This window comes from Microcebus murinus, chromosome 9 (assembly GCF_040939455.1).
Source record: "Microcebus murinus isolate Inina chromosome 9, M.murinus_Inina_mat1.0, whole genome shotgun sequence".
NCBI lineage: Eukaryota > Metazoa > Chordata > Mammalia > Primates > Cheirogaleidae > Microcebus > Microcebus murinus.
This window is the reverse complement of record NC_134112.1, coordinates 26,902,265-26,974,353: the sequence shown is the minus strand read 5'-3', so window position 1 is coordinate 26,974,353 and position 72,089 is coordinate 26,902,265. Positions and strand designations below refer to the sequence as shown.

The 72,089-nt window shown below is 41.7% G+C and overlaps 1 protein-coding gene across 1 annotated transcript; it reads right to left on the bottom strand.

Moving 5' to 3' along the window:
• Positions 1 to 61,163: 61,163 nt before the first annotated feature.
• Positions 61,164 to 63,711, bottom strand: CYCS (cytochrome c, somatic). The gene is made up of 3 exons (XM_012773332.3): positions 63,565 to 63,711; positions 62,315 to 62,491; positions 61,164 to 62,206 (listed from the first exon to the last, which is right to left on the bottom strand). The coding sequence occupies exons 2-3, from the start codon at positions 62,481 to 62,483 to the stop codon at positions 62,058 to 62,060; spliced, it is 318 nt and encodes a 105-aa protein (XP_012628786.1). The 5' UTR covers positions 62,484 to 62,491; positions 63,565 to 63,711; the 3' UTR covers positions 61,164 to 62,057.
• Between the last annotated feature and the right edge of the window lie 8,378 nt (positions 63,712 to 72,089).

Here is a 72,089-nt window from a genome sequence, read left to right as displayed (position 1 = left end):
CTTCTTGGCAAAAGGAAAGAGGAAATGTACTGGCCACACCCTCATCCCCAGCTGCCAGCCCCCATGTTTGTACCATGTTTGTACCAAATGAACTTACCTTTCTTTGGCTGAAGCTCTCTGGACCACACTTAGCACCTGGCCCAAAAGCAATCAGTCTCTAAACTGGTCAGATATTTAGGGAGTGAACTGGTACAAGAAACATTGTCCAAACAAGAATGATGATAGCTAAGCAGACTCTTGCTTTGTTTTTGAGAATTTGACTATTAGATATGTGGAGAGAATTTAGTTCCTCATAGCGCAGATGGTGGTACTGTTGTCAAACTGGAGAATCCTGATACCAAAAGAGTTAGCAGCTTTTTTGGTGGCTGAGTTCGGCAGTGTGGCTCTGTGACTGGTTCTTGAAAGCTTAATCTTGAGCCCTTCTTTTCCTCTCTCTGTGACTCTGTTAGCCATTTATTATGTAATAAAGCCTTTCCTGCTTAAACTGGCTAGAATGGATTCCATTCTTTGATACTGACTCCCGACTGATACAAATGTAATTCCTGCAATAAAAGCATTACAGCCTTTTGGGGAGACAGGGGTGTAAACAAATCCATCAGGGTGACGCTATAATTCAGGCACGCACTAAGTGTGTTGGGTGCACAAAGGAGCGAGTGCCTAAGCTTAAGAAAACCAAGCAATGATTCACCCTGAAACCTGAATACCATCTAGGAGATCAGCAGGAAGACAAGAAGAGGATATTCAAGGCCAAGGAAATGACAAAGATACAGAGGATGAGAGAGTAGGGTGGAAGCGTCGGGTTGAAGGACAAGAGCAATGAGAAGAGACACTAGCCAGGTCGCGTGCGGGTGCTAAAGCAAAGCCCCACGGATGTTAGAGCCGTAGGAGCTTCAGGTGTAATCTGCAGTTGCCCATTTTAGTTATCACATGTGCATATACTAAAACCAGAGAGATGAAATGACCAGCTCCAGACTCACTAACAACGAGTCTACAGCCATAACACCCTGAACATGCCCCATCACGTCTGATCTCGGAAGCTAAGCAGGGTGGGGCCCGGTTAGTACTTGGATGGGATTCCACCCGGGCACCAAAGACTATGAAAAAAGAAAGAGATGGACAGAGGAGTGACTGTGGATGGGTAAAAGTCCAAGGGAGGAATTGTTTTTATTTATGCATTTATTTACTATCTTTATCTGTTCAGGCAGAGCAAAATACTTTTTTGCTGCTTCCAGCCAAATGCCTTTTGTTCTAGGAGATTGGAGTCCACTTCAGATGGGTGCTGGGAAGTAAGGGAGAGAGCCCTGGGCACGTTGACAGTACGAGGGAAGGAGCTGGAAGAGAGGAAGAGTTGAAGACAGGGAGCGAGGGGCATCACTGGGGGTGCAGGAGGTGGGAGATAGCAGCAATCCTCGGTAGGGTCTTCAGTCCCCATAGTTACCTGCGGACAGAATTGGCAGGAAAATCTTGCTGGAGAAATGAATTGTGCCAATTATTCAATTAGCTGCAATTATAAAAAGTGCCATGATAGATAGTTGGTTCTCAGGGGAGGCTGTGTCTCAGAAAGGATGAATTAGTTGAGCTCTTTGATGAGAATCTGATTGACCTCTCCCATCATTAAGCTGAGCTCTGATCATCCCATAAGTCTCCTTTTAGGAGAATTGATTTAAATTGCAATTGATGGGCTCTCAACAGCAAATGCACAATCTGCAATTGCAGAGGTAGGAGGTGGAGAGTCATCTTCCCTCTGCAAAGGGAAGTCTCCCTCCCTGCTCTTGTTTGCTGACTCCCAGGACAACTTGGAGAAATGTTCTCTTCCCTGAAAAGTGGGAAGAGCTCAAAAACCCACCACGTCTGTTTGTGTTAGAGAACAGCTCTGCCAACTGCAGTATATCACATTGTGGAAGAGTGCAGGTTCTTTACACGTAATTATGCAACTTATGTTAATATATTTGACTCTGAATTCCTTTTAAAAAGGGAAAGACAGTAGCTTCTCTAGTCCCACAGCCCTTGGCTCACCTACCTCTTATGGAGCTTATCATATTATACCGATATCTTTTTTCATGTTTATCATCCCCACAATTCTGTAGATTTTTCAAGAGCAGAGACCAAATGTTATCCATGTCCATGTCCTCTGTGCCTAGCATGGGCCACTTGTATGTAGTAGGTGCTACCACTATTTAGCCAAATTATTCAATGAATGTATGAAATTACTGAAGGGAGGAAAAAAGAACACCAGTATATAAACACTGGTTATAACCAAGTATTGAGAAATACGTATAGTTTAGCAAAATATCAGAAGTGTATTTGGAGTTCATTTACAAAAAATGAAATATGCTGTGAGTTTTTTCCCAATAAAGCTGTATTTATTTAGAGGGTTTTTTATTTTAACTTTTTGCTTTAAAACAGTTTTAGGCATCCAGAGAAGTTGCAAAAACAGAGAGTTCATATATAGGATCAGCTCATTTCCCCAACTGTTGACATCTTACATAATTATAGTACCATTATAAAAAAATCAGGAAATTAACATAAACATAATACTATTAACTAAATTATAAGCAGTATTTGAATTCTACCTGTTTACCCCCTAATGTCCATTTTCTACCCCAAGATACAGGACAGTTTCCCATATTGCATTTAGTTGTCATGTCTGATTGGTCTTTTTTCAATCTGTGACAGTTCCTTGTCTTTCATGACCTTGACATTTTCAAAGAGTAGTGGTCAGTGATTTTGTAGATTGTCTTTCTTCTGGGTTTGTCTGATGTTTACCGTGATTAGGTTGGGGTTATATATTTTGGGGAAGAATGCCACAGAAGAGATGTTGTACCCTTCTCAGCGCACAGTATCTGGAAGATATGATGTCAGTGACATGACAGGTGAGGTTAACCTTGATCACCTGCTTCAAGTGGTATCTACTGGATTTCTCCACCATTAATCCAATATCTTGGGTGAGATACTTTGAGACTATATTTATAAGCTGTCTTTCCTTTTCACCCACCGATTTTTAGAGTCCATCTTTCCTACAACAATTAATACTGTAATACTTGCCTAATGGTAAATTTCTATTTCTCTCATTTCTTCTACACTTTTTTTTTTTTTTTTTTTTGAGACAGAGTCTCACTTTGTTGCCCAGGCTAGAGTGAGTGCCGTGGCGTCAGCCTGGCTCACAGCAACCTCAATCTCCGGGGCTCAGCGATCCTACTGCCTCAGCCTCCCGAGTAGCTGGGACTACAGGCATGCGCCACCATGCCCGGCTAATTTTTTGTATATATATTTTTAGTTGGTCAATTAATTTATTTCTATTTTTGGTAGAGACGGGGTCTCGCTCAGGCTGGTTTCGAACTCCTGACCTTGAGCAATCTGCCCGCCTCGGCCTCCCAAAGTGCTAGGATTACAGGCGTGAGCCACCGCGCCCGGCCTCTTCTACACTTTTAAAGAAGAATTTTTCTGTATGAAAGAATTGTCCTTCTTTTAAAAGTTAGGTAATTAATTAGTTAGTTATTTAATTAATTAATAATGGCAAGTACACATGGATAATCATTTTATTTTATTGAGTATGATCGATTCCTTTTTTTTTTTTTGAGACAGGGTCTCTGTCGTCCATTCTAGAGAGTTCAGTGGCATCATCATAACTCACTACAACCTCAAACTCCTGGGCTCAAGAAATCTTCCCACCTCAGGCTCCTGAGTAGCTGGAACTACAGATGTGCACCACCATTCTCAGCTAATTTTTCTATTTTTTGTAGAGACGGGGTCTCATTATATTGCTCAAGCCGGTCTTGAACTCCTGATCTCAAGCTATCCTCCCATCTCAGCCTCCTAAAGTCCTAGGATTACGGGAGTGAGCCACCATCCCTAAGTATAATCAATTCTATCATTATTTACTCTGTTCTTCAAATTGCTCCATCTTTTCCCTTTGGGAGCCCCCTCTGGTTGTCTTTTGTGTTTTTGACAAGCTCCCATTTTTTTTTTTCAAGCACTTCCTGTTTTGCTATGATCCAAGCCCCCATTCTTTCTTTTTTTTTTTTTTGAGACATAGTCTCACTTTGTTGTCCAGGCTAGAGTGAGTGCCGTGGCATCAGCCGAGCTCACAGCAACCTCAAACTCCTGGGCTCAAGCGATCCTTCTGCCTCAGCCTCCCAAGTAGCTGGGACTACAGGCATGCACCACCATGCCCGGCTAATTTTTTTTTCTATATATTTTTTTAGTTGGCCAATTAATTTCTTTCTATTTACAGTAGAGACAGGGTCTCACTCTTGCTCAGGCTAGTTTCGAATTCCTGACCTTGAGCAATCCAACCGCCTCAGCCTCCCAGAGTGCTAGGATTACAGGCGTGAGCCACCGTGCCCGGCTCCCCCATTCTTTCTGTAACCTCAAGGTGGTATATAAGATTCCGCACCCCATCACTCTGTGGTTCTCCCTTGTGTGCACATTCATAAAATTGTGTGTTTTTCTCCAATGAATCTGCCTTTTGTCAGTTTATTTTTCAGTAATCCTTCAGAGGTCAAAGGGAAAGCTTTCCCTTGGCCCCTACACACGTAAGCTCCTTTTAGTCTATGACACCATTCTCCATACTTTTCACTCACCCTTTTACTAAATGCTTCAGTCGTACTAAACCATCAGAAGTCCCTAGGTATCCGCTGCTTGTTTGTACAGCTGCCTTGTGTGTATACAAGTCTGCTGCTTAGAATGCCCTTCCCCACTTGATAGAGTCTCGTCATTCACTTGACCAACATGACCACCACCTCCTCTGTGAGCCTCTTCCACACCTCAATTAGAATTTACTACTTGCTTCCTCCTTCTGCTCTATAGTCATTCTTATATTGCTGCATCCAAAGATAGTCCATTGTTGTTATACGTTTATTGGCATGTCGAGAAGAACAAAATGCTTGCTTTAAATTGGTTTCGGAATACCACTAGGGAGAGAATTGTTTTTATGTCCTCTTTTATGAGCCATTTTTATTTAGATATAAAAAGCAGAGTGACTCCGTAACATTGGAGGCTTTGGAGATAGACACATTTTTATTTCCCAGTGGACTATGAGTTCCCCGAGAGCAGGGATTATGTCTTTTCTATTCTCAGTCCCTAGTAGGCACGTGCTGGGCTTTCAATAACATTTGAATGGAATTTGGACTCAGTGTGTTAACACTGTTATATTGCCTTCATCCCACTGGTTGGTGGTGGTAGATATTGTGAACTAAAATAAAATCTTCAGGCTCCCTCCACCAGTGGACTGAATAGGCCCTCTCTTGGCCAAGGGGAAAACCTAAAACTCAATTGCCTGCCACAAGGAGGGAGGTCAGTCATGCCTCATCATGCCCCCCTTCCCTTCTTGGAGGTATATCTTTGTAACCCATTAACAGGCCTAAGGCTATGCAAGACAAACCTGTCCATCCTCAATTCACACAACAGATATATGTCTGGTGATTTGTCTCTGATTAACAGAGCTCCTTATCTGAAAACATTCCAAGCTTTTAGACCATGAAGAGCTTCATGTCTTTAACCAATTACAAGTCAAAGAATCTTTAAACCCACCTATAACATGTAAGCCCCCCCTCCACCCTTCCAGATGGCCCATCTTTTTGGGCCAAACCAATATACAACTCCCACTAATTGATTTATAACTTTACCTGTAACCCTTGTCTCCCTGAAATGTGTAAAACCAAACTGTAACCCAACCACAGCGAGTCTACTTGCTCAAAGCTTCTTGGGCGTGGCTCCAGGTCATGGTCCCCAAATTTGGCTCAGAATAACTCTCTTTAAAATTATTTTACAGAGTTTGGCTTCTTTTCTGTTGACAATACTAGTCAGTGGAACAAAAGGAAGAAAACATTACCATTAAGAGCTGTTTGAAATCTAAATTCTTTTTTTAACACATTGACTGCCAAACTAGAAAAAAAAAATTGTTTCCTTGGGACCATGGTGTCTTATTACAAATATAGAATGAAAACTTTGAAATCAAAATGATCCTTTCTAATTTAATGAAAAATGTGTTATTTTTAATTGTTTTCTATATGTAAATTATATGCAACTTGAAAAATAGCTCTTGTGGCTCCCAAGGTGAAAAGACATGTGAGTTACATATGCTTCGCAAGGCCCTGGGCTCAAAACTAGCATGAGTTAAATACAACTCACATGGCAGTTAATGTGTTAAAAAACTAAGAACTATGTGGAACAATAACCAAGTTTACCTAGTGGTGAGCTCTATCGACCCTGCAGTAGAAAAATGGGTCTAGATGCCAAAAACAGGTCTGGAAGTGAAGAGGCTGGTTAGGAGAAGTTTTGTCCATCTGTGCTTGCTCTACCTGGACAGAGGCAGAGTTAATCTGAAACGAAAGGCTTTGGAGGTGGAGAGAAATCATCACTGCACTGACCTCAAGTGGAGTTCTTAGGACCAGAAACCTATTCTTTGGAGGAAGGAAAAGGTTAGCAGCTGGCCATTCTCTCTCGTTCCCTGGAATGCCACTGGACAGAAAGGGAGAGAGAGGAGCAGAGAGTTAGGAGGCCTGGTCAAATCTCCTTTTGGACGTACTAACACAGACCTCCTGGAATGGAAACCAATGGTGTTGGGAAAAGAAAATAACTCTTATCGGAGGAATATGAGTCCTTTTAAATTATCAGGCCCAGAAGGACATTAAAATGAGACAGCATTCACATCCTCCCTTGAGTTATGTATTCATCCTTTGAAACTGCTTGCTATTGCCACAGTAGCTATAAATTAACCTAACACCACCACACTAGACACTATAACCGGCACCCTACAGCTTAACAGCATATAGCCAATCGCTAATCAATGTTACTTCTATAAATCAGTGAGAATCCCTGACAAGCGACTTTGTATCTGCCTTCTCCCTGTACCCATTCTTTGCTTTTAAAAGCCTGCTGGTAACAAAGGCCTAAGAAAGCTCAGATCCAAGGTACTTGGGTCTGAGTCTTCCTGGCAGCTGTGCTCACTTTGGCTCAAGTAAACTCTTTAAGTTATAGTTTGTGCCTCAACTTCTTCTTAATCTGATTCTTAATCTTAATTCTTTTTAATCTGATAGTATTTACTAGGGTATTAACTCTCTCTCTAAAAAAAAAACTTCTAGAAGAATGTACCAGGTCAGTCTAGGATGGCTTATGATAAATACATCTGGAATCTATGGATTTATTGAGCATAGCTCCCTGTAAAATGTCATATAAACTATGTACCTATACGAGTATAAAATAGAGATGTTTTATGACTCAGGTCTTCTTTTTGTTTTGCTTTAGTGATGACCATATGCATCCACTTGGAAGCCCCATGTGCTATATATGGGCCAGAGCACATCCTACTGTAGCAAGAAAGGACCAGGGAGTAGCTTTGATGGACCAGGGTGTCCGGCACCCACCTGTACCTCACAATTACCTGTATCCTTGAAGTTACTAGTAATGCTTGTTACTGGGTAAGATCTCTGATTCCCATGGGTCTGATATAATGCACAGGTGTTAACTTGAATATTGGACTCTTACAGGCACTTTATTTTTTTATTTCCCTTAGTTTTTAGAAGTATTGTTTTAAGTGAGATAATATTTGTGCAGTCCTTAGTGTCTAATAGTAAGCACTCAATAGCTAATAGCTTATCCTTTTTCTTGTTGCTCAGAAGTGTAAACTTGTCTCAGTTATGCTGAAGATAAAACAGGAAAATGGAATGCACTCTATGTGATGGCATTCGGAATAGAATTCCACAAACTATACAAGCTCAAGATGAAAGAGCTGTGGAATACTTATATAGCCTTTCCTTCCTTTCTGGAGACTTTTCCATCAGGAGCTCTTCTCTGCTTGTTCCTAGAGAATTTCTCCAGAAAAGCCCACAGGACACTCATGGTAAGGCTGTAAAGGTCATGAGCTCACCCAGGTAAGGGACAAGGTACCATTCCTCAGTGCCACTCAGTGCGGAACACTGCTCTAAAGTCTGCAAGCTCAGATACCTGATTTGTTAGTGCCTCCAAAGGGATTCCGTCTTTTAGAGGCAGACTCACAGTAACCAAAATCACAGACACTGAAGTATGCAAACTCAAGCATTGATGTATGTATTTATACAAAAACTTGTTAGGGAGGCAGGACAGCCCTGTCCTCTGGCTAAATCAAAAGGGCACTTGGTAAGTAGGCATTCATTACAAAATCTAGTTTAGTGTTTACTATGTGCCAGGCAACATTTGAAGACAGAGATTATGTCAGTCAACAGTATTCACAAATCCCCAAGGAAGAGCCAAGAAATAAGTAAACAACAATTAAAACTACCTTCAGGTAAAAGTCCTATAAAGAAAATAAAGCAAGATATGGAGATAGGTTATATCGGGTGACAAGAGGAAGGCACATTAGTTAGGAAAAGCTCTCAGAATGACAAGAAAAAGCTGGCCACATGAAATAACAGGGGCAAAGGTCCTGAGGCAGACAGAGTTTGCCAAGTCTGGGGAAAGAGCAAAGGCCAGAGTTGCTATGGGAAAGTGAAGGAGGGGCAGAGTGGAGACAGAGTGGTGACAAAGCAGAGAGGAGAAAGTTAGGTCAGATCTCACAGGACCTCAAGGGTTATCATTGGGAGTTAGGGCACTGTTCTGTGTGTAATTCAAAGCAATTGGATGATTGCAGGCAAGGAAGTCACTGTAGAAATGATATATATGAAAATATAAGTAGGGCCAGGCGCGGTGGCTCACGCCTGTAATCCTAGCACTCTGGGAGGCCGAGGCGGGCGGATTGCTCGAGGTCAGGAGTTCGAAACCAGCCTGAGCAAGAGCCAGACCCCGTCTCTACTATAAATAGAAAGAAATTAATTGGCCAACTAATATATATATAGAAAAAATTAGCCGGGCATGGTGGCCCATGCCTGTAGTCCCAGCTACTTGGGAGGCTGAGGCAGCAGAATTGCTTGAGCCCAGGAGATTGAGGTTGCTGTGAGCCAGGCTGACACCACGGCACTCACTCTAGCCTGGGCAACAAAGCGAGACTCTGTCTCAAAAAAAAAAAAAAAATATATATATATATATGTATATTATATAAATGACTATCTAAAAGATATGTACACAACTGTATTAACTCCCTCAAGAAGAGAAAAAAAAAAAGATAAAAGATATGTAAACATCTATAAATGGGATATACTATATGTATAAATGATATATGCATGAGTGTATAAAGAATGAGAAGGCAGATTGGAAGCAGGGAGACCAATTGGGAGGCCATTGCAGTGGTCCAGATAGGAGATTAAGAGCCATGATGCATAAAAACAGAAAGATTCAGCAAGTATGTTGAGATCACTGCTGACAGGGCTCCTTGGTTGAATGTAGAGGAAAGGGAAGAATCAAGTGTGCTTCCTGGGTTTGCATATTCAGAAAAAGGATATTAATGCTGCATGATTTGAATTGTTTAGGTATCTGTGCATTCACCTGCTGAATCCTTCTCTGTTTGGGCCTCCAAGTCTAGAGAGATGAGCCAGGTTGCTTCTTCTCCAGGTGCAGTGGTGGTTGGTGGGCACTGCCAATACGGCCTTCGTGGCCTTCTTTTTCTGTGCATCCATTCATTTCATTCAGCCAGCATTTATTAAGCACCTCCTGCATGGCTGAGACCGTTTTAGGTCCTGGGAATATAGCAGTGGGGAAACATCACCATCGAATATGGACAGTTCTTTTTGAGAGTTTGTGCTCTGTGGAAGACAGCTGTTTCCCATCCCTCCCTTCTCTTGGGCTCCCCTTGCTCCAACATACCCTCCCCCAATCAGTTATAAAGCTTCCTCTGGGTCACCTCTTTCCAAGTCTACCACCCTCCCCTGGGCTCCACACTGGCAGCCCTCCCAGTCTTACGCCCTCAGTTTCTCCAGGCACCCCTATGGTTCCTCCCTGCCCCAGTCCTGGACATGTGACTCTCATGACTTGATCCCAATCCGGTCTGGCAAACCAAAGGTCAGCCATTTTGCATGAGGTGGGGCTGGGAAGATGTAGGGGGTGAGCTACGAGACTGTGGAAAACAGCAGAAATCTAGATGCGCTCAGCGCAAGCCAGGAAATCCTTCTAAAATATTATTGCCTCTGTGGCCAGAGAGCAAGCCTTGCTCTCGTTATCTCCTGCACCTGAACCATGGAGGGGATTGCAGTGTTATGGAAGGGACTGTTTTCTTCCCAGCGATTGGTACTGACCAGATCTGAACTCTTGTTTGCAGAGTGGTGCCCCTCCCAGTTACCTGCTCTTTCCCTCTCCCCCATCTCAGTAAGAACAAACCATTTTATATTTGCACAACATTTTGCAAGTTAAAACATGCTTTCACCTATCTGACAAGATCTCCTGTCAACTTCAAACAACCCTGGAGAAGCAGACAGTGCAGAGACCTTTATGTCATCTGAACATGCAGTGGCTTGTCTGAGGTCACAGAGTCAACATGTCCAGCATCTTTTCACTGTGCTCTGTTACCCTGTTGCCCAAAGCTTTTTAAAGAGCGTGTTCTCAGTAACTCTCATATCTCTATGAATATGCACGTATCTGCTCTATCTGAATATGGAAAATGCCCATAATCCGAATACATGCAGCCCACACTGGCTCCTCTCTGAGATGTGTTCCTGGAAACTATCTGATAAGATGGATTCAGGATTCTCACAGAAAAATGCAATTTCTGAGAACTAAGTTGCTAACTGAGGAGTCGGTATCAGTTGGATCATAGATTAGAATCAGAGTGTGTTGGAAAAGTAGTGCTGCATCAACTAGAAACGTCTCAAGTCATTTGATTTACCACTTAAAATGGGAGATAATGGAATTTTGGAGCTAGAAGGAAACTTTGAGGTCATTGAATGCAGCTCGTTTATTTTGCAGTTGAGGACCCTGAGACCTAGAGAGGAGAAGTGAATCCTGCAACATCATACATATCTCTAAGCCAGTGAAGGAACTGAGACCTGAAGGAAGCCTCTTGTTCCCTGCCTGGTGTTCTTCCCACCACTCCACTTCCCTGCCTTATAAAAGTCCTAGTTCAACACACACAGATTATTCAAAGGACCCCAAGTTGCTTTTGTTTTTTTCTGTTTTAACTCCTGGTTGCTTTTTCAAAACGTGAGATGTAAATCACGTACAGAGATTTTTTAAGCAAACAGTTTGATGAGTTTTCACAAATGCATGTACCTGTGTAACCACCACCTTAATCAAGATATAGAACATTTCCAGCACCCCAGAAAGTTCCCCCATGACTCCTTTGCAGTCATTTCCCATTTCTCCACCTGACCACAGGCAACAACTGACCTGCTTCCTATCGATACAGATCAAGTTCCACCCATGCAAAACCTCATATTAATGAAATCACACAGGATATGGCCTACTGAGTCTGAATTTCTTTCACTCAGCATGATTTCGAGATTCATTCCTGTTGTCACATTCATCACTAGTTCATTCCTTTTTATTGCTAAATAGTATTCCATTGTATGAAATATATCACATTTACTTGTTGATAAACACTTGGATTGTTTCCAGGATTGATTATTATGAGTAAAGCTGGTAGGAAAATTTTTGTATAAATCTTTTTACGGACAACTACTTCATTTTTCATGGACAAGTATTTATGCATGGAATTTCTGGGTATTAGGTTTGTTTCATTTTATAAGAAACTACCAATTTTTCAAAGCAGTTATGCTCAGCATCCTACCAGCATTTCATGAGTGTTCCTGTTTCTCCACATCCTCACCAACAGTCTTTTTAATTTTAACCCTTCTAGTGGGTGTAGAGTACTATTTCATTGTGGTTTTAATTTATGTCTCCCTGATTATGAATGAAATTGTGCATCTTTTCATGACTGATGTTTTATTAAATGCACACAGGATAATTTATAACTCCAGGCAAGTGAAAAAAACAAGCTGAAGTGTGACGGCACTGTCAGTCTCCTTAAATTAAAGTGCTTCTGCAGGGAAATTTGGATATTCTGGTTTTCTTTTCATAACTCTCCAGGCAAAGTTCAACCGATACTTCCTTTTCTCTCAACAAATTACTTGTGGCAAGCAGAGTTATTTAGAAGTATGCCATTAGTGCTTCTTTCTAAAGTAGTTGTTGTGCAATTAAGTATTGGACGATTTCAGTAAGGACATTAGTCATAAAAATTTAAAAGAGGTAGCAGTGGAGTGTAGGGGAAAGGACGGACTTTGAAGTCACAGAGAATCAGACTTGAATCCTGGTTTACAAAATACAATTTTACTTTTCTTGCCTGTAAACTGGATGCCTATTATGTTAGTTCCTTATTGATGCTCTAACAAATTACCAAAAGCATGGTGGCTTAAAAGAAACAAATTTATTATTACAGTTCTGCAAGTTAGAACTCCAAAAGGGGTCCCAGTGGGCTAAATTCAAGTTGGTGGCAGGGCTGGGTTCCTCCTGTGTTTCCTGACTTCCCCCGCTTCCAGAGGCTGCCCATACTCCTTGGCTCATGGCAGGTTGAGTCCTTCTTGCAACACGTCACTCTGCCTCTGCTTCCGTGCTCACAGCTCACAGCCTTCTCTGACTCTGCTCCTCCCACTCTCACTTGTAAGGGTGCTTGTGATCACATCGGGCCACCTGGACAATCCAGGAACTCCCCACATCTCCAGGTCCTTAACTTAATCATACCTGTGAGTCCTTTTGCCATGCAAAGTGACATTCACAGGTTCACAGGTTCTGGAGATCAAGAGGTAGGCATCTTGGTCAGGGGGAGGGTACATTCTTATTTTTCAAACCATGCCTGCTTTATAAGGTTGTTGCGAAGATTAAAAGCACAAATATATAAAAGATCTGGCTGATGAACACGGTTCAGGAGATGAAAGCTGATGTTATAAGGTGAGTCAAGGTCAGCACACAAGAACTAAAGCCTCATGGAGCTCAACAATTGCCGTTTCCTTCCCTTCCTCCCTTGGAAGGATCTGGAGAATGGTGGTCTCTCGAATCATGTTCTCTGGCCAGTATTTTCTGTGTTTACATTAATAAGAAAGGCTTGCCCCAAGGACAGAGGCCTAAAGGGGAAGTGTAGCAGTGTTCTGGAGGGGGGAGAAGAGCAGACAGACTAATTTATCTTGGTGATGAGAAGGAGCATTTAAGGTCACCTCAGACTTGTGTGGCTTAATAGGCTGAGGTCCAGAGAGTACCCTTGACTACAGCAATAGCAACCAAACAACATTTCTCTGGCTTAAGCCTCAACCTGCAGAATTGCAGGACCCCTAACCCTCACCCCCACCCCACAAGAGCCCCCGGTTCCAGTGGGGTGCCAGAGCAATGTGCAAGCTGTCCCTGCAGCAGTCTCTACATTTCTAACAGCTGCTCCCCATGAGAGGACCTTACCTGTGCTCTCCATCACACAGCACCTTCCTTCCTCCTTTGCTAATGCACTGACAGCTTCAGAGAAGCCCGGACATTGGGGCCACGTCCTGAGCCAGGCCACTGTCAGATCCAAGCACACCTAACCCCTCCAGGGAACTACCTCTGTTCCCCGCTCTGGACCCCGGGTTATACATTTACTGCCACCGCCCACACACCAGTTCTGCAAGATCGTGTGTCCTGGCCTGGCTTGGTCGCCACTGAAGCCACCAAAGCCATGCCTTATGGTTGTCCCCTCCTCTGCCTGCTCCCTTGCACAATTCCCAAGGGCACTGTTGGCATCCTACTTGTTGTGATATACATGTTTATTGCAACAGTGTTCGCACAGGTGCAGTCTAGAGCCCCAAGCAAGGGGCAACTTTTCTAAGTCACAGAAAGCTGCCTTGGGCCAGCAGCAGTGTCCCAGCCAAGGAGGGGGGCTTGGCAGCTCATTGTCCATCTCCCGGCGCACGTGGGGCACATTCAGTCCTGCAGAGCCTTGCTCTGTACTCTGACATCATCCAAACTGATGATCCAGGGGAACGGTGCTGACGCTGATGGGTGTGAAGATGCCCAGAGTGTGCTCCCACCGAGGCTGAGTGGGAAATACCCTGCCGTGTCTGCCCCCCAAGTCACTGTCTGTCTTTTTTGTCCCTTGCACATTCCAAAAAAAGTCCCTCTCTCACTAGGATGCATGAGGGGTGAGGCCTCCCAGGGTCCCTTCCCACCCTTCCTCAGCACCGAAGGTGCCAGCACACACATGCATTGGGGTCAGGGGTTGGCGTCATTGTCCCAGGTGGCAGAAGGGTCTCCCTTTCTGGCTCCATGAATCACCTCAAGCAAGAGGTGCCTATACAGCCTTGAGGAGTGACAGGCAAGGGTCCACTGGATGGCCTTGAATTTGCTCACAGTGAACTAAGAGGTGTGAGAAAGCTCAGTCTGCCTGTTCTTCCAGAATGAGTCCCACCGAGCAGAGACTGTGAAATACTAAAGAGCGCCACGCAGCCCAGAGCGCTGGCAGTCCACCTGTCGGTCCCTGCCCCAGCGAGGCTGTGCTGTGTGGTGTGGCAGGAGTGGCAGGAAGCCACAGACCTCAGGCCTCGGCCTCCAGGTGAGTGACGCTGGTGTTGTTATCGAAAGTTCTGCACTTGTCCCCTGAGGCTGCACTTGCCTGGTCACATCAGAAGAACAAGGACAAATGGTTTGAAGAGAAGGAAAGAGAAGTTTGTTAATTTGCCAGCAAATATGAGGAGGATGGCAGACTCTTAAAAAATAAAAAAAAACACATCATCCTATCTATAAGCAAAAATACGGAGCTTGTAAAGGGAGTTTTCATCTTGGGGCTATTGCTGTTTAACTATAGTTGATGTCCTGGTGGACCCTGTCTCTCATGAAGACAATCTCGTGACCTCAGCTGAGACAATTCTGTCACGCCGTCTCCCACGGTACAAAAAACCAAGAACGCTCCCCTGTCCTGGTGACTGGCCATGGGCAGGGATACAGGTTTTAGTTCCCCATAACAGTGAGGGGGTTTTAGAGAGACAGCTCATAACACATTTTACCCTTTTTCAGACCATTGCCTCTGTTACGGTGTCACCTCAGAGAGAACAAGTTGTCAGTCGCCCATTTGGTCAGTTAGCGGCTGCGTGGGTCAGTGGAAAAGATGACAGCAGAGAGAGACATGATTTCTGCGAAGAATACAGTCTGTGGGGAAGGAGCTGGTTAGTGACTGTCAAAGAAATTAATGAGAAGTTTCCAACTGGCCCTGAGTAGCAACTCAGCAAACAGCAAAGGGATTCCTATAATGGCAAAAACCTTCCGGACTTTCTTCCCCTTTCTCTTAAGTCTATGAGTTGATGAAGGTGCACATATGCACAAACACATCCTCAGTGAAAGTGGGGGTTCTGTGAGTTTCTTTAGTCCCATGTTGCCAGAGAGCAGTTTTAGAAAGATGCCTGTGTTCTCCATGTCTTAGCTCTTATTGCTGAAATGGAGCAAGTCTCAGTTATGATTTGCCTTCCAATCACAGCTTTCTGGAAAGATTAATAGCTATAACAGTGATATAGAAAAAAAAATAGAAGTATACTAGTGATGTAATGATACAACAATATCATCTCACTTTGTGTACTTTAAAATCTTTCCCACACATTATCCCATCCGTAGCTATCAATATGAGGGTACTGCGAAGAAAACAAATAAAAAGCGATGGCAAAGCACTTTTTAATAATTAAACACCAATCATTCTTCCTGGTAGTGTTCTAAAGAAAAATATGCTTAGATGATTTTAAGAGCTCACACTATAAATAAGCCACTATAAAACCCGTTAACATTAATCCCCCCACTCTTAAATTGTTTGTTCTGTCTCTAAAAAATGTTTTTGTGCTTAACTGAAAGGAGGAGAGCAACGGTTTCAAAGCAAGTGGACAGAAAAGGCTCAGAACAGGTTCCTAAGACAGGAACAAAGAGCGCAATATTAACATTTAATTTGCACCAGCTCCTTCACAAAGCCATTTTGTGTTGTTGTGTTTTTCTTGACCTTTTAGCGAATATGCAGACTCATGCTTCTCCTGAGGAGACTCCTTCCCCCTACACCTCATATAGTCTCACCTCCTGGTAGGAAACTGTACCCAAGAGATTGTTTCCCCCTATCCTTTTAACAACTCTGATAATTAGCACATAATCTAAAAGGTTGGAAACCACCTACATTTTGATTTACTTGTTTTCCTAAAGAGCAAATCAGGTTCAGTAGTTAATTTCATTGCCTGCCTTCTGGCTGTGAGTTAATTCTACCTTACCTTACAGTTACAGATTTGCAGGTTAGTGGTTGACTCCCACTTTTTTAAATAAGTAGAGGCAGTTTGCACTTTTTGTCACTTTGGTTTTTGGCATATTTGATATTGCCTGAAAACAAGCAATGGTTATATAACAAAGGGGCGAGTCCTCCTTTCCCCCAAGAATGTCACATCCTGAGATGGGCAATGGGGTCTGTCTTGAAGCTGAGAAGAGAGAAAGGGATCCCCTACTGTTGAACCCAAGGTGCATAGGTCAGGAGGAGGGGTAGTTCCTCGGGACACCCTGAGGCTACAGCCAGAAACCTTTTGTGTCCCTACTCTCTAGGCCCTGAGAGGGGGTTAGCCCTTGGAGGCCCTTAGGGGAAGAAATGACTCTCTTTACAAGGGTTTACACCTGAAGAATTATGTCATTAAAGGGCTATAGTATTGGCCTGGAGCACGCATACCTGAGTGAAGGGACAGAGAGTGACCCAATACCCAGAGGAATGATGGTGCACCAGCAACTTTGATCTCAACAGTGGTTCTAGGTCATCAAAGCCTTCTATTTTGGTGGGCAGAGAGCGTATCAGACTACAGGGTGAGTAGTTATCAGGCATGATATCTGGCCGCTGCGCAGCAGGTGATCTGACAGTGGGTGGAAAGAGGATGCCTGATGGCTCCTATTTCAATATGGCCTCATGAGGGTCCCAGGAAGATGATGAAAAGTCTCTTGTAGGAATCTATTTGCCCCTGGAAGGAAACTTAAAAAATGGTTGGGGGAGGGGAGAGGGGGGCGGGCATATACATACATAATGAGCAAGATGTGCACCATCTGGAAATATAAACAAACAAACAAACAAAAAATGGTTGGGGTAATAGTTTAGAGAAATTACTAGTGAGCTTGGAAATCCTAAGAACAATGTTGTAAATTTCTAAGAAAGTAATTTTGAACCATTTTCAATTGACTGTTAACAAGAACTAAATGTTTAAATGTAATAAATTTAATTGATTATTTTGCGAATGCTTTTGTAAAATAACGTTGTAACTGTTGATGTCGGTTTGTTATTGGAAGTGTCAGTCTGTGGGAAGATTGAAATGCTGGAAGCATTTGCATGTTGGTGCCAAGAGAGTACATGGGAAATACATGAAAGTGATTGGCTCACTTTAGAGGCCAGGGAACAATATTTCTGGTCACCATCATGTAATACTTTGTTTAACACCCTAGAACACTGAAAGCAGGTCACAGAATATCCTAAGAAAGCCTTAAATTCCAGTTCCAGGGGTCTGTCTGTAGTCACGGCCAGCTGTCTCCAAAAGAGACACAATGCCCTTCCATTCCTTCATGCGGTAAATATTTCCTGACCTTGATATCTCAGCTATCTGTCTAGGTGCTGGGGATATAGCACTCATCAAAGTCCTGTCCCCATCAAACTTGTATTTATAGCAGAAGCAGAAGAAAACAAACAATAAATAAGTATGTTAACATATAACCTAATGCCAGGCAGAGATGGGTGCTGTAAAAAGAAATGAAGCAGGGAAGGACAGGGTGTCACCTTAGAGAGTATGGTCAGGTGGTCAGGGGAGGCCTCCTCATGTGGCCACATGTGAGCTAGGCCTTGAGGGAGGAGAGGACTCTGAGCAGAGGGAGTGGCCAGCAACAGGCCCCAGGGCGGTTTACAGAGGAATTAGGAAGCCACTGTGGCTGGAGTGGAATGGGTCAGAAAGTCACAGAAGATAAAGTAAGAAAGATAACAAGGACCCAGGCCCACACAGGGCCTAGACAGGTGTGTTTGAGCAGGAGAGCAACATTAGAGGTTACATTAGAAGTCCACTCTGTTGGCCATGTGAAGAATGGATTGCAAATGGTGAGCGGGCTCAGAGCTGGGGCAATGCTAGTGGAGAGACTGTGGTGGCTTGGACCATGGAGATGTGATGTGGAGATGGTGAGAACGTACCTGTTCAAGATACATTTTGAAGGTGAAGCCAGTAGGAGTTGCTCTTGGGTTGGATTTGGTGATGGAGTCTGAGAAAAAGGTCTCAGCAGCTGGGTGAATAGAAACACTATTTACAGAATTGGGTAAGACTGGAAGAGGAACAGGTCTTGAGGGGGAAAGTAATATTACTGAAAGTTCCGTACTTGTCTCACCTGTGGCCCATGGAAGAACAAGATAAGTGATTTGAGGAAAAGGAAAGAGAAGTTTATTAATTTGCTGGCAAATGAGGAGGATGATAGACTCTGGTCTTAAAGTACCATTGTCCTCCCTATAAGCAGAAATATGGAGATTTTAAAGGGAGTTTTCAGCTTCAGGCTGTTGTTTAACTATAGCATCTCCAGTGAAGACCATCTCGTGATCTCTGCCAGGAAATTCCGTTTAGCCATCTCCTGTGGTAGAAAGAACAAAGGACACTCCCTGTCCCTCTGATTACTGACCTTGGGCAGGAATGCAGGTTTGAATTTCCAGAAAGGGTGAGGGGGCTTTAAAAGAGACAGCTTGTAAAAACATATTTGGTCTTCTCACGCCTGTAATCCTAGCATTCTGGGAGGCCGAGGCAGGTAGATTGCTCGAGGTCAGGAGTTCGAAACCAGCCTGAGCAAGAGCGAGACCCCGTCTCTACTATAAATAGAAAGAAATTAATTGGCTAACTAATATATATAGAAAAAATTAGCCAGGCATGGTGGCGCATGCCTGTAGTCCTAGCTACTTGGGAGGCTGAGGCAGAAGGATCGCTTGAGCCCAGGAGTTTGAGATTGCTGTGAGCTAGGCTGATGCCATGGCACTCACTCTAGCCTGGGTAACAAAGTGAGACTCTGTTTCAAAACAAAACAAAACAAACAAAAAAACCCATTTTTTTTTGTCTTTTCCAGGCCTTTGCCTTTGTTACAGAAAAAGTTAGGTTGCTGAGATGCTAAGTTTGAGATACCTGCTCAATGACCAAATGGAGATGTCAAACAGACAGCTGGATTTGGAAGCTGTAGTGGAAGGCACGTCAGGGATGAGATGGTAATTTGGGAGTCACAGTGTATAAATGGTAGAGAAAGTCACAGGGCTGGAGGTCACTTAGGGCATGCACATGCCTAGAGACAGCGTCCAATGCGTAAGCGGGGAGCACTCCACTGCGAGAGAACTTGAAGGTGAGAAGAATTCAGCCAACACTACAAAGGGAAGGCCCAGGAGGTCACAGGTAATGAGGAGATTGCAACCAGGAGACAAAAGGGTTTCTGCAGGAAGGCAGGAAGGTGTGATCAGCTGTGGCAATTGCAATCAACTTGGATGAGGACTGTGATAAATTGAACATTGGATTTGGCAACATGTGTTTTTCAAAGGATGTCAAAGGCTGATTGGGAAGAAAATAGGAGGAGAGGAAGTGGAGGCAGTAAGGAGTCAGTTCTTGAACTCTGTGAATCGAAGTGTTAGACAGACAGCTAGGGACCTCTGGCCCCTCTTGGGGACAAGGTGGGTGACTACCACACCTGGAATACCTTATGAGTCTGCCAATCAGCCCACCAGCTGCAAAAGAAGGCAGTGCACTCTCTAGCCCCTGGGTCAAGCTGTGTAGGTATAATAGAGTCTGGAAGGTGACTTAGGACAACCTAAGGCTAATTATTGTGTCATTAGCTTAAATCTACATTGTGGTTCACTCCCCAAAATGGGCTTTCAAAGAGGCTCGTGGGAGATCCACATGCCCAATAAGACTCAGGTCATATAACTCCCAACTGTCCATCATAGTGGTTCCATGATGACATCTGAACCACGGGAAGGTCCCTATCTAGACACTCTAAAACGAGAGCCAGACCATAACCAAGGTCTCTTTTGTTATGGCAAGGGGTTCTGTCGTGATCTGTAGCATAAGTATCTTGCTCTGTAAATCTATATCTTACCCTTGCTCTATAATCCTATCTTGCTCCCCCTTAATAAATTTCACCTTGTGCTTGCCTTACATTGGTGTGTTTGGTCATTCTTTGGCCAAAAATACATCAAGAACTGAGAACAGGCTGGGCACGGTGGCTCACGCCTGTAATCCTAGCACTCGGGGAGGCCGAGGCCGAGGCGAGCAGATCGCTCAAGATCAAGAATTCAAAACCAGCCTGAGCAAGAGCAAGACCCTGTCTCTACTAAAAATAGAAAGAAATCAATTGGACAACTAAAAATATAAATAGAAAATTAGCCGGGCATAGTGGCACATGCTTGTAGTCCCAGCTACTCAGGAGGCTGAGGCAGGAGGATTGCTTGAGGCCAGGAGTTTGAGGTTGCTGTGAGCTAGGCTGACACCATGGCACTCTAGTCCAGTCAACAGAGTGAGACTCTGTCTCAAAAAAAAAAAAGAACTGAGAACACAGAATCAGACTGCCAAACCCGACAGAAGCAGAGAAATCAGGCAGAAACTGGAAGTGATGGGGGATCAAGGGAGGAATTTTTTGCAAATGGGAGATGTTGCAGCATGTTTGTTTGCTGATAGGAATAATTCAGTAGAACAGAAAGTGATGATGTAAGAGAGTCTAAGCAAATCCCAGAGCAAATAATACCATGTGTCAAAGCTCTTGGACCCCAGGGTGTGAGCTCCCCACTCTTCCCCATCTGCTTCACCCCTGGAGTGCAAAGAATTATTGTCAAGGGTCTAAGATCTAGAGCAGGTAGGTGGCTACAATAGACAATGCATGTACTCAAATGTCCCAATTTCTCTTGTAAATTATTACTTTATCATATCATAACATTTAGCAACAGGATTTTAGATTTCATTCTTGTTTATATTCTTCAATCTGTCCCTTTAAAAGCTCTAACTTGGGCAGTGCAAAGGCAATAGATGTAACCTAAAAGTTTGTACCACAGTAATATTCTGGAAAAAAAAAAATCTACAATGGCAGGAAAAGGACTGCATTGGACCAGGGTTGGGGAACAACTCAGGTTTCAATAGCGACACCTAGTGGCAGTGAATCGCACTAGCTGAAAATAATTGAATTCCTGAGTGAGCCACTTTTCCATTTTTTTCTCCCCTCAGCCGACAGTATCTGGGACTGACCGCCTTGTACTGAATAAACATCCCTAAAGGTTCTTGAAGTCATCTGAGGAGGGAGGTCACTGGAGAGAGGAGAAAACCATTTTCCTGGTGGGCTAGATGTGGACCCAGAGTCAAAATTTGAGTAATAAGGATGAACTGTTTAATCATCTTCAAATTTGCTTTTCTGATAATTTAGAGGGTTGGGTTCTCCCTGACCTGAATTTTCCAAGGAGTAACTTGTGTTGTTATATATAATTCTTTAGCTATGTAAACTCAGACAAGGATCAGAACAGACTGGCCAGTAGAGAATCTCACCTTATGGCTTTGAACAATAGAGAAAGAGCAGTAGTTGTTCGGTTCCAATGGTTTGAGTTGGTTTTTAATTTATAGCTTCTCCCAAGGCCCATAAGGAAGCACCACGGTCAATTTTAAAGGCACCTTTAAATTTCATCTTTTCTGACAATAGCTTGATGCTATCAAAAGTCCTCAAAAATCTATAATTCCCCAGATGCAACGACTCATACAATCCCATTAGTGTCAGGGACACTAATTCTCAGTATTTATTTTAAAAAATGAAAAGGATAAATTGCACAAATAGATGAAAACATCCAAAATAACAAAGGGAGAAACTCACACAGCTGAAAAAAAGTTTCTGCCCTTAATTATTAACCAAAATAATATTATAAAAAGTCTTTATACATATGGGAATATTACGGAATTAGAGGATAAATACAATTCACTGGTTGGACTTGCAAATCACTTTCCCTGTTGGATTCTGATACAAATAAAACATGAAGCAAAGTGCCAGTGACCATCTAGATTTGCCATTAGTTTGGATTTTCAAGTTCTTTGTGAAAACAGAATTCTTTCCATTGTCTGAACTCTACAGGACACTCCTCTGTGGGTTATCTGGTCATGATATGTGGAAGCATTTTTGTGACTCTGTAAATTGTAGATGACTGATAGCATTGCAAAGTAATTCTTATCTATAGATGTGTAAATCATGTCCTGTCTAGTAGAGGTTCAGCTGGCTTCTTTCTTCCACAGAGGAAGAGGCCAGTTCTACTTCCATTTGCACACTCATTTCAATATTCCTGATCTGTAAATATGTCTGTTTCTCAACTTCTCCTTTAAACTGGTTGTAAGACCCTTACAGTTTCCTCATTAGTAATATCTTTAATGTACATTTTCATTTTTACAACTGTATTTATTTCATGATTCTACCCTATTTTGAAAATTATCTTTAGAACGTGGTCGTTTTTGAAATTATCAAAATAATTATTTTGAAAATGATCTTTTTGAAAATTTTTATTGTTTTGGTCTTTTTTTAAAGTTCTCACCTACTACTTCTATTTTATGTTGCTTTATTATATTTTATATAGCTTTTAAGTTGCCTTAAACTTTCTGAAATAAGTTCAGGTATAAATGAATAAGTAATAAGTACTTAATAATGAAAATGTCCAGGTGATCTCTAAGGTTTTTTTCTTACACTAATATTCTATAATAGTCTATGCATGTGGGAATAGGAATGTCAGAGTAAAGCTTCTTGTCTCATATACTTTTTTAAAAATTGTGGTAAAATATACATAAGATAAAATTTATCATTTTAATCCTTTTTAAGGTATATACTTTTTTAAAAGGTATGAAAGTTCCCTGAGAAAATACAATTGACTCAAGAAAAAGCTATGTCTCAGCCATGTCCCAAGTTTGGAATTTGATCTGCCTGGACATTAATTTGTCACTGGGTTCTCCATCAGCTAGCCCATTTTCACAGTTTGGAACAAAGTGCATTAATAACATACTCCACTTGATATGGAGAGCATGGATTACCCCACTTCCTACTGTCACTGTTTGAAACCATATATCCTTGATTCAAATGAATTTTTGAAAAGGAAACTCAGTAATGAAATTCCTTGTAATTCCCATACTACCTGTGATAACCATTCAGCAGGCAAGAAAAACAAAGTAATCAAGTTAATACAGGAGACTCGTGATATGTGCTGACTTTGACAGTCTTTGATTTAGGAAGTTGGGGGAAAAGAGGCGGGGAGGAGACTAGTTTCAAATTGGCCAGAGTTTTCATCATCTGTATAACTCAACACAGAAAAAAGTCTGAGTAGTTGTATAAGAGAGCTTAGAGAGGTTGCTTTCTTTTACAATCAAAAGGAATGAAAAGAATGCTTCCTTTTTATTTACTTACTATTTAAACACAAAGCTGCCCTAGCCAGGCTGGGGAGCTCAGCCACCTTGGGCTCTGACCTCCCTTGGAGGATAGAGGGCATCAATTTGTCAACACACCTGTAACCATTCACAGCAGGTGGGTGAAGAAACCCTATCTTGGTGATGCAGTGGGATTGATGAGAGTATAGCCTTTAGAGTGGCTAGATTTATGGCATGCTATTTTCTTCCTCTCTTCCTATTCAACCATGAAGCCAATGCCACATATATTTGATCTTTTTATGACAGTACCCTTTTTCATGCTATAAGATTTTAGACTATTAGAGTGGGTTCAACTACTATAATAAACAAAACCAAGATGTGACAGCTCAAATAAAATACAATTTTCTTTCTCTATCAGTCCAGCAGGGTATTCCAGGATGGAATGGTACTCTCCTCCACGTGGTGACTCAAGGACTCAGGTTCTTCCATCTGCCGGCTTCCCCAAGGGGTCCCTGTCAACAACTCAACCCCCTAAACTGTCTTCTGCATGGCACCAGAACTATCTCCTTAAAACATACTTTGATCATGACTCTTGCTCCTGAACTATACAGAATATTTAGCAGAGATTTCAGATAATATGAAGGCTATGTAATAATGTAGAGAAATGTCTATGATAAGAGAATAAGATTATGGGTGTTTTTTCTTTAAAATGTTTTTTTCCCTAATCAAATCAGAAAAAAAGGAAAATCAAAATTAGCAACAAAAGAAAGTGAGATTGTAAGAACACATTGAAACATCTTTTCAGCTTACATTCTTCAAAAGTTGTCTTCTTTACCCTGTAAGACATTATATAGCAAAGGGTCAATTTAAAACTCAGAATTACTGTGCACTTTCCCTATGCCTGGTGTCATATCTGGTGCTATGACACATGTGGAAGACAAGGTCCATCCCTCTGTGTGTGGGTCTTATAAGTGTTCAGACTGTTGAACAGCAGATTTCCACAGGTGACAGGTGATGAGTAGTCAGAGCTGAGAGAGTGTCTTTTTTTTTTTTTTTTTAGAGATGGGTCCTGCTGTGTTGCTCAGGCTGGTCTCAAACTCCTAGCCTCAAGTGATCCTCCCACCTTGGCTTCCCAAAGTGCTGGGATTACAGGTGTGAGCCACCATACCTGGTCTGAGAAGGTGTCTTAGTCTGAATTTCCCCTAAAAGTAGAGCCTCAGGCAAAGGCTTGCAGGAAGATGGTTTCTCTTTGGAAGTGGTTCCAAATGGGAGAGGGAGGGACTGGGGAGAGTGAAGCATATTATCAAGATGACCACCACTTAGGGAACTGAGGCCAGGGCATCCTGCTGGGGACCTCGGGGGAGCTATGTGACATGTGTCTCAGAATCATCTGCTGTAAAGATGAAGAGGACTGTATTTGTGCACCGTCCTCTCATTCTCTTGGGGTCAGGGTGGCTCCCTAAACTGTTAACTCCAGGTCTGCCCAAGTGTCCGAATGGCAGAGTGGTCGCCCCAGGTGGTATCAAAGAAGCCCAGCGCAGAAAGCAAGAGAAACAAGCTCATACCTGCATGGCTTGCTGGAGCAATGGCTAGAGTACAGAGGTGAGACAAGAAGGTACGAGAAAGGCCTGGAGGTATATGATACGCAAGCTGGGAGAGGAGACACTACACGTGATTTGCCCGTAGCATCTCTTCTGCTCTGTGATAGCAGCTTCTCCTCCACCTTTCGAATGTAATAGTTCTCATTTCTCAGATGGTCTCCCTCAGTTACTGTCTTCTCCCTTCCCCAGACCTTTTTTCTCTGGTATTCTAGAAGTTAAAATCTGGCCCTATAACTTTCTCTCCAAAAAGAGAATCTTTTTTTTTTTTTTTTTTTTTGAGACAGAGTCTCACTTTGTTGCCCTGGCTAGAGTGAGTGCCGTGGCATCAGCCTAGCTCACAGCAACCTCAAACTCCTGGACTTAAGCAATCCTGCTGCCTCAGCCTCCCAAGTAGCTGGGACTCCAGGTGTGCGCCAACATGCCCGGCTAATTTTTTCTATATGTATTAGTTGGCCAATTAATTTCTTTCTATTTATAGTAGAGACAGGGTCTCACTCTTGCTCAGGCTGGTTTCGAACTCCTGACCTCCAGCAGTTCGTCTGCCTCGGCCTCCCAGAGTGTTAGGAATACAGGCGTGAGCCACCCCGCCCAGCAGAAAAATAGAATCGTTTTCTAGTACCTAGGTGGACACGTTTTTTTAATTTTATATCTGCTTCATTATGGGCTTGGGGCAAGAAAATGACCCCTGGGGAACAAATGAGGAGGAATAGGAGAAAGGAAAGTAATATAGAGTTGAGCAGCCATGAAGCAGAGAATAGCGAGTCCCTGAAAGCTCTTGCATAGGGAACGAGTGGTTAGCTGTGTGAACAAATCATTTTGCCTCCCTGGACCTTCATCTTCTCTCTCTAAAGTGAGTGGGTTGAACTATCTAATCTATAAAGACTGTCCTGGGCCTACAATTCTGTTTGCTGTAGAGGAAGGAGGTGATGAAGGAAGAGGAGCAATGTACAGGATGGATGACATGTGGACAACCCAGTGTCATGAGGGCCTGATGAAGATTGTCCCAGGAGGTCAGGCGCCATGGGACGGGTGATGGAGAGACTGCTAGATGCAGAGTCCCATTGGACCCAGAGCCAGAAGATCCTGGCCCTGTACCTGGCTCATTGGACAGACACAGATAAGATGGGGGACTTTCCCCAAACAGAGAGAAAACAAAGAACATTCTCATTTGTGGAATCTGGGAAGGAAAAAACAATGTGGACAGGTTGGGAGAAGCAGGAGCTAGGGAGAGAAGTAGGTCAGACACGCCAAGTGTGAAAGAGCCGAGGGAATGGAGGTTGGACTGGGTGAGAGGAAATAATCATTTAGGAGATTTAGAGGTTGTTCAATCATTCACAACATTATGAGCTTCTCCTACTCATGAAGCATCAGTTAGATGTGTCACTTAAGTTGGCAGATGCGAAGGGTTTGGGCATAACAGAGGAAGAGGCGAGAGAAGGAATGTTAGGGACCACCCAAGGCTAGGGATTGGGATGAGAAGCGGGGAAGGGAGGGAACTCAGAGTGATTAAAGAAGCAGAGAGAAGAAAAGAGAAGCCAAGAGAGACGTTTAAAAATGGATGCCCACAGTGCCAAACCCACAGAGATTTTCAACAGGGCCCGAAAAATTTGATTTGAGGGAGCAGTTTTAGGAGGTGCCATTTTGAAGGCAGCCTTGTACTCCCTCTGCTAAAGTCTTTCCCAATATTTTATGTAAAATATGATGCTTTGTGAAAATAAAACATTTTACAACAGGCTATAGCACAGAGTGTCTTTTCTTTTTACTGGAGATTTTCAGATCAAGGAGGAGAAATCTATGGCTAATAGAGGTAGACCTTACAAAATGAGACTATCAACCAAAATTTCTCTCAACGCAAAAATGACTAATGAAATGAATCTTGCTCCTCAAGAACCAACCATAATAACATTTTCTTTGCTGTTATTTTTTTAGTCATAATTTTTCCTTGGAGGTGAGCACAGCTGTGGCAAATAAAATTAACTAAGTGGAAAACTGAAACTGCCGTATAACTCTCAGCATCTATTTTATGATCTGCTGAAATGGGAGAAGCTTCGTCTTTCTGGGACAGACCTTTCATCATTGTTGTCATCCTTGTCATTATTATCTATGAAATGAGATTGAAGTTTCAGGATACCCTGAGACAGAGACTAGCCAAAAGGGGGCTAGGATCCCTTTCTTCCAGACAAAACACAGAACCAAACATTACCCTGACGTCATCTGCTCTGCTCCAGCCTGAAAGAGCCAGTCATAATTACCCAAGTAGCCCAGAGCACCAGAACCCTGGCATATGGGTGGGACAAGGGGGCGGGACTGTCTCCACTCCAGGCCACACTGAGCCTCTGTCAATGTGAACATTTGTTCCAAAAAGGGAAAGTGGTTTCTTTTTGTTGTTGTTTTTTTGAGACAGAGTCTCACTCTGTTGCCCAGGCTAGAGTGAGTGCCATGGCATCAGCCTAGCTCACAGCAACCTCAATCTCCTGGGCTCAAGCAATCCTTCTGCCTCAGCCTCCCGAGTAGCTGGGACTACAGGCACGCACCACCATGCCCGGCTAATTTTTTTCTATATATATTAGTTGGCCAATTAATTTCTTTCTATTTATAGTAGAGACAGGGTCTCACTCAGGCTGGTTTCGAACTCCTGACCTGGAGCAATCCGCCCGCCTCGGCCTCCCAGAGTGCTAGGATTACAGGCGTGAGCCACCGCGCCCGGCCTTGGGAAAGTGTTTTGATCCCTTTAAATGCTTTCTTCAGGGCAGAAAATGTGAGGAAAAAAGAATCACCCAGTCATAGTGCTCAGAAAAACAATGACGAGTAACATTTTCTTCTTTAATATAAATATTAAAAAATAAGCAGCATGATATTTTTACAGATAAATTTTTCATAGGAAAGTTGCAAATATCACAAGTACACTCCTCTGTGTAACAATCTCATAGTCTGTGTTCTGAGAAGACACACAGATATTGGCAATACTTCCCTGGAGAAAATTAGATCATTCTGAAGAAACTTCTTATCTGATCTATAATATAATCTATATTATATGTGTATTACATAATAGTTCATATTAATATACTGAATTATATTTATTATATTTATACATTATTCATTGTAATTACATTTATATTTATAGATTATTCATTATAATTATATTTATTATATTTATTCATTATTCATTATAATTATATTTATGTTATTTACATTTAACATAAATAAGCATTTTCTGTTTATGTTATAATTATATGCATAATTATATAAATATAATAATCAGGACCTATAGTTGGTCAGCTGATCAAAATTTAAAAGGGAGAATCACTAAAATCAAACATATCTTCAAAATTTTATTTTATCATGTAACACATAAATGTACATTTACTTTGCCAACCGTTTGATGCAGAGCCAGAGCTTTTCCTTGACTGTCATCTGTTGCCTCATGTACTGTAATCTTTATAATGCATTATTTGTGATTTCTAGTTTTCTTTCTTGAAGTAGGAGCCAGGACTTAGAGATACCTTTAAAACAATCAGAACACAGAAAGCTTATAAATTTTTCCTGCTCACTCCAAAATTGTAGAGTCAATTTGACCAATCCTAATATATTTTTTAGTGACTCACTTTTATTACTGTAGGATGAAAATTCTCTTCCAAAGTCATTTTAAAAATTTGAATCTTGACAAGTGCTTCAACATGTTTGGGCTCCCATATGTCTTATCTCACTTAATGTTCACAGGTTTATAAAATGAGTGTAATTAGTCCCATTTAATAGATAAGAAAGCTTAGCCAGGTTAAGCAATTGCCCAAGGTTACACAACTAATAAGTAGCAGGTGGGCTTGGACGCTGGATCTTTTGCTCCAAGCTCAGAGGTTATTCTGTTACACCACTGCTGCCCCTCACAGCCACACAGCCTCTCTCTTCTTCCATCCACACGGCACTAGCATGGGGTTATCCATGAGCCAGGCACAGTGCTCTCTGCCAAGGACACTTCCCCATATCACTGTGGTAGATCATTGCCTGCCAAGGTTCCAGTGATGGGGAAACAGAGCAGAAGCGAACCAGCATTTCCCACTGACTCTTCAGGCCCAGGGCCTGGGGACCTGAGTCAGTGGCTCTGAGAACCACTACAGCCTTTCTCATGCTACCATGTTTTTTAGAGACTCTACTCATTACCTCTTCATCATCCACCCCATTCTTCGCTGAGAGTGTCACTTATAGTGCCCACCAAGACTCAAAGAGCTAAAAATAGAAATACTATTCGACCCAGCAATAGCATGATTAGGCATCTACCCAAAAGAGCATAAGACATTCTATTATAAAGACATCTGCACCCGAATGTTTATGGCAGCGCAATTCACTACTGCAAGTATGTGGAAACAACCCAAGTGTCCATCAATTCATGAGTGGATAATTAAAATTTGGTATATGTTTACAATGGAATATTACTCAATTCTAAGAAACGACATCAAGCTTATATTATCCTGGATTGAGCTTAAGGCCATTATCCAAAGTGAGGTGACACAAGATCAGAAGAATGGGCTCCACATGTACTCGCCATCAAATTGGTACTGCCTGATTAACACTATGGTGCTCAAAGGGTGGTGGTGTTCACCAGGGATTCAGGGGTTTGGGGGTAGGCCCACATCGAGGGATGTGGCGAGCATTGTGGAGGGGAAGGGCATACCCCTAACCCTTGCTAGGGAGAGGCAAAGATATAAAATGTAACCAAAATGTTAAAAAAAAACCAAAAAAACATTTTATCGGGTGTCAGGCAGGTGGAAGCAGGGAGGAGGGGATGTGTATTTACATACATAATGAGTGTGATGGGCACCATCTGGGGGTTGGACACACTTGAAGCTCTGACTCGAGGGGAGACGGGAGGCAAGGGCAATGTACGTAACCTTAATGTTTGCATACCCATAATATGCTGAAATTAAAAAAAACTTTTAATTATAAAAATGTAATTACTAAGTGGTAATTAAAAATAAATGATAATCACTATAATTAAGTCAAAAATGTTAAAAGTCTAATTTAGTTATAAAATGCAGTATTTGCTCACAAGTGAAACAACTGTAATATATACATTATATATACACACACATATAGTATATGAGAACAAATATATATTTTTTTATTTGTGCAAATTTATGGGGCACATTACTTTTGTTACATGTATGTAATGTGATCAAGTCAGGGTGTTCAGGGTGTCCATCACCCAAATACAATACATTTTTGTTAAGTATAGTCATCCTTCTCTGCTATCAAACACTGCATTTATTTCTTCTGTTTGTACTCTTCAACCCACTTCTCTTTTTTCTCCCTGCCTGCCCAGTCTCTGTTATCTATTTTCCCTCTCTTTACCTCCATATATTTAAAATGTTTAGCTCCCACATATAAGCGAAAATGTGCAACAGTTCTCTTATTGTGCCTGGCTTATTTCACATAAGATAATGACCTCCATTTCCATCCATGTTGCTGCAAATGACAGGATTTCATTCTTCTTTATGGCTGAATAGTTATTCCATTGTATATATGTACCCCATTTTCTTTATCCACTCATCCATTGATGGACACTTTAGTTGATTCCATATCTTTGCTATTGTGAATAGTGCTGCTATAAACAAAGTACAGGTATCCCTTTGCTATATTGATTTCTTTTCCTTTGGGTAGATATCCAGGAATAGGATTGCTGTATTGAGTGGTAATTCTATTTTTACTTTTTTGAGAAATCTCCATACTGTAAAGACAAATATTAATCATAGAAGCAAAGAGTAGAATGGTGGTCACCAGAGCCTGGGTAGGGCTTGGGGGTTTAGATGTTGGCCAAAGTATAAAAAAAATACAGTTGAATAGGAAAAATAAGTTCAAGAGATCTATTGTACAACATGATAACTATTAATATATACTATATGGTTATATTTATATAATAACAATATGTTGTATTCTTGAAAATTGCTGAGGGTAGATTTTGTGTTCTCACCACAAAAATAAGTATGTGAAATAATGCATATGTTAATTAGCTTGATTTAGCCATTCTACAATGTATACATATTTCAAAACATGTTGTACACTATAAATATATACAATTTTTATTTGTCAACTAAAATAAATTAATTAATTAGACCAGGTGTGGTGGCTAATTCCTACAGTCCCAGCACTTTGGGAGGCTGAGGCAGGAGGATCACTTGAGACTAGGAGTTCAAGACCACCCTGGGCAACATTAGTGAGACCCTGTCTCTACAAAAAAATTTTAAAACATTTGCTGGGCCTGGTGGGTATGCCTGTACTATTAGCTTCTTGGGAAACTGAGGCAGGAGGATTGCTTGAGCCTAGCAGGAGTACAAGGTTACAGTGAGCTATGATCAGGCTACTGCACTCTGGTTGGGGAGACAGAGTGAGACCTTATCTCTAAAACAATAATTTTTATAAAAAAAGTAATTAATTTTTTAAAACAATATTCACTGTAGAAAAAAGTATTTGCTCATAAGTGAAATAACCCCAATATATATGTATATATAAACAAATATTAATCTTCCCCAACTTCTCTCCATTCTTCACACCTAAGGTAACCAAAGTTAATAGTTCATATATAACTTTATACATATATACAATGTATAGGTTGTTTTATAGTTTGATATTTATAAATATAGAATCATAGCATATATGTTACTAGCAATTTGCATTCTTGATTTCTTTTTCAGATTGTTCGCTGTTGGCATGTATAAATGCTACTGATTTTTGTATGTTGATTTTGTATCTCACAACTTTACTGAATTCGTTTATCAGTTCTAATAGGTTTTTTTGTGTGGAGTCTTGAGGTTTTTCTAAGTATAAGACCATGTCATGTGCAAACAGGTTACTTTGACTTCTTCCTTTCCAATTTGGATACCCCTTATTTCTTTCTCTTGCCTAATTGCTCTGGCCAGGACTTCTAGTATTATGTTGAATAAAATTAGTGAAAGAGGGCATCCTTGTCTATTCCAGTCTTCAGAGAAAAGGCATTCAATTTTTCCTCATTCAGTATGATGTTAGCTGTGGGTTTGTCATATATGGCCTTTATTATTTTGAGGCATGTTTCCTTCTATAACCATTGTGATGGGGGTTTTTATCATAAAGGGATGTTGAATTTTGTCAAATGCTTTTTTTGCATCTATTGAAATAATCATATGATTTTTGTTCTTGATTCTGTTAATGTGATGTATCACCTTTATTGATTTGTGCATGTTTGACTGTCCTTGCATCCCTGGGATGAATCCTACTTGATCATGGTGAACACTCTTTTAATGTGTTGCTGAATCCAGTTTGCTAGTAGTTTGTTGAGAATTTTTCCATTTATGTTTAACAGTGATGTTGGCTTGTAGTTTTCTGTTTTTGTCATGTCCTTGTCTGGTTTTGGTATGTGGATAATACTGGCCTCATAGAAAGAGTTTGGAAGTATTTCCTCCTCTTGGATTTTCTGAAACCTTTGAGTGGGATTGGCATTAGTTCTCCCTTAAATGTTTGGTAGAATTCAGCAGTGAATCTATCAGGTTCTGGGCTTTTCTTTGATAGAAGACTTTTTATTATAGCTTCATTCTCATTACTCACTACTCGCTATTGGTTTGTTGAGGTTTTCTATTTCTTCATGGTTTCATCTTTTTAGGTCATATGTGTCCAGGAATTTATCTATTTCTTTAGATTTTCCAATTTGTCAATGTAGAGTTGTTCATAATAGCTTCTAATGATTCTTTTGTGTTTCTGAGGTCTCAATTGTTATGTCTCCTTTTTTGTTTCTGATTTACTTGGGTCTAGTCTCTTTTTTTCTTGGTCTAAGCAGAATACACACTCTTTTCAAGTGCACATGAAATATTCACCAAGATAAACCATTTTCTGGGCCATAAAAAAATCCTAATACATTTAAAAGAATTAAAATCATACAAAGTATGTTCTCTGACCATCAGGAAATTAAATTAGAACTTAATAACAGAAAAATATCTGTAAGTCCCAAAATATTTATAAGTTAATATTTAATAAATATTGCCTAAATATTTTCCCAAAGCTCTTAGCAAAACACATTCCCAAGTATAAGAGTGCTTATTTCCTCCAGAGAACTTCTTTCTTCAAAAGTGATTTGGAGGACAAATGAGAGTCATAAGTGATCTCTTCGGTACAAATGCCTTAGAAGGGGAAGTTTATATAATAGAAATAGCGTGGGATTTGGGGCTTACTGGTTGTGACATTAAGGTAAACATTCCACCTCTCTAAGTTTCATTTCCCCATAGCATAGATTCACTGCTGAAGCCTCTGAAATCTGATTATCTGGTTTCCAATTCTATCGTCATCATTTACTAATATATGATCCTGGCAAGTAAACTTCCCTGTGCTGCAGTTTTATCACCTATACAGCAGCAGTAATAACAATAAAGGTCACCACACATCCTGCTTTCCTGGGACAGTCCTGGCTTATGCTTGTTTTTCCACTATGATTAACAGTGTCCTGGTTTGGGTGGTAAATCATATGCTCAGTCTAATAACATTATCTATGCATTAGAGGGTTGTTGAGAAGATTAAATTAGTTGTTATGTATGAAGTGTTTTAGGATGGTGCCAGGAAGCTTGGCTCAATCAATATTTGAGTGCCTCCTACAGTCTAGGCATTTTCCTAGATGCTAGGATATGGTGGTGAACAAGGTAGACTACACACTCAGAGAGTCTGGGATAGGCAGAGTTGTTAAGTGCACAGGCTCTGATGCTAGACTGCCTGCGTGTGAACCCTGGTCTACTCTCTATTAGCTATGTGATCTCGAGCCAGTAATTTTACATCACATCTATAGTAGGGGCTGTTATGAAGATTGAATGAATATTTACAAAGCACTTAGACCAATAACTGATACCTAGTAAGTGATACATGAATATTTGTTAAATAAAATAAGTAGAACTTATATCCTAAATGCTAGGAACACTAAATGCGTTAGTAATAGAACTTATATCCTAAATGCTAGGAACACTAAATTGACCATTATTCTGGTCAATGATGGACCACATATCCAATGGTGGTCCCATAAGATCATAAAACTGTATTTTTACTGTACCTTTTCTTCTAAAACAAAGGAAGACTTCTCCAAAGATGAATTGATAGCTCCTCCACTTCTAGACACAGAAAACTACTAGGAACTTTTGGAAGACATTTTTTTTCCAGGCTCAAAACAAACAAACAAAACTACAGCCTTATCATGGTTTCATATCAACTACAGGAAGTAGATAATATTAATGTCATTCTTATAAGGAAACTGAGCCTCAAAGACTCACCAAGGTCACAGAGCTTTGTGACTTTTTGATCAACTCTTTAGCAAAAGTATTGAGGTAAATGTTGCATTTATACGTGTTTGTTAAAGGACAGATCGGGCCAGAACAAGTACACATAACATACTATTAAAGCAAATGTGAAGAAGCTAGATTGCTCCATTATTACAGATAGAAAGGCTGTAATAGTGGAAACTGTCAAGACCAAGTGAAGAACAAGGACAAGCAGTATGAGGAGAAGGAAAGAGAAGTTTATTAATTTGCCTGCAAATGAGGAGAATGGTAGACTCTCATCTTAAAGTACCATTGTCCTAACTATAAGCAGAAATACAGTGCTTTTAAAGGGGGTTTTCAGCTTCAGGCTATTGCTGTTTAACTACAGCATCTCCAGTGAAGACAGTCTAGTGACCTCTGCCTGGAAAATTCTGTTGAGCCATCTCCTGTGCTATAAAGAACAAAGGACTCTCCCCTTGGACAAAATCTGCAGCAGGTCCCATGATTTCTTTGTTCCTGCTACAGCCCCAGATGATGCGAACTCATGCTGGCCCGAGCACTGTGGCAGCATCCTGCAGGCTCCCTGCTGGAGTTTCTACACTGTGGGGCTGATGGAGGGTTCCAGAAGAAAGGTCACGGCAGCTGGGATGGTGAGTGGGCACCAGTAGGCTCAGGCCAGAGCTGTTTACCAACTGGTACAGAAGGATGTAAGTATTTTTGATGACTGGCCTAGCCATGGCGTGGACCGGCTCAGTATCAGCTTTGCTCTTAGGGAATAAAAAAATCATCACATCTGAGGCCAGCGACCATATATAGAAAATTGCTGTGATAGAAGGAGAAGAGACCTTGAAGCTGCTGAGTGTTATGATACAACATTCAGCCCTTATCTTTCACGAGATGGGATAACACACACTCCCAAGTGTGCCACTTGCAGCCTAACTACAGCTGACTTACTGTTTAAGGGTCCTCCTCGCCCACCCACCCCCGGGGCTCTGACGGATTTCACCCATCGCTGTTACCAACATCCATAAGCACAGCGCTTTATTTTCTCATAGCCAAGGGACTCCAAACATTTCCAACAGCAAGATGTATGTATGTTTCATTCAGCCTCTGGAGACTGAAACTTGACTACAACAACAGCAACCTTCATACGCCGTAATACATGCACATTGATGCACTTAGTAAGGCCTCCCTTCACCCCAGCCTCTTGGAATGCACCAGATATGCCTGTGAAATATCATACTCCTTTTTACTCTGAGTGCTTTTTCCCCTGGAGCCTTGCAAGTGCTCTCCACATAATGGCCTATTTTTAAGAGCCCCCTTGAGACTGGCAATGGCACTCGGGCCTTAAATCTAAGGACGGCATCAGAGCCTGCCCGCATTTCAAACATTTCTAATATGATCAGAAAGGAGCCCTGAAAAAGACACTCCTCTTACCCCTGGTTTCTCCTGTGCCCTAGGCAAGTCCTGATTTAGAAGACGCCCCTCTAACTCAAGTGTAAGGTGCAACTGCTGCCAACGCATCGGACTGTGGGCTGGCGCTTGACATCCCTGAAGTAGGCCGCAAGACTGTGGCCCATCCCCCAGGCTTCTCTGGACACACGTATGGTGTGTCACAGATTCAACAGGAGAAGAATAAAGAAACGAAGACTGGAAATCTTAGAATTATGAAAAACAGGAAGAATCATATGCGTTTTTCTCTTTAAATATTAACTATTTCAAATGTGTGATTTTAAGGCTGTGTCACTCCTGCGTGACAGTCCTCACAAGGCAAACTGCCTTTCCTTTCGTAATTCTGTTCCCGGACTTCTTTCCAGCTATTCGCTAAAGCCAGAGGCGAAGTTCCATTGAGCATTCCGTGCACTGCTGGAAATCCCATGGTTCAGGCAGTGGGTGGTGCCCGAGTAATTGCTGATCTGGTGATGGGTGTTACTTTTTCCACTGGGTTGTGAATTTCTGACTCTTGAGATGTCAGGCAAAGGCACTGGTGAGAGCAGAGAAAGGATAAAAGGACAAAGAATCTTGAGATTTCTTTCTCCCTAGAAGCCTTTTCTGTCTTCGTGCTACAGGGAACAGCTGAACCATCAAAACTCCATTTATAATTAGTGTTAGCGAAACCGGGAGCTTTGGGGGATATTGGTCTGGAACAAAGGCAAGAGTGGTAAATCTTGATAAATTTTGCAAGAGGGAAGGCACAGGATTTTCAAAAGCTGAAATACAGCATGTTGTATTAATCACTAAACTCATGTGGTTCTACTTAAGGTAATTTTTTTTTTTTTTTTTGAGTCTCACTTTGTTGTCCAGGCTAGAGTGAGTGCCGTGGCATCAGCCTAGGTCACAGCAACCTCAAACTCCCGGGCTCAAGCAATTCTCCTGCCTCAGCCTCCCGAGTAACTGGTACTACAGGCATGCGCCACCATGCCCAGCTAATTTTTTCTCTATATATTTTTAGGTGGTCTAAATTAATTTCTTTTCTATTTTTAGTAGAGACGGGGTCTCGCTCAGCCTGGTTTCGAACTCCTGACCTCGAGCAATCCGCCTGCCTCAGCCTCCCAGAGTGCTAGGATTACAGGCGTGAGCCACCGCGCCCCGCCTACTTAAGGTAATTTTTAAAACAAATGTTAGACGGTAAATTCCTTTTAAAAAGAAACTATATACACACACACATTCACACACACACATACATATATATACACATATACACACAGAGACAGAGACACATGGGGGGCGGGGTTAGAAATGTTCTTTTTTCTGATAGAAATGTTCTTTTTTCTTTTTTCATATCATGATAGTTAACACCTGACCTGTGAGAGAAATGAGAGTGAGAGTAATTCAGTATTGTCACCCAACAAGGCCACTAGTCTTGAGCGTTTTCTCCACCTGATGTAGCCACCGAAGTGAAATGCATCTGTCTCCTATGCTCTGCCAGGGACAGAGAGGGGCCAAGGCGAGCCTTGGAGCCTGGGAAGAGCGATGCCGGATCTGCGCGTGGAGGGGGCTCGTCTGAGCAGAAGCAGCATGCAAACTCACGCAGACCGTCCTCCGAGCTCTCCACGGAGCTTTCCTCCTCCGGCTCCAGTGCCGCCAGGGAGGCCATTGGGTTTTCCCTTTTGCAGTGAGACTCAACTGGCTGCAAGGGACTCATTCTGCATTTACCACTCAAATGCAGGCAAAGCAGTCTACTTACCTGCTCTAAAAATGCTGTGACCTAAGATTGTGCTAATAGAAACTTCCACGTAAGAAATATGGAAGTTCCTGGGGTTTTGGTGGCTTTCAGGAGCAGGGGAATAGAGCATGCTGTACTTTAATCAGGGGTCGATTATAGAGCTCTGTACATTTACAAAATTATTTTTTACCAGCATCATAGTAATTGGGAGGCAGCCTTGTTTGGTCAGAAAAACATAGCTTTGGAGTCAAGCAGAGCTGTATTTTAACTCTGGTGCCTCCACCCAGGAGCTCTGGGACCTCAGATGGTGAATATTTCACCCCTTTAACCTCCACTCCTCACTGGCAAGTTCAGGCGATGGTACCCAGGGGATGGGGTTGCTATGAATCGTGAGAGAAAGTCAGATACTATATTCAAGTTCTTAGTAGAGTAGCTGGCCCAAGGAACACACTTTGAGAATCACTGAGCTAGAGACAATTATAATCTTACCATATTCAGTCTTCTTAAACAGGACATAATCTTTCCACTTATACTGATGTGTCTTGCTTTTATTTTCTACCTTCTGCCAGGATTTAAAAATTACTTCCTTGGCAAAATCTCCTGTCTTGAATTATTGATGCTTCTTTCCCTCATTAGGAGTGAAATTTTTAGTCATTATAAATTTTAACTTGGTGTAGAAGTGCAATTGATTTCTGTGGATTTCTCTTACATTCTGCAACTCTGACTAACTTTTTCATTGCTTTCATTTTGTTGTGGTTGTCGACTTTCCTAAGGGCGATAACAATAGTGGAACAGGTACAAGCAAGAGCAATCAGAAAACAACTTGAATCCTTTACCCCACTGCCTGCAAAACATGCTCTATGGGGCTTGCTCCTTCCTTGACCCTGGACAAAATCTGCGGCAGGTCCCTGGATTTCTTTGTTTCTGCCACAGCCCCAGATGATGGGAACTCATGCTTGCTGGAGTGCTGCTCCCTGCTGCAGTTTCTACGCTGTGGGGCTGATGGACGGTTCCAGCAGAAGGGTCACGGCAGCTGGGACAGTGAGTGGGCTCAGGCTGGAGCTGTTTGCCAACCAGTACAGAAGGATGTAAGTATTTTGATGATCAGTCCAGCCATCATGGTGTGGACTGGCTCAGTATCTATCAGCTTTACTCTTAGAGAATAAAAAAAAATCCTCTGGTCATGTCCGTGGTCAAGTCATTAATTAAAATTTGATCTCTTGGCCGGGCGCGGTGGCTCACGCCTGTAATTCTAGCTCTTGGGAGGCCGAGGCGGGCGGATTGCTCAAGGTCAGGAGTTCAAAACCAGCCTGAGCAAGAGCGAGACCCCGTCTCTACTATAAATAGAAAGAAACTAATTGGCCAACTAATATATATATAAAAAATTAGCCAGGCATGGTGGCTCATGCCTGTAGTCCCAGCTACTCGGGAGGCTGAGGCAGAAGGATCGCTCGAGCCCAGGAGTTTGAGGTTGCTGTGAGCTTGGCTGACGCCACGGCACTCACTCTAGCCTGGACAACAAAGTGAGACTCTGTCTCAAAAAAAAAAAAAAAAATTTGATCTCTTGTATTAGTTAAAATGCTAATTTTTTTCCTTTTTTTTTTTTTTGAGGCAGCGTCTTGCTCTGTCACTGTGGGTAGAGTGCAGTGGGGTCATCAGAGCTCACTGTAGCCTCCAACTCCTGGGCTCAAGAGATCCTCCTGCCTCGGCCTCCCCATTCTCCTGCCTCAGCCTCCCCATCCTCCCACCTCAGCATCCCAGAGTGCTAGGATTACAGATGTGAGCCACCTCGGCCCTGCCCAAAATGCTAGTCTTTACTCAAGATTAAAGCCTTTCCTCTACCCCAATTTGAGGAAAGGAGGGAAGATGAGCTTCCTCTCTGCTTTCTAGCCGGTCCCTTCTGCTCCTCTTTCCCAGACGCCGGGATGACTCTGGCAGCTGCACAGTTGACGGGCTGAGAATGAGGGAGGCAGATGATTAAAATGAAAGCCAGGAAAGGTGGGACTTCAGACACCTGTAATCTGGCACTGGGGTTTCTGCAGACATAGGTGGCAGGCAGGACCGAATGTTGACATCGCCACCCACTGGGCACAGGATGTAATGCAGCACTACATTACAGAAAGGTCAGCTTTCTCCCCTCAGCGGGAAGGTGAGGTCGTGGAAACATGAATATCAAGGAACTTGTGAACTCTGCTTTAGGTTCAGAAAGGTGGCAGGTACCGCCTGAGTTGGGAATTCCACACAATACCTCCTCCCCAGTCCAGCGCTGAGACTTTTTTTTTTTTGACAGAGTTTCCCTTTCTTGCCAGGGCTAGAGTGAGTGCCGTGGCGTCAGCCTAGCTCACAGCAACCTCAAACTCCTGGACTCAAGTGATCCTCCTGCCTCAGCCTCCCAAGTAGCTGGGACTACAGGTATGTGCCACCATGCCCGGCTAATTTTTTCTATATATTTTTAGTTGTCCAATTAATTTCTTTTTATTTTTAGTAGAGACAGGGTCTTGCTCTTGCTCAGGCTGGTTTCGAACTCCTGACCTCGAGCAATCTGCCCACCTCGGCCTCCCAGAGTGCTAGGATTACAGGTGTGAGCCACCGTGCCCAGTCCAAGACTTTTTATCCTTGTAGGATTCTAGTTTCTCACTTTTAGATCCGTTTTCTCATGGTATGCTAAATCTGGAAAGGAAATTCAGGGGCATATGGCCCAGCGCTCTCATTTTGTAGATTGAAAATCAAAACCCCAAAGGAAAAATGGAAGAATAGGCACCACATGTGCTCGCCATCAAACTGGCACTGCCTGATCAACACTAAGGTGCTCACACAGCAGTAATATTCTTTGGGGGCCGGGGCGTTGGGGGAAGGTAAACTCACAACTAATGGACGCAGTGAGCATTGTAGGGGTGGGAAGCCATGTTTCAAATCATGGTTGGGATGTGGCAGAGTCATAACATGTAACCAAAATGTTTGTAACCCCATAATTTCCTGAAATAAAAAAATTTTAAAAAATAAAAGAAAGAAAAGAAAAACCCAAAGAGGTGGCACACGTTACTCAGGACCCAAATAAGGGAAATGAGTTGCCTAAGGTTGGGCCGGAGCCAGGAGTTGGGGTGCTTCCCCGGGGAGGTAGAGAATTCTAGGCTGGAGGAACCACACAGTTAAGGGCACGGGGGCACGACCTCACTGTGTGACCTTGGGCAGATCACTCATTTTCTTGAGGCCTCCATTTCCTTGTCTGTCAACAGGAGATAAATAAATCATGTGGGACTCCTTAGTGTTGTTGTGAAGGTTAAACAAGACGTACACACGAAGCAGTTGAGACACTACCTGGCACAGAGTAAGCTGGCAATGAGTGTCCCCTGGGATGATGGCGATGGCTCAGAGTGATTTAAGCCATTTTTAATTGCACGATGACGATGATGGTGGCGGTGGTGGTGATGGTGACGATGACCAAGACGTTGGCATTGAATCAATGGCATGCGGCTTGGAGTGGCTGGAGCGCTGGATCAGGTAGGGAACGGGGACAGGTGCAGTCAAGGAGGCAGATGACAGGACCCCTGCTTTCCCTCCAAGCCTGCCCAGCCTGTCCCCAAACTGTGGTCATCCTTTTGGTCTACTTTCTCCCACCCTCCTGCAGGATCTGCTGAGAGCTGCTGCAGCAGGTCACGGCCCCTTGCTGAGTGGTCATCTGCCAGCTCACACTCTCACTTCACATAGGTCTTAACTGCTGCTTAAAAGGCTTTTCACTCATGTCTGCTTCATCATGTGATTCCCAAAGGTGTGCACCTTTTGACATACCACACCCCCTCATCAACGCAATTAGGGAAACCATCTGATTTTTGTTCCCTCAACTTCCTTCTTTTCCATCTCAAAACTCAAGCAGTCCACCCTCTCCTCTACTTCAGAAATACTCTCTCTCCTCCCCCATTCTTTTTTCCCCTCTCACTTTTCTGGAAGAGGAGGTATCTTTTGTCTTCCAAGGAAACGTCTTGACTTGTTTTTGGTTTTTTTTTTTTTTTTTTTTTTTTTTTTTGAGACAGAGTCTTCCTTTGTTGCCCAGGCTAGAGTGAGTGCCCTGGCGTCAGCCTAGCTCACAGCAACTTCAAACTCCTGGGCTCAAGCAATCCTGCTGCCTCAGCCTCCCAAGTAGCTGGGACCACAGGCATGCGCCACCATGCCCGGCTAATTTTTTATATATATATTTATTGGCCAATTAATTTCTTTCTATTTATAGTAGAGACGGAGTCTCACTCTTGCTCAGGCTGGTTTCGAACTCCTGACCTCGAGCAATCCGCCCGCCTCGGCCTTGACTTGTTTTTTTTGATGACAGCCCTTCCCACCTCCCCTGGCGCCTTCTTCCATCTTTCCTTGATGTGTCTTTCAGCCACTCCCTCTCCTTTCCCTTTCCCCAGGTTCTTCCATTCTATAATACCTTTCTGAATCTTTCTGTAGGAGATAGTATGAAATTAAAAAAAAAAATCCATGATACATGAAAAGAGAATTTCATAGTAATGTTTTTATAACACAGGAAACTTTAAAATAACCAAAATATCCAGCAATGGAAGTAAGGTTGAGTAAATAGTGATACACTCATTCATAGATATGCCATATAGCCATTAAAAAGTAATGGTAATAATATTTTTTAAAAGAGAGAGAGGATTATAATGAAATTCCTTATACCCTTTACTTGGCTTCAACAGTTATCAGTCTATGGTAATTGTTTCATTTTGTCCAATCTTGTTTCATCTCTTCCCCACCCCGTCCTCCCAGCCCTGACAATACATTACGTTGAGGCAAATCCCAGACATCATGTAGTTTAATCTGTAAATATTTCATTGTAACAACTGAGAAAATAAAACAAATTTTAATATCATTGAGTATTCAGTCACTGTTCACATTTCTCTAAGTGCTTTATAAGTTTTAAGTTAGTTTGTTTGAAGTAGGATCCAAATAAAACCCACACGCTGCAATTGGTTGATATGTTTCTAAGTCTTCCAACAGTAACTCCCCCCCTTGTCTTTTTTTGTTATTGTTTGTTCTTACAGTTTTTTGAAGAAGTATGTCATTTGTCCTCTAGAGTTTCCCACAGTCTGGATTTTGCTCATTGCAGCCTACTGGGTCATTTCAAGTGTTCCTTTGTCTCCTGTATTTCCTATAAACTGCTGGTTGGAAATAGAGGCTTGGCTAGTTTTGCGATCAGTTGTGTAGGCAAGAAGAAGTGGAAGTTGGTGGTCTGTCCCCCTGTCAGAAGACACAGAATATCAGATGTCTGTTCTGGTTTTCATGGTGTTAGCTGTCATTGATAATCATTGCCCAGATTCATTAATTCACTGAGGATTGGGAAATGGTGACATTCCCTCTTCATGTATTAGCTGGAACACTTTTATAAAAAAAAAAAGCTTTCTCTTCATCAACTTTTTGGTTGTCAAAGTAACAGTTGATACAGAAAAGGCAGGGCAAATATTTGATCCTTTCCCTTTATTTACCAGTTTTCACAATACTGTGTCAGTTTCCTGGCAGTGAGTTTTGTTACTTTGTCTTAATATCAGTTTGAACTCATGCATTTAAACATATTTCATGTGCTTCAAATCTGTTGTTGTTACTGTGGTTGGCGGAATAATGCTCTGCCCCGAAGAAGTCTATGTCCCAATCCCAAGAACCTGTGAGTGTGTAATGTTACAGGTGGAAGCGGAATTCAGGTTGCAGATGGAATTGAGGTTGTTTACCAGCTGATCTGAAAATAGGGAGATTAGCTTGGATCATCCAGGTGGGCCCAATGTAATCACAGACTCCTTAAAAGTAGGAGAGGGAGGCAAAAGAGGAGGTCTGAGCAATACAATGTAAAGACTCTACCATTGCTCGCTTTGAAGACAGATGGAGGGGGTGGCCATGAGCCAAGGAATGCAGGCACCCTCTAGAAACTGGAAAGGCAAGGAAACAGATTCCCCCTAGAGTCTCCAGAAAGAAACACAGTCCTGCTGACATTTTTTATTTGAGCTCAATAAGACCTGGGCTGGACTTCTAACTCTGCAGTCCCCAACCCTGGGTTGCAGACCAGTACTGGTCTATGGGACCCGGCCACAGAGCTCCACCATGCCCCCACCCCACCCCAGTCCATGGAAAAATTGTCTTCCGTGAAACTGGTCCCTGACGCCAAAAAGGTTGGGGATCGCTGTTCTAACCTACAGAACTGCAGCTTTGTGTTGTGCTAAGCCTCTGCATTGTAGTAAGTTGTTACAGCAGCAATAGAGAACTAAAACAGCTACTAGCTTTATCGATGCTCATATTGATCCATCTTTGGCCAATGTTATCCTTTCCAAGTTGGCTTCCAAGTCTTGCATTTTCCTGCTTCTGGTATGAAAAGATGTTCCAGGCCCACCTTCTGGTAAACTCTTAGTATTTCACTTCTACCCCCATTTCTGTGTCCTCTTTTGAAATAATCGGTGATTTTTAAATCGAAAAATCTGGTCCTTGTCCTTTTCATCTTCTCTGCAGTATGTGATGCTACTCTTTCTTCCACATGACATTTATCTTCCCTGTGATGTCACCACAGTATCCTGTTTGATTGTCCTTCTGGATTTTACTTCCTAACCTCCTAACGCTGTTCTCAGGCCTCATTTCTTCTTTCTCCACACTCTCCCTCAGGAATTCCATCCAGGAATTCCATTTCATCCATAATCCCTCTGTGGCAATGAGTCCTAAACCTGTATCTCCTTCCCAATCTCTCCAGGCGCCAATATAAGACCTCATCTCCAACTGCCTATTGATCGTTGCCAGCTGTGCTAACAGCCTCCACCTGAAGTTCATGGCAAACCCTTAACTCCCATTGTCCCCAACTCTTTCCTATTTTTGCTAATGGTTCTCTCTGACACTCAGATTGAAAATCTTGGTGCTATTTAAAAATCATCCTTGTCCTAAGACTCTCCTAAAATAAGAAATATAACTGCCAGCAAACACAGCACTTATGTATATTTCACTTTTCTTTTGCTATAGGAAACTAGCATCTTTAAAGTTTTGTTCATGAGCGCTCTGTTCATGGACATAGACCCCCATGAGAAGCCAGATAGTTGTCAGAGGTTGCTTTGTGGGCATGAAACCAGAGCACCGGGGCTGGGTGTTTTGAAGAGTTAATGGTCTCAAGTTACAACAGGTGGACCTTATGATGGGATTACAAGACTTGAAGTCTTTGCTAAAGTCCTCCTGCACCTAAGAAATCTTAGGTGGTCCACATCGATGCCTCTGCAACCTTTCTTGCTATTCCCCCATGTCTGACCTACCTTCTTTTGATTTTTTTTTTTAAAGAAATATTAATATCTTGGCCGGGCACTGTGGCTCACGCCTGTAATCCTAGCTCTTGGGAGGCCGAGGCGGGCGGATTGCTCAAGGTCAGGAGTTCAAAACCAGCCTGAGCAAGAGCGAGACCCCGTCTCTACTATAAATAGAAAGAAATTAATTGGCCAACTGATATATATATAAAAAAATTAGCCGGGCATGGTGGCGCATGCCTGTAGTCCCAGCTACCCGGGAGGCTGAGGCAGAAGGATCACTCGAGCCCAGGAGTTTGAGGTTGCTGTGAGCTAGGCTGACGCCACGGCACTCACTCTAGCCTGGGCAACAAAGCGAGACTCTGTCTCAAAAAAAAAAAAAAAAAAGAAATATTAATATCTTTAATCTGGTGACTGGCAAATCTTACAGACACATAAAATCATAAAATTAACTGAGATGGGTATCTGCTAAACCAGAGGCAGATCTAACTAGAGTAAAATTTGTAAGTTAGTTCTTAAAAGTTATATCAAGCATTAAACAATCACTTGAAAACAGCTATTTGCAAACAGCTGCGATGCTAGACGTGGGCGGTCACTGCCGGTGCATCACTGTGGAGTTTAGCGCCCTCTTGTGTTCACTCTGAGGCCAAGCACAGCTGGCTCGCCGTGACTTGACAACGGGTATTTTTAAATGCATCTCTGATCTTACGCAATGTGTTAGAATTTGGCTACCAGTGTTTTAAAGCTGCTGTCGCCCTCAGAATCATGTGCAGACAGAGCCAACTGTAGGAAAAACTGGGAAGGATGTAACGTTCTTTAAGACCCTTGATTTTTTGGCAAGGAACATCCAGGAAAAATATTATTTTTTAAGTAAAATAAATTTTAAAATTTAATAATAAAAAAAGATCCTTGATTTTTCTCTTTCCTCCTACTCTCTTCAGCACTTTCCCCTTTTATTCTCCCCAGAGCTCTCAGATCAAATTCGATCCTATAACATGTTATTAAATCATCTACATTTAAATGTGTGTAAGTTTTTAGGCTTCCAAAAAGTATTTTTATATATTAAGCATCAAGGGCCAGGCGGGCAAGGTGGCTCACGTCTGTAATCCTAGCACTCTGGGAGGCCGAGGCAGGTGGATTGCTCGAGGTCAGGAGTTCAAAACCAGCCTGAGCAAGAGCGAGAACCCGTCTCTACTATAAATAGAAAGAAATTAATTGGCCAACTAATATATATAGAAAAAATTAGCCGGGCATGGTGGTGCATGCCTGTAGTCCCAGCTACTCGGGAGGCTGAGGCAGGAGGATTGCTTGAGCCTAGGAGTTTGAGGTTGCTGTGAGCTAGGCTGACGCCATAGCACTCACTCTAGCCTGGGCAACAGAGACTCTGTTTCAAAAAAAAAAAAAAAAAAAAAAAGCATCAAGGCAGGTAGTGGATATTGGTGGGTGTATACAACCAACAAGAACCCAAGCAGCTGCATCAGACAGAGCACACACTAGGGGTGGGGGGCGGGGAAGAGAAGGACAGAGCTGCAAGGCAGTTTCCCTTTTTTTGTGATCCCCTAAGTGCCACTCTGTGTTCTGGAAGAGCTTGAAAAATGACTCAACATAGTGGGCGCAAAGACCGTGGCCGTTGACAGCCATGGCTTTTCAAACCTCCAGGCCTGTACTCACCAGGTGTGCAAATGTGGACAAACTATTTACCCTTCCTGGGCTCTAATTTTCTAATCTGTACAACACTAAGAATACCTACTTTGTAGGACTATCAGGAAAACTAAATGGGATAATGTATGTCAAATATTGATAGCATATGCAAAATATATATTTAAAATTCATGTTAAATTTTTAAGAAAAACATAAGGCAAATACAATACTAAAAGGCAAAGTCAGGCCAACATGAAATTGCTTATTGCTGTCCTCAATGAGCCTGAGAGAGAAAAGAACATACTGTTCTGGTGAGTGATCATTTAAAAACAAAGTGTCATTGCTCTAGACTCCATGAAGAAAAAAACATTTAATCTCAGAAACAAGTTGGCCTTTTAGTCAAAGGTAGGGGGTGACTGTAAAGAGACAGATGGATTCACAAACTCTTCCAGAATCTCAACAGTGTAATGACAGCTACTAATCAAAGAACAAAATATTTATGATTTATGCCCTAGTCCAAGGTTAAGATCCAAACAAATATATCCAGAATTTACTGAACAAGATTAAATAAATTACACATAGTCATGAAATTCTTCTGACTCTCTCTTCAGATAACATTAATACACATTCAACTTGAACCCTGTGTAAGGCCTTTATTAGACATGCCAAATCGAAGTTGATGTCAGACCCATCAACTGCTTCCCAGGGAAAATACTTCTTTGGGAGCCCCAAGTTAATTAAAGTTGGCCCTAGGTTCTTTGTGGATTAAGAGAGGGCCACCAATTAGGACAGAGATGGGCACCTGGCAACCTGTGACGTGGCTTGGTTTAAAAAGCTCTACCTATCAAGAGACTTAATAAGGTCTATTGGATTTTCTTATCCAAGTAGTTGCATGGGGGCAGGGGCAGCTTGTCAAGAACAGGTGTAGAGAGAGAAGACATCAAAGAGAAGCAAAGCTTAAAAGAGAAGTCATAGTCATGGTATCAAATTAGATTGAAAGTCTAACTGCTTAAGGAGCAAACGTGTTCATCTGGTCCCCAAAGCTGCCTTAGACTATGAATGGAGCTATTCCTAGAGGCCCATGGGGTCCCAGCTTCCAACATTACAATAAGTTTTTTTTCCAATAAGTCTGCCTTTCTTCAGGGATTCTGAGGTCTCTAGTTCATGCAATCAAATGAGATTAATTAACAGCAGTGTGAGGAATAAAAATGAAAAGAAGCAGTCTCTGCCATCACAGAGTTTAAATTGTAGCTGGGAAGATTATGCATATTAATTCATGGAATACTTATTAGTTTCCTATTGCCAAGTAGTGTATAAAGTGTTAAGGAGCAGAAGATAAATAGAACATAGACCCTGTCCTCCAGGGGCTCAGGGACGGCAAGGGTAAATGGATGGTGTGAAGGGGGTGCCCAGTGTGCAATGGGGATGAGGGGAGTGGTTTCGGGATTGAAGATGCTTCTAGCATTCATGGTTCCTGCTTCCTAATATTAGACAAGAATACTGCCCCATGTGTCCATCTATGTGGAGGAAGCTCAGTTAATTTAACTCATGGCCTCTCTTCATTCCCTTACCCCTTCCTCTATAAATTTAGGAAGCATTAAAATAGGAATATGTGGACCAAATCTTCTCTCCTCCTTTTGGGAGCTAGCAGCCCAAGAAAGCAGACATTCTAACTCTGTCCAGCATTGCCTGCAAGTGGGTGCTTCAATCTAACTCTGCGTTTCAGTTAGTAGGCTTACTTGGCTCTTACCCTAAGCTTTCCAACTTCATCAGTAAATTGGGTGGTATTTAGTTTACCATCTGCCTTGTTCTTGGTTTTATGTTTCATTTTGTTAAGAACCTGTATGGGGAAGAGAGATCATTATTGGAACGCCCCTGGAGACACCAACAACTACATGGAGGTTTTTAACACCATATGAACTCTTCCAATCACTGTTGTCAAGACCAGTGGTCCTCAATCTTTTTGGCACCAGGGACTGGTTTCATGGAAGACAATTTTTCCATGGACTTGGGACGGGGGCATAGGGTGTATTTGGAGGGGTGTGGTGTGGTGCAGAGCTCAGGTGGTGATGAGTACCTATTTTCTAACAGGCCATGGACCAGTAATGGGCCACAGCTCCAGGGGTTGGGGACTGCAGGTCTAGACCATTGGTGTAATTGGACCAAAGCCAAAACACAGAATGGTCAGCAATATATGACTTAAGATCTGGGATTAAAAAGTGATCTGGGCCAATTATATTTCACACTGAAACCAAAAAAGAATTTTCCAGTTGGTAGCAGGGCAGAAAGATATGTGTATTGTGGCTGAATCCCACAGATATGTGGATTGTGTCTGAATCCTGGTAGCAGGGCAGAAAGATATGTGGATTGTGGCTGAATCCCAACAATGGTAGTGCTCTAGAGTTTTAATCCCCAAAGTCCTGCTATCTTCTAGCTCCCGGATCTATGAGGCCCAGCCTCATTCTTGGATTTTCATAATATTCTATGGGTTGAATACCTTGGGAGGCAGTTTCCTATGGGCCTCTCATGTATCCAGTTGTCTTGTGAACAGAGGTACTATTCTGGAGAATAGCCTTTGTTCTGGACAATTTTTTCAAGGATGTTTATGTAATGCACAGCCTTGGAAAATATAGTGTGTCCCTCTAGAGCAAAGGGAAGGTTTGTTTATTGTCCAGTAAAATAAAGATAATGTCTCCCATGTGGACAAAGGTTAGTCAGGCTTAGGTCTGTTATAAAAGATTTAGGTTCACTATGCCCTGGGCTCCTCATATAATGTAACCTATTGCATGTACAGGTATTATCTGGTCCTCTTTGTGTCATCCTGTGAGACTTGGGGGTTGGAAAACTGACACAGAAAATGCTGATACTCTGGCTTCTGCTATCGTAGCAATTAATGAATTATCCTTTGCTTCTGACCTTGTGCTTCTCCTTGTGTCTTGTGTCTTCTTCCAGCATCCATGAAACTGGCAGGCTAACTTGTTAGCTTCCAAGTAGGGTAAAATCCCAGACTCTTCACCATCTTATTTAAAAAAAACCAACCAAACCTTCAAAAACTTCCCTTTATCTAAGATATCTTGATAAAATCTCTTTTCCTTGCTAGGATCCCTGACTAGAACAAATCATTTATTTTTTGTTATTATATTTAAAACAAATCATTCTAGGAAAAAAGGCAGTTCCAACTATAGGAGTGACACAAAGTTAACGTAGCACATGTAGACCTACCTGAAACTGGGTCCAGGGTGTCACCCAATTGAGGGGCAGCTTGGTGTTTATGCAAACCAGGATTCTACTTCTTCATCCACATCCTTTGCTCCTTACCTTTGCACAATGCAGGTGAGGCCAGTGGTGCAAGTCACCAATGGTTGCACCAAGAATCTTTTTGTTTTTAGAAGTAATGAGGTACTTAAAGCTTCCAGTCTTCTTTGTGTTCTCAGTCACTGGTACTTAGGCATAATATTTGTATATATTTATGGGGTACAATGTGATGTTTTGATCTATGTATTCATTGTAGAAACGTTAAATCAAACTAATTAACATATCCATAATCTCACCTGCTTACCATGTTTTTGTGTTAAGAACATTTAAAATCTACCTACCCTTTAAGTGATTTTGAAAGATACGTTATTAAGAACTGTGGCCACCTTGCTGCACAAGGAATCACTAAAACTTGGTTTGCTTTGTCCATCTCCCCTTCCCCATTCCCTCCCCACCCCCTGCCAGCCACTGGTTCCACCATTCTACTTTCTCCTTCTAGGAGTTCAACTTTTTCAGAGTCTACATATAAGTGAGATCATGGAGTGTTTGTCTTTCTGTGCCTTGTTATTTCACTTAGCATGTCCTTCAGGTTCATCCATGTTGTCACAAATGACATAATTTTCTTCTTTTTAAAAGCTGTATAGTATTCCATTGTGTATATATATGCCACATTTTTTATCCATTCATCTATTGATGGGAGGCATAATTATTCTTAAGCTTTATTATCAGCCTCTAAAAATGTCCTGTGTTGTCATTATATGTCAAAGATAGGATCATTCTTAGACATCTACACTTATACTAGGGCCCTGCGGGTAGTCACAATGACTAGCTAGGGTTTGAAATTGTATATGGCGTCAGATGCTGAGAATTAAGGGTTAGTACCTGCAGCTGTATCAGAAAGAGCAAGGGCTTTACAGGCAGAGTCCTGACTCTGAATCTGAGTTCTGTACCTTACTAATGAACAATTTAACATCTCTCAGCTTCAGTTTCCTGATAAAGTGCAGCCAACAATTAGCACTCCCCTGGCCCCCTCATATGCACAGGATTGTTAAGTGCTAAGTGAGACTAGGCGTAGAAAACACCTGGTACACACGTAATTGGAGCACAAAATATCGCAGCTATAAAATAGGTATCACTATTGTTTTTAATAAGGATCTTTGACTCTGCTTAGCGAAATAGTCACAAATTGACTAATTTACAATCCAAAGAAGATAAGTCAACCTGCAAGAGGGCTATCAAGGAAAAACAGAAAGCAATATATCTATAAATGGCCAAATGAGCCTTCTTTCACGATTGATTTGGAGCTGGCAGAGCATTTCCTCCAGCATTTTAACAAGGAGAGAGGACTTAGAGCACTGCAAAACAAAATCACAGGATTTAGAAGCAGGCAATCTTACTTTTCAGAAAAATAAAGCCCAAGTATTATTTACTGTAGTCTGGGATGTGGAGTGAGGCTAGTTTGGAGATCTGGAGACAAGCAGGACTGAGATGCTGTGAGATTGTGGGGAAGGAAAGCATTTATTGCTCTCTGATTAACTCAGGACTCAGAGGGTCATTGGTAAGTGAAGCTGCAGGTCCAGGATAAAGAGGGAGGGTGGTGGAGATCAGGAATTCCCAGGTCCACCTCTGTTTCCTGCACGGAGCCAAAGAGGAAGTAACTTGCAGCAGAGAGAGCACTCCTGCTGAGAACAATCAGAAAAACCAGGGTTTTTGTTTGTTTAAAAAAAAAAAATCTGCTTGGAAATAATGGAGAAGCAATCAGGACTTGAAAGGACAAAATATTGGAGAAGAGAGAATTGCAAAGGAAAGAGAGGTAACATTCTATAGCTATATTTTACCTCAGGGCAATTACCCATTCTGGGTGTGGGGCAAAACCTAAGAATCCAGGGAAGGGGTTTGGGCAGAGGTCTCTACCAAGAGGCTGAGAGCCCACAGAGCTTTGGGCAGCTTCTCGGGGGTACAGAGACAACCATCAGAGACTTGAAGGGTGAATGTGTCAGTGAGAAGCAAGGGGTGGAACATGTGCTCAACAGCCGGCGCTCAAGACGTCTGCAAAATTTCAAGCTGAGCAAGGCAGGAGGCAAGAAGCCAAGCGGAACATCCCTGAAGAGCAGAACGGAGTTTCTGGCAGCCTTGTAGTGCTGAAGAGATGAGGTTAGAGTTAAAGACTCACCTGGGAATGAGCCTAGTCATCTCCCCAAGCTCTCTTGGAACCCCAAAGGCTACATTTAAAGAGTGGAGTTGAGGCCGGGTGCAGTGGCTCACGCTTGCAATCCTAGCACTCTGGGAAGTTGAGGCAGGAGGATCACTTGAGCTCAGGAGTTTGAAACTAGTCTAAGCAAAAGTAAGACCCTGTCTCTACTAAAAATAGAAAAAATTAGCTGGGCGTGATGGTGTGTGCCTATAGTCCCAGCTACTCAGGAGGCCAAGACAGGAGGATTGCTAAAGCCCAGGAGTTTGAGGTTGCTGTGAGCTAGGCTGATGCCACAGCACTCTAGCCCAGGTGACAAAGTGAGACTCTGTCTCAAAAAAAAAAAAAAAAAAAAAAAAAAAAAAAAGCCTGCAGATGAGGTTGAGAAAAAATGGTCAGTGAAAAAGGACAGGGGGCCGGGCGCTGTGGCTCACGCCTGTAATCCTAGCTCTTGGGAGGCCGAGGCGGGCGGATTGCTCAAGGTCAGGAGTTCAAAACCAGCCTGAGCAAGAGCGAGACCCCGTCTCTACTATAAATAGAAAGAAATTAATTGGCCAACTGATATATATATAAAAAATTAGCCGGGCATGGTGGTGCATGCCTGTAGTCCCAGCTACTCGGGAGGCTGAGGCAGGAGGATCGCTTGAGCCCAGGAGTTTGAGGTTGCTGTGAGCTAGGCTGACGCCATGGCACTCACTCTAGCCTGGACAACAAAGTGAGACTCTGTCTCAAAAAAAAAAAAAAAGAAAAAGAAAAAGGACAGGAACCGATGGTGGGGAGGTTGTGGCTGCTTACTGCAGGGCAGTTCTCTGCCTTCGTATGAATGCAAAAGGTAGTTGGATTTGGATGTGGCACCAGCTGTGTAGAAGAGCAAGAGTAAAGACATTAGCTCTTCACTTTCAAGGTATTCTGCTGGAGAACCAGCTTGGGAGAGGAAACAGTTGCTTCAGATGACCAGGAAATTAGAAAATTAGGAAATTAGAAAATCACCCACCTTGCCTGTATTCTTTTGTATCTAACATAGGCCTTGGTGCTGACCTGCTTAATCAACTTCAGGATGGAGAATAGAAAGCTATCAGAATCTGCAGGCAGGATATCTACGAAAGGAACCTGGCATAGACCACATTTTGTTTTATTATGATACAAGACTATCTGAATCTTAACCTGACATTGGGTAAAGCACAAAGCTCTCCTTCACTACCTTATTTGGAGAGATGCCAGGTTGGGAAGGGGTGAAATGGGCCTTTTTGTTATTTCCCAGTGAGAATTGGTTCTCTAGATATCATAACCCAGTCCGACTCAGGAGACTCACAAGTAAAAGTCTCTCCTGCAGATCTTTTCCCATAGTTTCTCTAACCTGTGCACCCAGCACACAGGTTTGCTCAGTAAGCATGGTGATTTTTTGTTATATCAAACATGCCCCATTCAGACATATATAAGGTGCTGATGTTCTAGAATCAGCAGTCTTTAACAACGTAACTACAGAGTATTGCTCAAGACAAGTTAGCAATGCACTGTGACAGGATAGGGGGCAGGACCACTAGCTCTTCACAGGCAAGGGCTCTCCAAGTGGCACCCTGCTATGACCTGGACAGAAGCTCCTGACAAATCCTCCTGGGAAGGGGGAAAGTGGGGGCTGCAGCCAGTCTCCTAAACGTTCCCCACTCTAAGCTGCCTCTAAATCCACATCTTCCCATCTTGATTTTTCTCCCTTACTATTAAGATTAAGGTTCAGGAGAAATTGGCTATGGTTGGCATTATCCTAGTAAATGGGATGTTAAAAACTATGCCTTTCTTAGGTTCCTGGGAAAATTAGGCATACTTAGAAGATGAGAGTGTATAAAAATCAGGTGCCTATTTTAGCTTTTGACTACAAGTCTCAGCCCCTCTTAGAAAAGCTGTCAAGGTAAATGGAGTTGGTAGAGGTTGAACTTCATTGATTCTGGATCCAGGTCACTAATAGAGAATGAGACATCACTTGGTTTGTGAGTTATTAGAACTAAGGGCCTAAGTCAGGAACATAAATCTCTAATTCCAGGCACTTCTCTCCCATTAAAGCTCCTGTTCACTTCACTTGGAAGAATCGTCTCAGTGAGCATCCTATCTCTCCCATGCAATAGGCCCAGCTGTTAAACACTTTGACAAACTGTCCTCCCCATCTAGTTCAAGAATAGCTAATCTTTGAGTGTTTACTGAGTGCCAAGTGACAGGCCAAGTACATTCTCTTGTTTCATCCTTACAACAAGCCCAAGGGCAGATATAATTAGTGCCACTTTACAGATGAGGTACAGAATAGTCAATGTGACTCAGATTCCATTAAGCAGTGTCAGCAGGGGGCTCAGCCTGTTGGCTCTCCGACATTCACCAGTAAAAAGCATAGGAAATTTTCATCTTACCAACAATACAATATGCTCCAACTCAGTGCAGGTGACTTAGAAAATCCAAAGCCTTCTCCTACATCTACAAACTGGGAAGATTTGTCATCTCTTGGTCTGGACACACTACACATGCCAGATTCAGGTAGTGGCTGCTACAGTATCATTAAACTCAAGCTCAAAGAGAAAAGCTATTAATTACCAGAACTTATGCAGACAGTGTATTTGTATTGTTGAAGTGTGGCTCCCTATACAAAGTTCCCACACTGAGAAGAAAGCAGGCATGCAGTTCTCCTATTAATAAATTCTGTGGGAGAGCAAGGTAGAGAGGGATGGGAATGGATGTCAGATTGACCATGCTGGAGCAACTGACATCTGAAGCTACCATTCTGATGTAACTGAACATTCTGAACCGTATCTGAATTAAGAACCACATTGTTCAAGGTGGAGGGTGGGGGACAATAAAACCTTCCCTGTAGTCAGAAAGCAGAGAATTCATATCTGAAATGGGAGGCAAGGCCATCTGCTATGAGAAAGGGAGTGGGGGTGAGATAAGAAGCCTGAGGAGCATGAAGAATGGCTAAAGTAACCACAAGGAAGACTGGGAAAGGATGGATATAAAAAAAGAACAGTTGCACAGGGTTTCTGCTGGCTAAATTGAATCAGAGATGGTTAAGTATATTAATACAATGGTGGTGAAGGGCAGAAGTGTGATTTTCTCCAACAGCACTTGGATCAGGTGTGGAAGTCGAGAAGGATGGCGTGGCCATTCCCAGGCGTGGGTGTTTGCAGCAAAAATGCCATAAAAGGAAACGCAGGTGACAAAGGTAGAGGATGCAGGCAATGCAGTGATTGAAAAGATACACTGAGAAGTTGGCTAATGAAGGGAGGCTACAAGGGAATGACCAGGGCTTGGGGGGTTTGATGAGTTCAAGAAGTCACAATAGAAATAAGAACAAGCATGAGGGAACAATATGAAGTTGTTAGAGACTGGAGTAGTGGCATTTCTAATTTCAGAGGTGGAGGAGTTCTGGAGTAATAAGTCTAAATTGTAAGGCTGGGAATACACTGAGAAGAGTTAAAGTAAAATTGTAGGGTATGGATAGGACACCAGGCATGGTGGCTTGAACCTGTAGTTCCAGCTGCTTGGGAAGGAGCTTCAGACAGGAGCATCCCTTAAGGCCAGGAGTTCAAGAGCAGCCTAGGTAACATAGAGAGACCTTGTCTCTAAAAAATTTTAAAAATTAGCTGGGTGTAGTGGCCTGTGCCTGTAGTTCCGCTACTTGAGAGGCTGAGGCAGGAGGATTAATTGAGCCCAGGAGTTTGAGGCTGCAGTAAACTATGATCATGCCACTGCACTACAGGCTGGGAAATAGAAAGAAGACCTTATTTCTAAAAAACAAGTAAGTGAATAAAAATGTTTTTTAAACAAGTGAAAAATAAATGTTTACTTTTGTGAACCACTGAATTTGGGTATTTTATTACACAGCTATATTGCAGCAAAAATTGATACACTCAGTAAATACAGTTGTCTGGAAAGTGCAATTTTTGTGTAAGACATTGAGACGGGAGGCAAAAGAAATAGCCCTCTAAGAAACTACCAATTTTCAGAGGAAAAGAGTAAGAGATGATGGCATGTTAACAAAGACAGAGATAAATGCACTCAGTAAAGAGGAAAACAATAATAAGTTCTTACTAGATAAGAAATGTTTGTCAAAACAAAAACAAAAACAAAAACAAAAAACACACACAACTGTATCGTAGGACCTTTCTTATGCGTGCCCCTGGGTCTGAACTTGACATGGTTGAAGATTATTTGTGCTGCTGTTTCCTTTTCACCAACCTGAGAAGCCAAGGAAATCCTGTACTTGAGAAAAAGTCCCACCTTACCTGTTGCTGATAAATTCCAGTGGCTAATTGTTCCTCCAAAAAACCTATCTGAACTCCTATTCTCAAATAATTCATTTCAAAACAGTCATTCTGAGGAGGGTAGAAGAATGAAGGGAAAATATGCCACCTCTACTAACAGCAAGAAGGTGGTGGTGAACATTCTCCTTTTCTATCTAGATGTGGTCCAAAGGCTGGATCTCACTCACTGTTGAAGTGTGAGTGAAAGTGAGGTGTCACTTCTGGACTCAAAACTGTACGTGTGTGTACATTGTATTATACATGTTCTTATTCCTTTTGCTAGCTGGAAGCCAACTTCAAGATTTTCAGGGCAGGGCCAGAGACGGAAGTAGCCTGGTTTCCTAATTTACCAGGTCACAGATCAGGAATGCCCTCTAGACTGTTCTGTGAGCAAGATATGAACTTCAGTTGTGTTCAAGCTACAGACACTTTCAGGCTTACTTATTATAGCAACTAGCATCATCCCTAAAATAGGCTTACAATAAGGCCTTATTACAATAAGTAATATTTAACTTACTAAACATCAAAAATCAAAATGAAAGAATGTGTCATTCACTTGTATGTAGCTATTACCAGGATAATTTAAAAAGAAAAGAAAAAGGAGATGGGCGAAAGAGGTGGTGCATACCTATAGTCCCAGCTACTCGGGAGGCTGGGGTAGGAGGATTGCTGGAGCCCAGGAGTTTGGTCTGAGTCAACTGAGTAAACTCAGGCTGAGTTTCCCTGAGTAGCTAGGTAGTGAGCTGTGATGCAGTGAGCTATGATGACACCATTGTATTGCAGTCTGGTTAACAGAGCTAGACCCTGTCTCTAAAGAAATAAAAAAATAAATTAAAATGGGATGAAATTCCAGAAGTACACAGATGCAAAATGCCCATGCAGAAGTCAGCAATCTCACACCAGTATTCTGTGAGAGAAAGCATGATGACCTAGAAGACGCCAAGACAAGGCCTGTGTTGTGGACACTGTGGAAGCATGAGCAGGCTGTACTTGTGAGGGCTGAGAAGTGCACAGGCCTGGAGAAAGCCCAATGTCTATTAAGGAAAGGGCACATGTGAGTGTTCTGTAAAGAGGCTGATAGAGATGACCCAGTTTACATGGAGTTTTAGAAGGCGCCTGGAAAGACAGGTGTCAGTACATGAGGTACTGCTAACAAGGTAATCCACCTGTGTGACCTTTGGCAGTAACCACCTCTCTGAGCCTGTTTACTGATCTATCAAATAGGGACAATATCTGTCCCAAATACCTTATGAGGTGATGAGGACGAATTGAGACGTGAATGCTTCTTAACTACGAAGCAATTTAAGGTATGGGACTAGAATCTGGGAAAAATGTTATGCTGAAGTATGGATTTGGGTTATCACCAGATTACTACAGCTACATATACATAGATTTTTATGATGCTTTCATGCTTTATTCCATATGAATGTGAAACTAACTTAAACCAAGGGAGCTGTGAAAATAAGAGCAGTCAAGTGTGTCAGATGTCATACAGATTATCAGGGTCAATAGAAAATAGAAAACAATACTAGACTTGACAAATAGGTTGTTGCTAACCTTGGAAGCAGTAATTTTTCACTGTGTGACTTTCAAGGAATTTGACAGATATAAAATGAACAAATCTTTACATGCTTACCATAGATATGGGCTTTCACACGAAATTCAATTAATCTTTTGAAGAAGAGATTATTCCTATTCTTCAAACGGCAAAAATGAGGTTGTGTTAATCAGATTGGCAAAGCAAAGCTCTAAACCAGGGGCTGAGAAACTTTTTCCTTAAAGTGCCAGACAGTAAATATTTTAGGCTTTGCAGACCACAGTCTCTGCTGCAACTACTCAACTCCAATGCTGTAGCACAAAAGCAGCCCTAGACAATACATAAATGAATATGACTGTGATCCAACGAAGTTTTATTCACAAAAACACACCCCTGGTCAGATTGGGCCCACAGGCTGTTGTTTATGGACACACACTAAACACAATTTTTTCTAATCCCAGGCCCAGCATTCTCTGCATTACACCATAATATACTAGTCCAATGGTCCTTTCTCAAACTATACTGTTCAAGCTATAAATACATATAAATGTTTAAATAAATTTAAAATGTTAAATATAACATGTTTAGGTTGGGCACAATGGCTCATCCCTGTAATCCTAGCACTTTGGGAGGCCGAGGTAGGAGGATTGCTCGAGGTCTGGAGTTCGAGACTGGCCTCAGCAAGAACAAGACACCGTCTCTACTAAAAATAGAAAGAAATTAGCTGGACAACTCAAAATATATAGAAAAAATTAGCTGGGCATGGTGGCACATGCCTGTAGTCCCAGCTACTCCAGAGGCTGAGGCAGGAGGATTGCTTAAGCCCAGGAGTTTGAAGTTGCTGTGAGCTAGGCTGATGCCATGGCACTCTAGCCAGGGCAACAGAGTGAGACTGTCTCAAAAAAATGTTTAGATGTTTATATAGACATTTAAATATGGCCCCAATTAGAAACATACCTGCATTTCTAATGAATATTTAACAGGAAGAAATTCACAAGTATGTCTGAGTACAAGGGGTTTTGACTAAGACCAAATTGGAGGGAGGGGATCTCGGTTCTGGTTTTAGCTATGCTGCTCATCAGCTAGATAAGCCTAGCTTAGGTCAACTTCATTTCTCACCTGTATAACAGCAGTTAGGTGGTGAAAAATCTCTTGGATCTCTTCCATCTCCAGCACCCTGAGACTTTACTCATGTGATTAAAATATTTTGTCAAAGTTCTAGCAATCAAGTCAACCATCTCTTGCCATTTTTCCCAGGCCCATTCTAAAAATCGTGAGTAGTGTAACAATCACCATATGCTGGTACTCTCCTGTGTATTTCTATGTATGGAAAGCTGTATTTTATTTGTTGGTTATACACAGAAAAGACTGCCAGTGAAGTTCCTCCCAACCTGGACATTTACTCTTTGAAAAATAAACATAGGAAATCTACTTCGCTTTCTGAGGGAAACAAGACCAATTTCAAATACCCCAAACTCCAACTAAGATAACCTGGAATCTAAATGAAAATGTAATACTTTGTATTATACCGTAAGGATGTGAATAACAAGACAATGGTCAGTCTGAGGCACAAAAAATGCAGCCAAAGAAGCAGCTCAGTATGTACCCCAGCACTGCTTAGAAGAGATATACCTGGGAGACAAACTTTATGGTCACCATAGAGGTATGTTTGTATGCTGTCAGGTACATGGCATGCCAATGTTTCATGCTCAGTAACGTCCTTCTTGGCTTTCAAGATATTCTGGTAAGACGAAGGAGAGCCCAAAGAGCCCATCACTAGAAATGAATATTCTCCATTTTAAGAAAATTGATTGTGGCTTATTCTTGCCAGAGATTGACCATGAAACAGCCTGAGACTAGTCAACTGTGGAAGGTTAGTTCCTGGTAAGGCCTCTTTGTAGGTGCATTCTAGCATTCCTTTAATAATTCATAACAATCTTCAGTGGTTAAAGTGAAAATGTATAATATAATGTCTATGAAGAAATTAGAGAGAAGTGCAGGAAAAGGATGACAAAAAGGTACTTCCCCAGCTACCTATCCAAAGTAAACTGTCAATTTATGATCAGAATAGGTCAAACATATAATAAATTAATAGAGCACATCAGGTTTAGAAATAGGAATTGGAATTGGTGTTCTGAAGAGCATTATAGTGTACTTGTAAGAATCCTAGATTAAAAAAATACAGTCCAGGGGAAGCACTTCTGTTACAAACTACTGGTTCCAGAGATCCCTGCTGCCAATACAGTACTCACTAGCCATTTGTGGCCATGTAAATTTAAAGTTAAAAATCAAGAGTGTAGGTAGCACTTGGAAGAACTTAAATAAACACCTTAAACACCTCTGGCTCTCACTTTGATACCACTATCCTAACCACTTACAGTGAAGCACTAGGAATGAAGACATGTGGATTACAAGTGTTAGCTTCAGTCCCAATTTCTAATAGTATGTATTCCTTACTGTTAGGAACATCCCTTCTTTTGAATTATAGATCACTTATATTATAAATCCCTACTTATCTGAGCATACCTGGCCTAGAACAAGACAGACCTTAGTTTATATAACACTATATATGTGTATATATATATATATATATATATATATATATATATATATATATATAAAACTGCCAATACAGACCTTAGTTGATATGAGACACAGAAATGAGAAAACTTTAAACTTAAAAATAATTGAACCTAAGTTGTTATTAATGGGCATGCTCTGTATATATAATCAATCCAAGCTCTCAAGAAAGATTCATGTTGTATGTGAATTTACCAGCATTTCTTAGCTCGATGATGGCTAAGTCACCAGAGCTTCATCACTTCTGGGGTAAATGATAAAATGGAATTTCTGAATTTGTAAACTAACCAAGATGAATGGTCCATTACTACAAAGATTAAGCCTAATTTCTGTATCCATGTCAACATAACGCTTATATTCTGCATCATCCCCAAGACGCAAACAAATGAAAATCAACTCCCTAGTTTTCAGATATTTGCAGACATTTGTCAGAATTGTTCCTATACTATCTCTGAATACCACTAACTTAATGCAGTCAACACATCCTGTTACAAAGGCTGAAATCTTTGAAGGATTTCTGGGATGTATTATTTAATCTCCCAACATAACTTAGGTAAGGACTTCAAATCTGAATTACAGCTGGTTTTCCAAAGTTGTTTCTGCATGTGTTTCTAGAATTTTCTTCTATGAGTGCAAATAAGACCTCCACATTACAAATTACTTTGCCAGACCATAAAGGCCTGTTTAATTATTCTTTTTACCCTTGAAACCATGGATAAGGCCCCCTTCCCAATCTCCTCACTATCCCACAAATAAGTGGCTTTCTCTCCCACCAGACTAGACTTATTTCCCTTGCCATTCTTTATGGCTTAGTTCAGGCTCACTATCTCCATAAAATTTCTAAGGACTACTCTAAATGTGTAGGGCATGGACTGTGCACAGAATAATTTAGTATGTAACTATACATTGTTACACATCACACAGCTATGACCACAAGCATTCTTTTATCTGTGTCTGGCATAAATACTGCAATTCTCATTCTGGCCAAAGAAACTAAAGTATGAATCAGTTAAGTGTTGTTCTAGTGTTCAAGCTGTCCTAGAGGACTAAGAAAACACAATCTAGTATCATTACTGATAACATTGCTACATTGGTAGTTAGGACTACTGTACCTTTTAACCATTAAAATTTTGTCACCAGTCATTAAATCAAGCAGTCAAAATTTCATGATCTCTGATTTTGTTTTTAATTAAGTTATGATCACACATAATTTTTGAATTTGTGTATATCTCCTCTACTTTAAGCCTTTTAATGAGTTGGTAAAAGCACCATTACCAATCACACTTATATAGATCTTCTACAGTTTTATGTGTTTCTGAACAGCTGTTTAAAGACAATCCTAAATTATAACTTAGTCTGACTTAAGGTAGTAAAGAATTCAAAAGTTTAATTTGCTATTTCTTTTCACACTGACTTTTAAAAGCATTCAACCTTATAGATTGTCTATAAAATGTGAGAAGTGTTAAATATTCTTTATTTGATATTACACATAAACCACACTAAAATGCCTTTCAATAAATAAAAGGCAGCATTTTAGTAGACATAGGGAAATTGGATTGGCATAGCGAAGACCAAAAATATATAAAGTAAACACAGCTACCTTATCTCCAGCCCTCGCCTTTAACAGGCTAATAAACACAAATTAAAACACCAGTGAGTCTTGCTTGGTTCCAAGACAGTGAAGCGATTTCCCTAGTATTTAAATATATTCACATAACCAGTTATATAAATCTAAATATAAAACCAATCTTCAACAGGTTTTGAAATGGCAATTTACCATCCTTGTGAAAAGTTGAACACTACTAATTAATCCAATCACATCTTCAGAAGGGGGGAAAACAGTGATAGCATTTACTGTATTGGAATTACTATCAGAATTCAAAAAACCGAATTAACCACAAGCCAGTCTTAGTTAAATCAGGACTGTCCAACAAAAATATTCTTGTCACTCTTTCATGATCTGAATTCTGGTGTATGAGACCAATTAAATTATGGTACACATAAAAAAAGTTATGAGATATTTCTGGTTTGTAATAAATAAGGCAGTGGCCAATTATTACTCATTAGTGGCTTTTTTGAGATAAGCTATCAAGTCTGCCCTTTCTCCCTTCTTCTTAATGCCGGCGAAGATCATTTTTGTTCCAGGGATGTACTTCTTGGGATTCTCCAAATACTCCATCAGTGTGTCCTCTCCCCAGGTGATGCCTAAACAAGAAGGGATGTATTAAGTATTTCACATTCTTGGTAAGAGTTTGCCACAGGTTACATTCACACAATTTGTGCTGTGTTCTTTAACAACTGTCTTCCTCTTACCTTTGTTCTTATTGGCGTCTGTGTAAGAGAATCCAGCAGCCTGACCTGTCTTTCTCCCAAAGAGACCATGGAGATTTGGCCCAGTCTTGTGCTTGCCTCCCTTTTCCACAGTGTGGCACTGGGCACACTTCTGAACAAAAATCTTCTTGCCTTTCTCAACATCACCCATATTTAATTCTAAAAATGAAAAGACCCAACTTTAGTAATTTTTTCCTCAAGTAACAAATACAGTGCAAACCAATGATCACTTTCCTTATTTAATTACTAATCCATTGCTAATCTATGACATTAAGCACCAGGATGAATCCTGTTTCACTCAGTACACTCACAATATTCTCTAACACCAAAAACACTATTTAGGAGAACCTCCTAAATACATACCTCTGTATGTGTAAGTAAATGAAGGTTAAAGTCCAAGCAAGCAAAGTAAGAACCTAGTTCAAATCAGTTTCAAAAGTGAGGTCAAGGTCACAGAGTCACCAATATGAAGTTGAACTGCGATTACATTAAACCAAAACTGTACCAAAGTTCCAACTTTTGAGAAGGTCTAGTCATTTATTCGTACTACAACTTAAAGCCACTCTCTCTGATGACAATATAAAGCACATACTTTTTTTTTTTTTTTAAAAAGGGGGTCCTGGCTGTCTACACCTACTCAGGTCACAGTTGTAACTTGTCATCTAACTTGCCTCGCTGCAGATGAGAGCACAGGAGCGGGCTGCGAGGTCTCCCATGGATATCCCCTCTCCCCACACCTCTGAGATCCCCGGGGACGACCACGAGGTCGGTCACCCAGCCAGGTCGCTTTCAAGGTGACTGATGAAAATCTACCTTTTCGGGATGCTGGAACGGTTGACAGAATTAACAACAGGCAGCCAGGAAAAGAAATGACCCCTTATTAGAGAAGCAGCAGCTTTTGCTCTCTGAAGGAGGCAGTGAAGGGCTAAGCTCTGGCCCTTCGGGAGGAAGTCTTGTCCCCAGCACCGACAACGGGAGGCCCGCGTCTTCCTCGAATCCGCATCCAAACCGCCTCGAGTTCCCAACCTAGTCCACACCTAGCTAGTGTTTTGCTCCATCCCAAGCCGTTACCCACCGGCTTCTGGCTGGCCACCGTCCAGGGTTCTCACTCCCGGCCCTGCCCGCCCCACGCGGGATTCCCTGGGACAGGATCCTGGGGAGGACCTCGGTCATTTCCGCGCCCCCCACACCTCGGCCTCACACCCGCTACGGTTTCCGCTCCCCGCGCTCACCTCTCTTTGGTTGCTGACGACACGAAGGTTCCCAGTCAGAAGCCGGACGTCCCGCTCTCTAAGTCCAAGGACACGCCGGGCCGCACCTATGTACCGGTGTTGGTGCAACCGAACTCGCTCCGCCCTCCCGCGGCCAGACGAGCGGCCGAGCCGGCTGCTACGCAGTGACGTCACGGCGTCTCATTGGCTCCAGCCTCCAGGGCCGGCGCCAGGAGCCTGCGCGCGCACGCCGACTAGCAGGGTAGAGTGTGCCGCGTGGGTGCCCTTCCTCTCCAGGCCTCTCTTGCCCGGCCGTTACGACAGGCCCTGCGCGCACGACGCCGAGGTGGTGCCGGGAGGCGCTGACATCACCCGCCGGCCTCTGTGCGCTTGCGTGTGCGGGCGGAAGCTGGAGTCGCATGGTGTACTGAGGGGTAATCCTGCTATCGTGACAGGTCTTGGGCGCGGCGAAGCAATGAGCTTTGTGAGTCGGGCGTTCGGCCTTCCGGAAAGAGACGCCGAAACTCTGACCTACCTGGAAGGGTCCTGGCCACGCTCCAGACAGCGGGCGACCTTTACCCAGGCTCGGTCATACTTACGCAGCTGGCGCCAACTGCACCCCGGAGGGACAGCCTGGAACCAGGAAATATAAGAGTTGGACATTAAGTCATTTTCCAGCTCTCTGCTTGATGGGCGCCCTAAAACTGAGGAGGGTGCTGCAATCGCAACAGAGACGGGATTATCGCCCTGGCCCCTTCCCTCCCGGCTTTTCTTTTGCTAACGCTCCCCGCCCCCTCGCGTTTGTGTGCAGAAAGAACATGGAGAGTGTGCAGGCAGCGTCTAGTAAGAAACACTTTTAGATGATTAGCGAATTCTTGGAAATCTAGGGGATTTACATCCATTCTAACATAGATAAGTTCAAGTAAGCATAATGCAGTTGAGGTCATATTAGAAATGCAAGTATTATTACCGTACCCTTAAGTTATCATAGTTATCCTCAAAAATGAGCTCCCCTTCTTGACATACTTATTTCTGTCACTGGGAATTTTCTTGACTCCGTTGCCCCTCAAATGAAGCCTCCAAGTTCTGATCAATTTTTTCTCTTGTATTCTATCTAGCACTGCTGTATTCAGTTAACTGTTTACTGAATGCATGCTGTGTGTCAAGCACTTGTCTAGGCACCTGGAGTAAATCAGTGAGAGCTTCTTTCTCTGATGGAGCTTACATTCTAGCATCCTTCCTCCCACCCCCAAATCAAGCAATAGATAACTAGATTACTTTAAATTCCTTCCAAACCGATGGATTTCAGCTCTAAACCTTCCAACTCCCCATAGGACTGGAATATTTTTATTGCTTTTGAACCAAGTCCTGACTTCCAGTTCCCCTTTAGTCTCACTACTGCCACAGTGTCCCTGTAAAACAGCAGAAGTCACAATACTTATCAAGACCTCTTGTACCATTTGGAGGGGACCAAGATAGCATTTAGGTATACTGGTTAAGTAGACTTATTTGGCACACTCTCCAAGTTTTTAAAAGACCAAGCTTAGCAACACCTTGCAAATTCAATGTGTCCTTATGAAGCCAGGTCCTGATATTGCCACCCATATCTCTCCAAGGAAAATGTGGTCCTTAAATAGATGATTGTTCTATCATAAAAAGTTACTAGTCTTGGCCAGAAGCAGTGGTTCATGCCTATAATCCTAGCACTCTGGGGGACTAAGGCAGGAGGATCATTTGAGGTCAGGAGTTGGAGACCAGCCTAAGCAAGAGCAAGATCACCTCCACCCCATGTTCCATTTCTACAAAAAATAGAAAAAATTAGCTGGGTTTGGTGACATATACCTGTAGTCCCAGCTACTTGGGAGGCTGAGGCAGGAGGATAGCTTGAGCCCAGGAGTTTGAGGTTTCAGTGAGCTATGATAACGCCACTGCATTTTACCCAGGATGACAGAGCAAGACACTGTCAAAAAAAAAAAAAAAGCTACTTGCCTTTGTTCATAAAAGAGTTGAATGATAGGGCTTCAGATAGCAGATAATGTAGATCATATAGATGTACCAATGAATCAATTGGCCAATTGAATAGATTGACCTCCTTTTAAATTTATTCTCATGAGGAGAATAGAAAACAGGGTTCTTAATATTTTTTTAACTAAGAAAATTGTGGATAAAGAGTCTTGTTATTGAAAGTAGTGGAAAGATGAGGCGAAAGAACAAAAATGAACACTTAGCACCTTGCTATATGGTAAAGCAGATATCATAAATTTTGTGTTATGTCTGTATTCACGTTCTAAAGAGATTCATAGTACTTAAATTTTACTTAAGGTATCTGAGAGAAATAGTTGTGGAGGGCAATAACATTCTGCAGGTTACTTTGTTTCATATCTATATCTATTATATCTACTCCCCCTACCTCCATCTTATCCCCTAGGATGTATAGTTTGGCTGGTAAATGCTATAACTATTATAAAGCAAATGCCTTAGATTTTGTCTTCCAGCAACATAGTGGACGACATACACTTATGTTCCTCCTTATCCATGGTATTGCTTTCCAGTTTCACTTACCTGCAGTCAACCACAGTCCAAAAATGTTACAGTATTTGAGAAAGAGGAACCAAATTCACATAACTTTTATCATATAATATATTGTTATAATTGTTCTACTCTACTATTAGTAATTGTTAATCTCTTACTGTGCCTAATTCATAAATTATAGGTGCGTATGTACTATGTAGAAAAAAACATAGTATAGCCATGTGTTCTTTTACAACATGAGAAGTATGTCATTAGGTTATTTTGTCGTGAACATCATAGTGTATGCTTGCACAAACTTAGATGGTATAGGCTATTACACAACTTGGCTATATACTAGATCCTGTTGTTTTTAGGCTATAAACCTGGATAGCATGTTACTGTACTGATTACTGTAGGCAGTTGAAACACAATGGCATTTGTATATCTAAACATGTCTAAACATAGAAAAAGTATAGTAAAAAACCACCATTGTATTTGTGGTCCATTGTTGATGAAAATGTCATCATGTGGTGCATGGCTTGTGTATGTAGGGTTCAGTACTATCTGTGGTTTAGGCATCTGCTAAAGGTCTTGGAATGTATCACCTGCAGATAAGGGGGAGACGACTGTATTTTTTTTTTTTTTTTGAGGCAGAGTCTCACTTTGTTGCCCAGGCTAGAGTGAGTGCCATGGCGTCAGCCTAGCTCACAGCAACCTCAAACTCCTGGGCTCAAGCTATCCTGCCTCAGCCTCCCGAGTAGCTGGGACTATAGGCATGCACCACCATGCCCGGCTGATTTTTTCTATGTATATTAGTTGTCCAGTTAATTTCTTTCTATTTTTAGTAGAGACGGGGTCTCGCTCTTGCTCAGGCTGGTTTCGAACTCCTGACCTTGAGCAATCCGCCCGCCTCGGCCTCCCAGAGCGTTAGGATTACAGGCGTAAGCCACCGCACCCGGAAAGACTACTGTATTTTTAAAAATCCTCCTGATGAAAAAAATCTAGTAAAATCTCCCTCCTCCCCCAAATCAAAACATATAACAGGCCATAAGAAAGTAAGAGAAATCTGGTTGGAAGCAGGAGGTAAAGTAGGGAACAAGAACTAAAAATAATGTGATAATCATAAGCTGACTTGAAGGCCATCTTAAGAACTTTTGCTGCAATGAAAGAGACTTAGGCTGTAATAGCAGCTCAACAAAATGGAAGTAAGGCTCATACAGAGTAGTGTGGGAGAGCTGAAGGCATAGTTGGCAAAGACCCGTCCATAATGTTGGTACTTGAGTCTAAGGGATAAAATATAGTCTGTTCAATGGCAAAGGGAAGAACTACGGTGGTCTTGTCTGTATTGGCCTTAGTACTGGCTGGGAGGAAAAAGTATATCCAAAGAAATCATAACCACAGGTCTACCCTCATGCAGGTTTAGGGTTTGATTGTATTCTACCTGCACAGTCAGAGAAAACTATCTGAAAAATGAATAAAGTAGTTGTGGTGGGGCAGTGTGTCCTAGTATCTGGCTGAAGCAAAAACAAATCTTATCCAGAAGAATATCTTAGCCCAGCCTCTGAGGATTCACATAATCTTAAAAAATGCCAAGCATAAGATCATAATTTGTCACTGTCCTGTCCATGGCTGGACTTTGATGTGTTGCCCCAAGAAGAATCACAAGTCTTGGCTGCCTGAGGGAGAGAGATGACAGACACTTAGCAAGTATGCATGAAGAATTTATTGTAAGGAAAGTTTAAGGGTGCAAAGCGAAAGCATATTTCCTAAGGGAAGATGAGTCTGTCTCTACCAGTGGAGAAGATCCTGTTGACTTTTATGTTTTTTCTTTTATATGTTAGTAGTTTAGGTAAAGGTTAGTTATAATTATTCATTAGTATTTGTCATTGTTTTGGGGACTGAATTCTTCTTAGGTATGGACATGACTTAAAGGTTATGTTTCAGTCATTCTTTCTGATATACATATGGTGGGGAAAGTGCCATAACCTGTTTATGGTGTTTTTTCCATTCTCTGACTGGTGGTCAGTGTTCCAGAGCCCAAGTACCCCATTCTTTAAGACTGAAATAACTGTTCCCTCTTTTTATTTTTCTGCAACCATTTCCTCTTTATTGTTTTTCTATAATTGCTTTCTTTTTGTGTTTTTCGGATGTCCATTACCTCTCACTTGTTTTCTGCCCCTAACAATAATGACAAGCAACAAAGAGCAAAATTATACCCCAAAATGACCATAGGTGTTGGAATTAATAGATGTTGGAGAATTAAAAATCTTACCAATGAAGACTTTTTCACATCAATATGGAAAAAAAATAATCATGTTTGTCATTAAGTAAGCACAATAGAATAGTTGTACACAACCCACAAGAAACTGCCACGTCAGAATAAAGTCTCATGTAATTTATATAGCTAAACGAAATTATCTTCTTATACTATGTTCTTTCAGCTAGCATTCAGGATGAAGCTTTAGGATTGATAGTACCTTATTTCCCATCTGGCAGCACAATTATCATTTGTTATTTGGATTTACAGTAACCTGTTTTCCATAGAAAGATTTGAGATCACAGTTTGTGGTCAGATCCTTCTTGGTTGAATGCTTGTTTTGTTCTCACATTCCTTCATCCTAAATTTACCTGGGAATTGGGGTAGCCATTTGTTTAATTAGTTGTGTTAATATAAAAGAATAATAAAACTCTTTTATTTCCCCAGGAAACATGGTTATACCTACATTAAATTCCCAAGGTGACAGGGACCCTGGAGCTCTGTCTTTCTACATGTTTACATTTCAAAGGGATAAATCCAGGCCTTCTGAGAGACTTACTTACATTCCCAAAGGTTAGAGTGAGGACTCAGGCCCTAAAATATTCCAAGGAAGCACTTAGAAGGGAAAGAGAGAGAGGAATGGTCTCTTTCTCCTTTGTAAGCAGAGAAAATAATGTATCCTTACAATATACCATGTGAAGTGACATTTAAAACATTTAGATAAATAAGAACAAAAAAATGTGCAATGAAGGGATTATAAAAAACCAGACAGATTTTAAGAAGGGCCAAAGATACCTTTTAGAAATGAAAATTGTAGTCATTGAAATAAACTACATATACTATGATATGCTTTTTTGTAGAGTTCAAGGAGAAGCAAAACTAAGCCAAATATGTATATATGTAGTATGTGTGTGTGTGTGTGTGAGAGAGAGAGAGAGAGTAGGATGCAAGTGCAAGTGCTCTTGCTCTTGCATCCTACATTTTTATCATTGCCTTACTTTATACATAGCACTCTCTCACACACATACATACTACATACATCTATATTTGGCTTAGTTTTGCTTCTCCTTGAACTTTACAAAAAGCATGTCACATGTACTCACTAGCAAATTGGTATTAACTGATCAACACCTAAGTGGACATATAGGAATAACATTTATCGGGTGTCGGGCAGGTGGGAGGAGGGGATGGGTTTATACATACAGAGTGAGTGCGATGTGCACCATCTGGGAGATGGACACGCTTGAAGCTCTGACTCCACGGGAGGGGGGCAAGGGCAATATACGTAACCTTAACATTTTTACCCCCATAATATGCTGAAAAAAAAATAAATGTAGGATGCTGTAATTCTGGGGGTAGGCAAGGGAATGTGTGAACTAAAATAAAATTTTAAGGCTCCCCACCACCACCGGCTGACTGAATGGACCCCCTTGTGGCCAAAGGAATATCCTAAAACTAAATTGCCTGCCAGGAGGAAGGAGATCAGACATGCCTATAATGCCCCCCTCCTTTCTTGGGTACATCCTTTGTAACCCATTAACAGGCCTAAGGGTATGCAAGACAAACCTGCGGGTCAATTTATACAACAAATATATGTCCGGTGGTTTATCTCTGATAAACTTCCAACTTAAAACTTTCCAAGCGTTTAGTCAAAGCTTCATGTCTTTAACCAATTACAAGGCAAAGAATCTTCAAATCCACCTATAACCTGTAAGCCCCTTCTTTGATATGGCCCACCTTTTTGGGCCAAACCAGTGTATGCCTTCCTGAAATGTATAAAACCAAACTGTAACTCAGCCACACCGAGTCCACTTGCTCAAGGCCTCTTGGCTGTGGCTCCAGGTCATAGTGCTCAAATTTGACTCTGAGTAAATCTCTTTAAAATTGTTTTACAGAGTTTGGCTTTTATTTTCGTTGAAAAATGCAATGGGGAGGAACATATAGGTAGATGTAAGTTTTTGGTTTTTTTTTTTTAATTTTAAAGAGATTTATTCTGAGCCCAATTTGAGGGAGTGGCAACAACGGGTATCCTTGCCTTGTTCCTGATCTTAGAGGAAAAGATTTCAGTCTTTACTAGTAGGATGTTTGCTTTGGGTTTTTCATACATGGCTTTGACTATGTTGAGGTAGTTTCCTACTATTTCTGATTTGTTGAGTGTTTTTATCATAAAAGGGTGTTGACTTTTGTCTGATGCTTTTTCTGCATCAGTTGGGGTGATCATGTGTTTTTTCCCCTTCAGTCTGTTAATGTGGTGTATTACATTGATAGATTTTCATATGTTGGACCATCCTTGTATTCCAGGAATAAATCCCACTTAGTCATGATGTATAATCCTTTTTGATATGCTGCTGAATTCCGTTTTTCTAGTTGTTTGAGGATTTTTGCATCAGTGTTCACAACGGGATAACAGGATATTCATTTGCAGTGTTCATTTCTTGTACTGTCTTTGTCTGGTTGTGGTATCAGGGTAATGCTGGCCATACAGAATGAGTTACAGAGCGTTTCCTATTCTTCAATTTTTTGGAAAACTTTGAGAAGAATTGGTGTTAGTTCTCATTTTTTTTTTCTTTTGAGACAGAGTCTCGCTTTGTTGCCCAGGCTAGAGTGAGTGCCATGGCGTCAGCCTAGCTCACAGCAACCCCAAACTCCTGGGCTCAGGCAATCCTGCTGCCTCAGCCTCCTGAGTAGCTGGGACTACAGGCATGAACCACCATGCCCGGCTAATTTTTTCTATATATATTAGTTGGCCAATTCATTTCTTTCTATTTATAGTAGAGATGGGGTCTTGCTCTTGCTCAGGCTGGTTTCGAACTCCTGACCTCCAGCAATCCACCCGCCTCAGCCTCCAAGAGTGCTAGGATTACAGGCGTGAGCCACCACGCTTGGCCTAGTTCTCATTTTTGATAGACTTCACCAGTGCAGCCATGAAGTCCAGGTCTTTTCTTTGTCATGAGAGTTTTTTTTTTTTTAATTTAAAAATGTTAAAGGAGTACAAATGTTTTAAGTTACATGGATCACTTTTGTAGTGCTCAAGTCCCAGCTATAGGTGTGTCCATCACCTAATATTATTCACTTTAGGTAGGTTTTTGCCCCACCCCTCCTTCCCCTTCCCCCCTGGTTGATTTCTACTGAGTTTTAGTTATGAGACTTTTGATTATTGATTCACTCTCCTGACTAGTTAGGTCTATTCACATTTTCTATTTCTTTGTGGTTTAGTCTTGATAAGTTTTGTATTTCTAGGGATTTGTCCATTTCAGCCAACTTATCCAATTTGTTAATATACAATTGCTCACAATACTATCTTATAATCCTTTTTATTTCTGTTTGAGTCTCTCTCTTTTTCTTAGCCCAGCTAGCTAAAGGTTTGTCAATTTTGTTGGTCATTTTGAAGAACCAACTTTTGGTTTTGTTATATTCTCTATTATTTTTCTTATTCTCTATTTTGTTTATATCTGCTCTAATCTTTATTATTCTTTTATGGATACCTTTGGGTTTACTTTGTTCTTATCTCAGTTCCTTAGGTTGTAAAGTTAGGTTGTTGATTTGAGATCTTTCTTGTTTTTTTTTTTTTTTACCCAATATTGCTATATTATCTTTCTTGTTTTTTAATGTAAGTATGTACTTCTATCAATTGTACCCTTATCACTGCTTTTGTGGTATCCCATAAGTTTTAGTATGTTTTGTTTCATTCTAAGTGTTTTCTAGTGTTTCTTGTGATTTCTTCTGTGATTCATTGTGTAAGAGTATGTTGTTTAATTTCCAAAAATTTGTGCATTTT

Bases quoted from the DNA above. Each gene is read 5' to 3' on its own strand.
- CYCS (XM_012773332.3), bottom strand. From the start codon at position 62,483: ATGGGTGATGTTGAGAAAGGCAAGAAGATTTTTGTTCAGAAGTGTGCC. The intron at 62,207-62,314 runs GTAAGAGGAAGA...CTTCTTGTTTAG, and splicing joins AGACGCCAATAAGAACAAAG to GCATCACCTGGGGAGAGGAC.